The sequence below is a fragment of the Camellia sinensis genome, chromosome 14 (genome assembly GCF_055761805.1).
Source record: "Camellia sinensis isolate YWXY chromosome 14, ASM5576180v1, whole genome shotgun sequence".
Taxonomy (NCBI): domain Eukaryota; kingdom Viridiplantae; phylum Streptophyta; class Magnoliopsida; order Ericales; family Theaceae; genus Camellia; species Camellia sinensis.
The window spans coordinates 95,248,136-95,320,224 of record NC_138974.1 but is presented as its reverse complement, the minus strand read 5'-3'; the positions used below and the strand labels follow the sequence as shown (position 1 = coordinate 95,320,224).

Here is a 72,089-nt window from a genome sequence, read left to right as displayed (position 1 = left end):
ATACACCAATCATGAATGCGTTGCCCCTTGTATGGGCACCCTCAGTTTATTTATGAATTCCACACATGGAATAGTTTTTGAGTTTGGAGCGAACGCTCATGTATAGAATTTTGACCATACCACTCTATTGAACTTTTGAGTGACAAACTCACTAGGGGACTCGATGAAGAGCAGTATCAAGCGACATACATGATATGGTGACTCGATGAAGAGCACAGATTGAAACAAACACTAGGCATGACACAACTGAATTCACAACTGACCCAAAAGCATAAAAAGACTCAAGGTAACTGATCAATCATAGTACCCCTAGTTTTACTTATGTTCCCTTTTAGAAATCAATTTTGTAAAACTCGAGTTTCGATTCATTTTTTGCTCAAGATAGAGATTTTACTGATAAGTTCAAGTATTGAAAATTTCTCCACTTGTTGATTCAAGCTAGTTCTTTCTTACCCAATACAAGTATGTGATATGCACAGCAGTCGGTGTGGCTCATGGATCGATGCGAAGCTGACGACGTGAATTGGGAAAAATGATTATATTGAGATGTTTGAGATGGATATGGTTAAGACCGAACTTCATGATAAAGTTGCCTACGTATCCCAAAATGGGAATTAGGTCAACGTAGTTCATGGCTAAGGTTCACTCGGGTGTTGACACTCTCCTTTTAGCACTCTAACTTTTGCCAAAGTCGCCCCTTCGAGGTTTTCAACCTTGCCAGCTCTATCTTTTTTTTTTCTTTCTGATTTATCATTTTCCATGCTCTAACTTTTGCCTAGGTTGCCCTTTCAGGTTTGCGGACTAGCGAGCCTCTCAAGGATAGTGTTACAACACTTGTGGTGAAATTGGTCAATAATCATCTTTGCCCTAACACTGGAACTGGTTTTACCTTGATTTGAGCTTGGTTCTCCATTCTTTTATGCATGCCTTCTTCCTTTCTTTCACTCCATTTTCAAAGTTGGTTCTTCTTGCAATGTGATACCTTCTTGCATTGGCTTCCCCGAATTTAGACATAAGCTCTCTTCCTCATAGTTGATTGGATTTCATTCCAATGGATGCCCCTAGTTTGATGATTGATTTGTTTTCCCTTCTCTTTCTTTTCTTCTTTTTCTTTTCTTCTTTTTTTTCTTCTCTTTGGTTTCTTTTATCCTTTTCTCTTTAAAATAATGAAAACACCAGGGGAGAAATTCTATGATTTGCGAGGACTGAAATCCACCTTATACTTGCAGGTCTGAAATCCACCTTGTGCTTGCCAACATGATCGCCTAACGACGAAGAGAATCCCTAGGACAATGTAGAATACCACGCACAATTCTGAACCTATCTTCGCAAGTTTTGCAAAAGAAACAACATAAAATTTTTGAAATCATGAACGACTTTGAGTCGATAAGTCAGAATTCACTCAAACTATGTAGGGGATCCTTCTCAACCCTCAAGCTTATTAACAGAATCTCATTCAAAAAACAAATTTTAAGTCTTTCTATTTGTAAAAGGTCACACATGCATTTACTATAGGCACAATAAAATGATTAGAAACTTGACTCCCACTTTCTTATAAAGATCAAAACTTGAGGGTACTCGAGAGTGACTCAAAGGAAAAGACTCAACTGACACAACAACGTAAGAAAAGAGAAAAAATAAAACTCATAACATAACTATTTACACGACATAACTCCAAACAAAATCAGTACCCTTGAAACAAAAGGGGTTTTCACTCTCCAAGTCCATATGCAAAATTCAAAAACAACTTTAAGTAGCCCAAGGGAAGGTCCAGACCTGCCTTCAATTCAGCAACACACATCCATACCCAGAGGGATTGATTTTCGATGGGTCTCATAGATTGAATCCCACACATCTTCTTGACCGAAACAATTGCTTCTCTATACCATGCCCCTAGTTAAGAAGGTCTTTCCTAAGTGCTTTCAACAATTACCATAGCTGAGACTGAGATTCATTATTCTAACCACCAGTGCTGGCATCACTACTTCATCAAGCTTGAACTCACCAAGATCGAGTAAACTTTCCATCTCTTCAAAGATTTTGTTCCTTTTACTCAGATCGAAATCAGAAGACTTAGGAACGAACACAGTGGGTTTGGGCTCTCTAGCGGGTATGCTGCATTGGCTAGGGTAATGGTTGGTTGGTAGCAAGCTGTGTATGGGTTTTATGTTATGGAGTGGCAATCTATTGTGGTCAGGGAGAGGGTTATCAACAACTTTGGGATTTTCAGGTGGGGTGATGACCTTTTTGTCAATCAGATCTTGAATTTCATGGCGAAGGCGAAAACAATGGTCAGTATGATGATTGTACTGTTGATGGAATGTGCAATATTAGGTATGGTCGTGTGTAGGTGGGAGAGGATTAAGGAGAGGTCGAGGATTGAGCGGTTTGAGATAACCCTTTCTCTATCAGTACCCTCAATGCACAGGTTAGGCTCATATGGAGTTGGGTGAAGGTTTGTTTTTTGGAGGAGGAAGCATTAGGTTTGGAAATATTGGCAAATGGGTCGGCAGGTGTTGGTCGGGTATTCATAAGCTTGGGACTGGAATCAAGATGGGTGTTTCTGGTAAAGCATCAATTTCCATTGTTTGCCCCCTGATTAAAAAATGCTCTCATTCTGAACGACAAAAGTGTTATCCACAGTCTTTGCAACAACTTCAAGCACTTGCCGCTTGTTCAACCCTTTGATCTTCAAAGTCTTAATAGCCCACTGAAGTTCTACATAGGGATCAACACTTGTCCCGACTTTGTTCTTGCCACTTGCTTCTGCTTGGCCAAGGGTTTTGGTGGCTATATCAAAGCAAGGTCCATTTGTTGTTGATCTATCATCACCTAGACTTGAGATAGTTTTAGGTTGGCCCTTTTCAATAGCAGCTCGCGCCAAGATTGAGGAGCTTTTGATGGGATCGAAACCCCTTATGTTAAATCTGCCACCATTCCTTGAAGGTTTTCAATCATTCCCAACATCTCAACAGTAGTGGGTTTGGCCATTTGGCGCTCTTGGCGTACCCGAACTGTATTGGGTGCATCCATCATACACAAATTGATACTTTCTGGAATGAACACCTCAGGCTTGGGCAAATGGGCAAGGGTGATGTATATGTTGGGATTGAAGGTAGATGGTAGTGTATGGATGAGATTTAGGTGAGGGGAAGGTACTTGGTTTTAACATTGGATTTCTTAGGTAGAGCTATCGTCTGGTTGTTGATGAGATTCTGAACCTCATGACGAAGGTGGTAGCAACAATCAGTGCCATGACCGCGCTGCTGATGGTACACATAATACTTGGTGGGGTTATGTCTAGCAGGGACTGGGTCAGGAAGAGGTTAGGGATCAAGGGGTTTGAGATACCCTCTTTCCATTAGGATTTTTAGTGCCCTGGTTAGGCCCATATAGAGGAGGATGAAAATTCTACCTTGAGCTTAGGTTGGGCTGGCTGTTTGTGGGCTCGTATCGGCAATTTTGGGATTGGTGGTAATGGTATTGATTTCAGTGGGTTCAGGAATAATGCTATTGCTAGCATTGGTACTCCCGGAAAACACCCTCCTTGTTGGTTCACCTGTTCTGGGAATAATCCCTTTGTTGAATGCATTCTCAATCTAAACCCCTAATTCATGCAAATTTTTGAAAGTGAACAATGGAGCGACTATCAATTTTTGCAACACATCGAGCTCAAGGTTCTACACTACTATTCATACTTGGTCTCTCTTAGAAGGGCGATCTGTCATCTGTGCTGCCTTTGCTCTCCACCTTGCAACAAATTCCACAAAAGGTTCTTCAAGATTTTGGTGGGTTGATTCAAGCTCTTGAGTGGTCATTTCAATTTGGGTATTGTAAGAGTACTGCTCGACAAATGCCTCAACCAATTCTTCCTAGTTCTGCTTCACAGAATCCTCCAACTTCGCGTACCAAATGGCTGCTATACCCGACAGGGTTCTTCCAAACAGAGAGAGTTTCTGAGGCTTAGTCAGACCCATCGGTTTCAAAACGTCTAAGAAAAGCTGGATATGTACCATAGGATCTCCAGACCCTGTCAAAACGGTCAATGTGTGGCATTTTGAATCTATCTGGGAGCCTTACGACAGCCTCGGTGTACCCATCCTCAACGTTGGGAATGGAGTTAAGTCCATGAGCCTTTTTGAATTGCTTCTCAAGGTTAGCCATTTTTACCAAGGTCGGATCGAGCTCATTAGTATCAAGGGGATAAAGCCCTTCATTAGGCTGCACCAGGGTCTAAAAACTCGAGCTTGAGCTAACCCTTCTCGAGGATCCGGACCTTGAAAATCTTCAGTGGGCAGAGGTGGATCAAAGCTCGACTGCGGGCTCAGGATTGGATGTGTAGTAAATGCCCCAGATGGGCGTTTTATTTTAACATTGGTCTCATCCTGCATGGCAATTCTCAGGTTTAATGTCGTTATCACGACCACAACTTCTTCCGGACTCTGAGCCATCATGGGTCTACTGAGTTGGCAATTAGTGAAATGGATGGGTGTAAGCTGAGAGATGACTAATAAGGATTTCGACCAGGTTATACTTGATGTATCTGAATTGCATTATTTTAGACAGGTTTGACTGGATTAGGCTTTTTAGAATGGGTCTTTCGGCAATGGATAGATTTTTTCTGAGTTGGCCTTTTGCGGATCAGATGGACTGGGCCTTTGCTGTGTGGTTTTTTTGTTTTATTTTTTCTAAAATTGGATGGATTGTGATGGATTAAGGCTTTCTAGGTTGGATTGGATTGGGCCTTCGTTGAGTTGGGTACTGCTCATTCTTTGCCTCAGACAAACTTGGCATTAAAAACTCTATCAGATCGGAATACCGGGTATGCTAGTCAAAACAAAGCAAGATACAATTTATTTGGCCTTAGTTCTGGTTTTGCTGAAATTTCGCCCATATCAAACACAAACCCCTTGTTTTTGATCCAAATTCTGATTTTGATATGATCCTCAAGTTTGAAAGGAATCGTCTTAAGATTAAGACTCTCCCAGGATTGCATCACACATTTCCAAAGATTTCACATTTTGCACAAAAGCATTCAAAACATCAATATGAGAGGTTAGGGTTTCCCTGTCCTAGCTTTGGAGTGATCTACAGTTTTACTACTCAAACAAGCGGTATCAAATCATTTTTCATATGGGAGAGTATCCTATCCTAAGTTCGAATAGTCACTATGGCTTTTCGATATGCAACTAGGCCAAATGGTCAGAAGGGTACCTCAGCAAGACTACCTAATATACCTTTCACACGTATCACCCAAAAGTGAAAGGAAGATCAAACGGTACAGCGGTAGTCCAGATCCAAGGGTTGTGTTCCCATCATGGCGGAGCTCGTGACCCGTCAGCCTTTTGGCAAGCTTTTTAGGCAAGCCTCCAGCAAACCGTCCAGGAATAACAGATGGCAAACACAGTGACTTAAGCACACCAATGCAAATGCAATGCAAAGAACATATAAGTGTAGATAAAATTTCATATCGCGAATTTCAAGTCAAGTTCACTAAATCCCTAGTAGAGCCGCCAGAAACTGTAGCTCAGAATTTTTGCGCCCCCTTTCGGAAGTCGAAATAAGCCCTACAATATCGGACTCCTGCGGTTCTAAATCTGATCTCACAAGTGCAATGTGAAATAGATAAACACCAAAGAGTCCCAATCCGGTAATCTTTCGGAAAATCGATTTTGAATCAAATTGCCAAAAATGGACTATTTTGCCAGATACAGAGTCGCTACCTAAATATTTTTGGAAAATTTAGGAAACCCATGACTCGTGCCAAAGGCCATGTGTTCGTCATTACAAAGATTGTCTCGGCTCGGGAACTTAGGTACGAGAGAGAAATGTCATGAATTGACCACCCCCGCTCGCTCAATCAAAGACCGGCCTCTACTAATCATGATATGAATCTTATTTACATTATATGCTCTTGTTCCGGTTTATTAAGCTAGCATTACTATGTGATGCGCACACACAAGTATTGACTAACTTGCAAGAATTGGAACATTTGATTCATGTTTGTTTTGAAAATTGTTTCGAAATATGTACCACTTGAAAAAAGTGATCGCATATGAACATTTACTCAAGTTATTCCAACTCAAACAAGAAACCTTTATCCACAAGCATTCAAGTAGTGTATCAGATAAGCACTTAGCCCCATGGTAAGCATGCTGGACATGGCAATAATCACACTTATGCGATTATGCTAAAGTGAGTAAAGGCTCACCTTGTACTCGAAACCAAAAGATATATGAGTTAAAAAAAAAAAATGCATGATTCCTAACTATGCAATATGACTAATGCAACGCATACAATATGCAACTAATAGGCTCGGCTACTAATGTGTCATATGAATCAATTTGATAACATGCAGTCTAAGCACATATTCAAAGAAGTATTTAAACTGACAATGCAAGTTAGAATGATGAACCGAGCCTCGGTACAAATGGATGCGAACATGGATTATGCTAAACAAAACATGATGCTCTAATCTAACCATCATAAGCAGTTAAATAAAAAGGAGAAAGACGTGAGGTTAGAAGACGTACACATCATTACAATTGCGCTCTCGCGAAGGATAGTCTGAATGAACTAACTAACTAACTTGCTAACTAATTAAAGCTAAGCTAATTATTACAAAATAAATTAAATTAGCTAAGCTACTTAACTAATTATTATAAGAAATGAATTAACTAACTATTTTAGTTAATTAATGATTACAACATCACAACTAGTTAACTACTTTAACTAATTAAATAATTACAACACGAGTGTAATTAAAAGAAGTAATTAAGCTAAACACTTAAGTACTAAGCTAACTACTCCGCCTCGGGAAGCAAGGGATGTTCATGCGCATGCTCAGTTTACACTTGAAAAGGCCATTGTTTTGCTTCCGGAGAGCCTCTGTTGCACACAGAACACTTACACTATTTCAAACTTCCAGAATACCTTTACTCTGCCCTAAAGACACAATGCTGGATTTTGCATCAGTGGCCAGCCGGCCAGTGATGAGGGCCTACTGGCCACTAATGATAGCTGGTCAACCATCAAAGATGGCCTGCCAGCCATGGAAAGTGGCCTGCCGGCTGCAGCTGCCTAGTTCATCTTAATGCAACATAGAACAAATAGAGCATGCACAGGGTATTCTCAAGGGTTGTCTGCACAACTCACCCCTCTTTTTCATGAACAAATCAAAGGAGAAGTAAACTTTTAAGTCACAAACTACCAACTCAAGCAATTTCATTGCATGATGGCTTATGAACCAAAGTGTGCAAGTTCAATAAATGCAACAAAATAAGACTCTAACCTCCTCCCTTTCATGAAAGATCAAGGGAAGTGGTGACCTTGGAAACTTGAATCATTTCATCACTAATGAGTATGAAATGTCTCAAGCTTCCATGTGTTTAATTAACGTCTGATTGAACACAAAACCAAATTATTATCTTGCCCCATTTTAGTTCAATCTTTATTACTCCATTTTAGATTACCATCCATGCTTTAATAAATTGAGTCCAAAGGTGAATTTAAGTCCTCTAAAGCAGAGAAATGTCAAACAAAGAGTTGGCTTAAGGCATGAGAGAGATATTGGGCCGTTGATAATGAACCCCTAAAAGGGATTAAACCATTAAGCATGACAACCTCAATCTTAAACTTAAAAGAACAATAGGTTTGAAACAACTCTCAAAGCAAAGAAAAATCCAAGAAAGGAGGGAGGTTGCAGAGATGATTAAGGGTGATCACAAGTAAGGGAAACATGAAATAAATGCTATCAACTCAAATAGGATGGTGGCTAAAGCCCAAATCACCAAACCTATGAGGACAATTACACTACAAGCATGCAATACAAAGCTCAAATGAAACAAACAGCTAAGAATAGTCCTAAAATATACTGGAATTGAGCTAACAACAGCTAGAAAAATAAGCTAAAACAGGGAGCATGTTAAGCTAGTAAACAAAGCATAAGGAGGGGAGGCTACCCCCTCCATTTTTGGACTTCAAAACATGATTTTAGACACTAAAATAACTTTGAAATTCAGTATTAAAAAGATCAAAAAGTGTTGACAACAAAATGGGAAACACAAGGGCAAAGGCCTTAGAAGCAAGATGTAAGGAATGTCTATTAACCCCTCTACCTTTAATGGCCTTAAACCACAAGTTTCAGCCCAAAAATACAGGTTTTAAAGAGCTTAAAAAACAGCAAGAAAAGATGGAAAACAAGTGGTGCAGAAATGGTACAAAAGCAAGAGGAGGTATACCTCTTGAAGAGGAATGCTTCTTTGAGTTATAAACCACTAATTTCACACTCTCAAGTGTTTCAAGAGCTCAAATTCAAGCTTAAATCACCTCAGCAAGAAGCTTTCTAGGTTTGGTTTAGAGTGTTTAGGCAAAGGCTATGCAAGTATAAAGGGAGAGAGAGAATTGTAGAGAGAGAGGAATTTTCCAAAATTATTTCCTCACTCCTAAATGTTTCTAACCTTAAAACATGCGAGGGAGGCCTCATATATATAGAAAACATGAATTCCCGTCAAGAACATCCAGCCCTACACGTGGGAGCAGATCCAAGCATCTGTGCAAACAGCTGGTACAGCTGTCACAAAATATCTACAAAAAAGACTGGTGGCCGACAGGCTACATCAGTGGCCGGCAACCAAGAGTGATGGCCGACAGGCCAAAAAAGGTGGCCGGCAGACCACCAAGGGTTGCAGGCTTGAAGAACCAAGGTTTGGTCCAAGAATAAGGCAACAAGAGCATAAGGTTTGAAAGGCTGAAAGCTATGGCATTTCGCTGAGGACTTTGAGCACTTAACGAGCGTAAAGACTCATTATCGGGTGTGCAAGCGATGGCATCCAAGTCGTAATGGCCGTCAAAAATGGGGTGTCTACAGGTAGCACCATACTTTTCGTTCCATATCATTGCCATGCTTAAATATCCATTTTTGGCATGCATCGGGTTCGATTCGTCATTCTAAACATTGTTGTCATTTCCTACTTATTTGAATACACGCACTACTATATGCCTTGAATTGATCCATATGTCATGTTAAAAAGCCGAATACATTAGTCGCATTTGTATATTAGAGCACACATTTTTCTAATTATTTTCTTCTATTTTGACTTGCCTCGATTAAGTACTAGGTGAGCATTTCTTGCTTTATCACATTGCATGTATGTTTGTGTTGATATATCAAGTATATTTACCATGAGGTTAAGTGCTTATTTGATATATCTTTTTGAATACCGGTAGATGAAGGCCATGTCGCCTATATTGGGATGATTTGATTAAGGTAAACATGAGCTTACTTTTTTCAAGAAGCATATTCAAAACTCCTTTCAAACCAATGTCAAATCAAATCATTTCAAAGTGGGAGAAAAGTCTATACTTGTGTGCCTCACATAGTAACATTTAGCATAATAATCAGAACAAGAGCATATAATGTATATAAAAATCACATCATGATTAGTAGAGGCCGATCTTTGATCGGGTGAGCGGGGTGCTTAATTCATGACCTTCCCCTCTCATACTTAAGTTCCTGAGCCGAGACACTTTGGTTATGACGTACAAATGGCCTTTGGCATGAGTCACGGGTTTCCTAATTTCCCAAAAATATTTAGGTGGCGACTCTGAAATCTAACAATGTAGTCCATTTTTGGCATCCCTAATGATAAATAGATTTTCTAAGATTTGTCAGATTTGGACTCTCATTTGTGTTTTTCTGTTTCATATTACAATTGTGAAACCAGATTCAGAACTACGAGAGTCCGAACTGTAAGGCTATCATTTCCGAGGAGGCTAAACCCCTCCAAGGAGCATGAGAAACCAGCTACAAATTGTCACGCCCTGAAAAGAACCGTCCATATCTTGTTCTTCCAGGCATTGCCACCACGCAACACATACAAAGTAGAAACATATGTGATACCAAGAGTATAACATTTTTTACATTTCCCTTTGAACTATCTCCCAGCAACTTTTCAATGTCACTTTCTTACATACATAATACAATAAAAACAGTTCAAAGAGCGAGAAACATCTGCAATAATTAAATCCTAACTGAACTCCTCAAAAAACGTACATTTTCAAAACAAATCAACATATAATTACAACTCTTGTAAACCAAGTTCAAAAAAATGTCGCAAAACATGCCATCAAGCTTCCAAAAAGGTTCATTCTTATCAAAACAATGACTTGGTGGGCACTTCATCTTCATTTCTTGAAATTCTTAGTTTTGGGGTGAGTATAAGCTTAGTAGGTGATGAATTTAACAGGTTATATAGTCAACTGAAAAACATATGATCATGCAATGCAACATTTGAATTATAGAAATGAAGATGTATATATATAAGTGTCTATATATGTGAGAGGAAACATGCAATGCATGGAATTTGCTCAATCTCCACAATATCCATGGGCGGTAAATATACCATGACATCCCAACTATGAGCCCAAAAAGTCAGAGCATACATATATAGATATAGTTTTGTATACTGAAAATAGTTTAACATTTGTCGCTCTAGAAATGGTGGGGCGATGGGCATGAAAAACATTTTCCCTTCCACATTTGCCGACTCCATAAACGGCGGAGACGTGCACACCCAGAACCATGTTTTTCCACATTTGCCGGCTCTAGAAATGGCGGGCTCGTGGGCACCCAAAAATATTTTCCCACATTCTTCCGGCGATATGTATAGATAGGGTCATTGGGCACCTTGACTCCCTCTGTAGGTACAAGTTACAATACACAACTCAACTCAACCCGACTCACTACTCGGACTCATAGACACTTTACCCCCTTACAACCTTTTAACATCCATTTCATTATGATGCCAAGAGGGAATGTAAGATGCATATGATGCATGAATTTGGAATCCTTTAATTTTCCCTAAGATAATTCCAAATCATACCAATTTAACATTTTGAACATCAATAATGATGGATACTTTATGAGCAATTCTCATTATCATCAAGGGTTTGTAGGGAAAGAGCTTCAAATCTTACATTTCACCTTTAAAGTTAAGTAAATACATTCAATTTCATGTTTTTGGAACCAATTGAGCATAACCCCTCTTTATTGGACAAATCTCAAAAACTAGGGTTTATGAAAATTTGGGGGTTTCTCTCTTTTACAAAAAAATGAAGGTTAGTTTACGCCATCAACTACAATAATCATCATAAATAACCACAATCATAAAGTATTATCCCTTTATTTCCAAATCATTTACTAACAACACAATCTATACACAAATACATACATATAGGTATATATATATACACACCACATGAAATATTATGAAATTACCACATAAGTAGTTCAAATTGAAAATATATTGAGTTAAAGACATCCCTCTCTCAAAATAGGAACCTAGGCTTGAGAACCACATTGAAATGTTGATAAGCTCGCGAAACAATTGAGAAAAATGTTGATCTAAACCTCTTTTCAACTTTTCTTGAAAGATTTTGGGTGGATCATAGGTTGAAATTAGAGAAATCTAATGTGGATGGGCTAGGGTTTTTGGAAAAATAGAGTTAGAGAGAGGGAAAGTGTAAAAATTGGAAAGAAAATGAGTAAGGATCAACTTTTAAAATCTGCTCTCCCGATTGACCGCTTGGGCGCAGCTTCCTTCACTCGAACGCAAAGCACAAATTCTGAAGGATCGCTCGAGCAAAAAATGAGAGGTTCCAGAAGTTTTGTAGATCTATAGTAAAAATACTGGGAGCATGAACTCTACGCTCGAGCGACAACTTCGCTGCTCAAGCAGTCCTGCCTATAGACTAACAATGTAGTGGGAGCTAAAGATCTACGCTCGAGTGATAAAAGTGTCGCTCGAGCGGTCCGAAAAAATCCAAGTGTCACAGCCTACCCTCCTTAGAGAATTTCATCCCTAAAATTTTGGTAATTCCTGTCAAAAACAACTCTAACAATTCCCAATATGGCAATTGCTACTCTTATAATATCTCTAATCATCATAACATTATCCCAACACAATAATTCAAATATGAATAACTAAAACTCGTGAACTTCTCATAATTACAACACATGTTACCTGCCACATTACAAACATCAACGTCGTGAGCCAATATCTCTCTCGAACTTCAACTTCTATTTCCCAAGTGGCTTCTTTTACTTCATGATGGTGCCATAATACTTTGACTAAGGGAATAGTTTTTCCCCTTAATACCTGTTCTCGGGAGTCTATGATTTTCATAGGTTTCTCCTCATAAGAAACATTTTCATCTACCTCTAAGTTCTTCTAGTCTAGAACAAGAAAAGGATCTGGCTTATATTTGTGGAGCATTGAGATGTGGAACACGACATGAATCCCAAATAACTATGGAGGTAAGGCAAGGCGATAGGCAACCTCTCATACTCGTTCAATGATATCAAACGAACTGATGAATCTAGGTGACAACATTCTGTTTCGGCCAAATCTCATCAAACATTTCTTAGGAGATATCTTAAAAAATACATGGTCACCTACTTCAAAGGATAAAGGCCATCACCTTCTATCTGTGTAGCTTGTAAAGCCCTGAAATAATTACTATAAACCATCCACGTTATTAATTGCATAACAACACATGATGAAATAATTCTCTTTTATTTATCCCGATTACTTGTACAAGCGGTGACATATGCAGGTACAAATTCATAAGTCTCACCCTGAATCTATAGCATATGTGCAACAAGAGAAAAGATAAGAGAGTAAAATACATAAATAAATACCCTAAAGGCTTACAACTTTCCAAGATAGTTTCTTGGTGACAACAAAAGTGAACTTAAGTCCAATACTAGTAAAGCCCTTGACTTGTACAAAAACAAATGCAATAAATATACAAAAGAAGCTCTCACTCCAAGTCCTTCCATGCTACTACCTTGGCAGAGGCATATCATCAGCACTTGAAACATTTTTCCCTCATAGAGTGTGCCAAAGCCCAGTAGAAATAATCTACACTGTGTAGGAATCTTAACAAAGATATAAGGTGGATGCACACGCAATGCAGGTGCCGATAACATTTTATATCTCTTTCAAAATCATGAAATGCCAGGACAATATCATAGTTTATCAAACATTCTCCTTTCAAAGGACACATAGGGCAGTGAATCATATCTCCAGAATCTCTAAAGTAAGTATCACATTTCTTGGAAATTTCGTCCGCAAGAAACCGTAAATCGGTACCCATGTAAATGTAGGCTATACAAGCACTACTATTGCCATTTTACGGATATTTCATCTGCGAGATCGACGCCCATGTATACGCGCGGTTTTCAGGACTTTCACCCGGGACACACAGACCAACTTATTTGATGCAACAACATCTCCTTCCCAGATTCACTCATTTTCTCAAAACAATATACATGTGCAATGTATACATGTGAAATAATGACCGATGCAAAAGAATGAGAAAATAGTTTTAATTCCCTTAATTCTCATGCAATTTCTACAACAATCATAGCTATCCTCCATCGATAGTCCAAAATAGATATTTCTGGACAGATAATTAATATTCCATAAAGACAAACTTTTCAAATTTTAAGAGGTAACTGATAATATATATCCAACTCTACCATCCTCATCAATACCAATCCAATTTCATAATTTCAACATCAATTTCATTATTTATACAAAATCAATATTTGAGCCATTTATGCTGTGTTTGGTTGGGGAATTTGGGGAGAGATTTGGAAAGGGAAATGGAAAAGGTAGATGAAATGTAAATAAAACATGCCTATATTTCACCTAGTTTCACACACATTTTCCCTTTCCCTTTCCAAATCCCTCCCCAAATCCCCCAACCAAACACAACATTAGGGTAAAATTTCTATTATTTCCAAAATCAACACCAAAGATCAAAATCAACTATTTATTCCCAACTCAATGTTATTTTCCATATCAAAATCATTTTCAAGGATGCATTTGAAAATCCCCTCTTTTGATTTTTACCCATAACCCTAGATTATTCCAAATCCTCCAAAAATCTCAATATTATTTAGAAATAACAAATAACTAAGTTAAAAATCATAAAAAGTGTGGAAAGTATCCTTATGTCAAGCTCAGAAGATGATTGAAGGAGGGATAGAAACTCAAAGATGCCGAAAATCAATTTTGCTCTGATTAGAACGAAGCCCTCGTCAAGCTCTACCTTTTTTACAAAGGGACATAGGTAAAATGATCGACAGATATATGTGTATTCAAGGGGAATATATGAGTTTTAGAGAGAGAGAGTGAGAGATATAAGGGTTTTGAAATGTTTATAGAGAGAGAGAAAAAGAGATAAAAAAAAGTGACTCAAAAAGGGCAGTTTACGAACTGATATACGCACAGTTCGCTCGAGCACACGATGTGTTGCTCGAGTGCAAGAAGCTTCGCTCGAGCGCAGAATACAAACTCCTAGCAATTTTACAGATAGAGGTCGTTGCTCAAGTGCAAGAAGCTTCACTCGAGCAAAGAATACAAACTCTAATAGTTTTACGGACAGAGGTCGTCGCTTGAGCACAAGAAGCTTCGCTTGAGTGAAGAATACTAACTCCCAGTATTTTTGCAGACCTGCAAAAGTACTGGAGGTTCACAGAGACCAATCAAGCGCAAGAAGTGGTGATAAAGAGAAGGAACAAAAATCTAGGCAACAAAAGTTTGAAATACAAGCTACAAACCTGTTCCAAATGTAATCAAACACATCCTAAAAGCCAAACTCAAAAAGAAATAAGGGGAAACTAAGACATGGATAACTATGTATGACAATAAAACTCGGATCCAAAACATCAAATGGGTCGGGTCCAAACCAGAATTGCTATAATCTTCCCCCCTTTTAGGAAATTCGTGCTTGAAATTTTAAACCAAACATTAAAACCATGGTTTAACCAATTATAACAATGACAATAATTTAAATTCATCACCATGACCTATCCACCAATCATCCACTCTCATCAACACGATAAACGAGTTTTCAATACTGAATATGCAATTCACATTTTCAAAATATATACAATGTTTATATTACATTAACATGACAAAGTTTTAAATATATGCTCAAACATCAACAAATAGGTCCGGATACTTCTCACGGACTTTCGTCTCACGCTCCGAAGTGGCTTCCTCAACCTCGTGGTGTCGCCACAACACTTTTACCAATGGAATCGTCTTGCCTTGCAAGACTTGGTCTCAAGTATCTAGGACTCTAACCGGTCTCTTCTCATACAAGGCATCCTCATCTATCTCTAACTCTGTCCAATCCAACAAATGTGATGGATCCGACTCATACTTCTGGAGCATACATATATGGAACACATGATGAACCCCGGAGAGCTATGGTGACAAGACCAAGCAATAAGCTACCTTTCCAATCTGCTTTAGGATCTCAAAAAGCCCAATAAACCTAGGAGACAATTTTCCACTTTTTTCAAATCTCATCAAACCCTGTCTAGGTGATATCTTCAAGAATACATGATTTCTCACCTCAAAGGATAATAGTCTCGTCCTACGGTCGGCATAGCTCTTATGATGACTCTAAGCTTTGACCAACCTCTTACGGATAAGGGATAAGTGCAACTTTCTCCATCGTTTCCCGAACTAACTCTGGACCCAACATAGGTACATCACCCACCTCGGCCCAACACACATGAGATCTACATGGTCGGCATACAAGACCTCAAACAGTGCCATGCCAATACTCAACTAGAAGCTGTTGTTATAGGCAAACTCCACTAAGGGAAAGTGCCTCTCCCACGACCCCTTAAAGTCAAGGACACAACCTCGAAGCATATCCTCAAGGATCTGAATAGTATGCTCGGACTACCCGTTAGTCTGAGGATGATAGGTGGCACTAAAAGTAAACCTAGTAGCCAAGGCATTCTGTAGGCTCTGCCACAACCAAGTCATAAAACACGGATCTCTATCCAAGACAATAGTCACATGGACCCCATGAAGTCGAACAATGTCCCTAATATAAGGATCAACTAGATAATTTACTAAGTCACTCGTGCTCATAGGTACAAAGTGTGCTAACTCGGTCAATCGGTCAAGTACCACCCAAATGGCGTCATTACCCCGTTGAGTCCTCAGAAGACCCATAACAAAATCTATTGTGACATGCTCCCACTTCCACTCGGCTATAGGCAAGGGTTGTAACAAAATCGTAGACCTTTGTTGCTCAGCCTTCACTTGTTGACAAGTAAGGCACCTCGACACAAACATGGCTACATCCTTCTTCATCCTCTTCCACCAAAACTGACGACTAAGATGGTGATACATCTTTGTGCCTTCCGGATGCACCGCACGGCGTAAAATGGTGAGACTCTCGGAGTACCTCCTCTCGGTAAGAGTCTAGCCTGAAAAGATGGTCAAGGTATCTAATACTCGATTCATAATACACGTTCAAGCCCTTCTCTACCTTTCCACTTAAGATTTTCTCCCAGAGGGTTTCTACCTTGAGGTCGCCTCTCTGTGCTTCTATAACTCGGTTCACAAGTGTAGGTTGTGCAACTACCAAAAACAAAACTGCAAACTCAACACACTTGCTAAGATGCAAGTCAAACTCATCAATAGCACCCAACATCTCCCATTCTTGGATGGCAATATAAGCTACACTACTAATGGATTTTCTACGCAAGGCAAATTCCCAGATGATAGTGCAACTCAAAATCATAGTCTTCCATAAACTCCATCCACCTCATCTGCCCCAAATTCAGATCTTTCTGTGAAAACACGTACTTTAAACTCTTGTGATAAAAAAGCACCTCAAACTTCTCACCATAAAGGTAATGCCTCCAAATCTTCAAGGAAAAGATCATAGCCATTAGTTCTAACTCATGGGTAGGATAGTTCCTCTTATGTGTTTTCAACTAACGTGAGCTACAGGCTACTACCTTTCCCTCTTGCATCAAAACGCTGCTAAAACCTTCCCGTGAGGCATCATAATAAATAGAATAGCCCAAACCCATTTTCGGAATAATCAGTACTAGAGCAGTGGTAAGTCTAACCTTAAGCTCTTGAAATGACTTCTCACAAGTCTCACTTTATACAAATTTAACTCCATTCCTTGTAAGCCTAGTCAGTGGTGAAGCTAATCTAGAAAAATCCTTCACAAACCGACGATAATACTCGGCCAACCCGAAGAAGCTACGGATCTCAAATGCATTCTTGGGTTGCTCCTAATCGTGCACTACTTCTACCTTAGAAGAGTCAACAGTCACTCCTTTCCTGGATACTACGTGGCCTAAGAACTTAACTTTCTTTAACCAAACTTCACACTTCCCGAACTTAGCATACAATTTGTAGGCTTTGAGCAACTCAAGCATAACTCACAAGTGTTCCTCGTGCTCCTCCTCAAAGGGTGAGTAAATCAAGATGTCATTAAAAAAGAGGACTACAAAATGGCCTAAGAACTCACGGAAGATTTGTTCATCAAATCCATAAACACAGCTGGTACATTGGTTAGCCCGAAAGGCGTCACTAGGAACTCATAATGGTCATATCGCGTATGGAATACCGTCTTCTGGATATCTTCGTCCATTGCCCTTAACTGGTGATAACCTGATCTTAAGTCTATCTTAGAGAAGCAACAAGACCCCTTCAACTACTCAAACAAATCATCTATGCGTGGCATTGGATACTTGTTCTTAACAGTTACCCGGTTCAACTCCCGGTAATCAATACAAAGTTGTAATGCACCATCTTTATTTTTAGCAAAGAGAGTCGGTGCTCCCGAAGGTGAATTACTTGGGCGAATAAAACCCTTATCTAGCAGTTCTTAGAGTTGAATCTTTAACTCATGCAACTCGGCGGGTGCAAATCTATGCAGTGCCATAGAAATCAATGTCGTGTCAGGCACTAAGTCAATAGAGAGCTCGATCTCACGATAAGGTGGTAAACTGGTGAGATCCTCAGGAAAGACATTCGGGTAATCACAAGCTACCCTTGGCAAATCAACTTGGGCTTCGTCACACTCACTACCCAAGAAGTTTGCAAGAAAACAACTAATCTCACTCTGCCCTCGCGGATCACATACTGGTGATGAAGCTCTATCGGCTTTGTCCGCCATGAAATAAAAACAATCACCGCGCAAGATACATATAGTAACACTCTGACGGTAACAATCTTTGATAGCTCGATATGATGACAACGAATCTATATCAAATATAGCATCAAAACTCAACATTTTAATCAACACAAATTCAAAAAGAAGTCGGCGATTAACAACCTCTATCTCATAACCCCGACAACCCTATTCCAAAACAATCTCACCACCAATAGATGACTCTACACTGAGTGGAGTTTCTAACTGAGCCAATTCTAACCCCAATGCCGATGCAAATGCAGATGAAATAAAAGAATGGAATGCACCCATATCAATCAACACATTGACAATAGAATTGCATAACAAGAAAGTACCTCTTACAATTGAAGGTGCTGGCACTAAGTCTGGCATGGTAACAGCATACATACGCCCTGTAGGTCTCTACTCCATTTGTTTACCCCTAGGAGCATAAGTCTGATGCACTGACTGAGCTAAAGAGGCTTCCTGATTGGCCTTCGAAGCCTGTGCTAACAGTGTAGGCTGGTGGCTTTGTCTTCTTTGAAGACGCACTAGGTGTGCCACCTGACTGAGGGCAAAACCTCCTCACAAGCCCCAATTACGTACATTGATAACAGGTAGGCGACTGCCCTTTCCCCTGACTATAGCTCTGAGAATGAGTCGTTGACGGTGCGGACTGTTGCCCTCCTCCTCTCTGCGGGCAAGCTGGAGAGTTGTGACCTAACTGGCCACATTTGAAAAAAAAAAAAAAAACCTCCCTGATTACCTCTTCCTGAACCAAAACTCGGCACAAAAAAGGTGGATCTAGACTGTGCAGCCTAGGACTGTTGTGGAGCGGGACCTCTCTACCTCTTACTGTCCTGACTCTCCCTCTAAACCTCCTGACTCCTCCTGGAACCCCTCATCCGTTCTTTATCCGCCTGAACTATGGTCTCAAGATGAGTCGCTACCTCCACAAGGCGTCTGTAGTCCCTGATCATCGACCCAGTTACTTTGAAAAGAAGTCTAGTCCTCAATCTCTTTTGGAACTCAATATAATGGCATTCCTCAGTCGCCACGAGTTCTGGTGCAAATCTAGAGAGGCTTGTGAAAGTTACATCAAACTCGGCTACTGGCAGGCTAAGGCGCTTGAGCTTCAGAAACTGATCTCTTAACTTCTCCCTAGCAGTGAGAGGCAAGAACTTATCCTGGATGGCGATGGAAAAAACTTGTCTAATGCGCCCACACGCATACTTCCACCATTGACCCGCATCTCCCTTCAACTGGAAGGATGCCAAGGTCACTCTCAAACCGTCGTCTTCAGTGCCAAGAATCTCAAACATCTTCACCACGTGTTCTAACCACTCATACGCCTTCAGTGGCTCCTTAGGGTCACCGAAAAACTAGTCTGGATTCGACCGAAAAAACTCCCTCTTCAAGAAGGACGACCCTACTTCAGCAACTTGGGCCTAGACTTGATTCTTAGCCCTGAGAATGTCCATAGATTCTCGCAAAGCTTCGGCCATCTCACGGGCCAAAGCGCCCATGGCTTGCTGACCAACTGGTTCGGCCACATTGGCTTGACTAACCCCTACCTCTTGCGCTAGAATCTCATCTGATAAAGACACCTCATGCCTTCTAGACCTACCATGCTTACCACCACCAATTCATGTCCTGACATCATATTGAACTTAATAAAAGAGATTAGCACATTTACAAATGTGCCGAAGTTAACTCACTCGCATCCTAATGCGGTGGACAACAGTAATTCACTCCACATAAGAACGGAGTCACATAGCCATATAACCATATACCCATATAACCACATAAACATGTTATTACATAAGCATTCCATACATACAAATATCTGCGTCAAGTGAGACAAACCCATTGTGGTAATAACCACTTCCCATGTACCTAAAGTATTCAAAACCGGTACGCTTTGATACCAAGTTGTAACGCCCCAAAATAATTGCTATAAATCATCCACAATATTAATTACATAATAACACATGATGAAATAATTTTCTTTTATTTATCCAAATCACTTGTCCAAGAGGTAACATATGCAGGTATAAATTCATAAGTCTAACCTTGAATCTATAGCATATGTGCAACAATTAATAAGATAAGAGAGTAAAGCAGATAAATAAATGCCCTAATGGGTTACAACTTTCCAAGATAGTTCTTGGTGACAACAAAAGTGGACTTTCAAATATAGTTCTTTGTTTTTGGCTTGTATAAAAACAAGTACAATAAATATACAAAAGAAGCTCTCGCTCCAAGTCCTCCCAAGCTACTGCATTGGCAGAGGCATATCATCAGCACCTGAAATGTTTTTCCCTCACAGGGTGAGACAAAGCCTAGTAGAAATAATCCAACACAGTGTATGAATCTTAACAAAGCTATAAAGTGGATGCATATGCAATGCACATGCTAACAACATTTTATATCTCTTTTAAAATCATGCAATGGTAGGATAATATCATAGTTTATAAAACATTCTCTTTTCAATGGATACACAGGGCAGTGAATCATATCTTTGGGAATCTCTAAAGTAAGTATCACATTTCACGGAAATTTCGTCCGCGAGAAACCGTAAACCAGCACCTATGTAAACGTAGGCTATACGAGCACTACTATTGCCATTTTACGGATATTTCATCCGCGGGATCGGCATCCATGTATATGCGCGGTTTTTTGGACTTTCACTCTAGACACAAAGGCTAACTTATTTGATTCAACAAAAACTCCTTCCCGAATTCACTCATTTTCTCAAAACAATATACATGTGCAATGTATAAATGTGAAATAATGACTGATGCAAAAGAATGAGAAAATAGCTTCAATTCCCTTAATTCTCATACAATTTCTACAACAATCATAGCTATCCTTCACTGATAACCCAAAATAGATATTTCTAAATAGATAATTAATATTTCATAAAGACAAACTTTCCAAATTTCAAGAGGTGAGTGATAATATATATCCAACTCTACCATCCTCATCAATAACAATCCAATTTCATAATTTCAACATCAATTTCATTATTTATACAAAATCAATATTTGAGGTGTTTAGGGTAAAATTCCTATTCTTTCCAAAATCAACCCCAAAGATCAAAACCAACTATTTATTCCTAACTCAATATTACTTTCCCTATCAAAATAATTTTCAAGGATCCATTTGAAAAGCCCCTCTTTTGATTTTTACCCAAAACCCTAGATTATTCCAAATCGTCCAAAAATCTCAATTTTGCTTAGAAATAACAAATACCTAAGTTAAAACTCATAAAACAATGTGGAAAGTATCCCTACTTCAAGCTTAGAAAATGATTGAATGAGGGATGGAAACTCAAAGATGCCGAAAATCAACTTTGCTCCGATTAGAACGAAGACCTCGTTAAGCTCTACCTTCTTAATAAAGGGGCACAAGTGAGAGGATCGACGGACCTATGTGTATTCAAGGGAAATAGATGAGTTTTAGAGAGAAAGTGAGAGATATTAGGGTTTTGAATTGTTTAGAGAGAGATGAAAAAGTCACTCAAAAATGGCTGGTTACAAACTAATATACGCACAGTTTGCTCGAGCACAAGATGTGTTGCTCGAGCAACCAAACATAATAAGTTTTACCGCTCGAGCGCAAGAAGCTTTTGTTCGAGTGTAGAATACAAACTCCCAATAGTTTTACAAACAACAATCGTCTCTCAAGCGCAAGAAGCTTCACTCGATTCAAGAATATAAACTCCTAGTAGTTTTACAGGCAGAGGTCGTCACTTGAGCGCAATAAGCTTCGCTCGAGCGAAGAATACTAACCCTAGTATTTTTGCAGACTTGCAAAAGTACTAGAGGTTCACAAAGACTGCTCGAGTGCACGAAGTGGTGCTCGAGTGAAGGACCAAAAATCTGGGCAACAAAAGTTTGAAAAACACGCTACCAACCTGTTCCAAACGCAATCAACACATCCCAAAAGCAAAACTCAAAGAGAAATAAGGGGAAACAAGACATGGATAACTATGTATGATAATGAAACCCGAATCCAAAACCTCAAATGGATCGGGTCCAAACCAGAATCGCTATATAACTCTTTTGTCGGCTTTGTGCTGTGACTAACCTCCTCTGAATGAGAGCTATCTTTTCTGTAGTCTCACAAACTAGATCTGGGCCAAGCATGGGTGAATCTCCTACTTCCGTCTAACACACGGGTGATCTATAGGGACTCCCATACAAAACCTCAAAAGGCGCCATCCCAATACTTGCTTGAAAACTGTTATTATAGGCAAACTCCGCTAATGGTAGATATTTCTCCCATGACCCTTTGAAGTCTAGTACATAGGCACTCAACATGTCTTCTAAGATTTGAATTGTACGCTTAGACTGACCGTTGGTTTGAGGATGGTAAGCTGTGCTAAAGGTCAATTGAGTTCCCATGACAGTTTGTGAACTTTGCGACAAGCGTGCAGTGAAGCGAGAATCTCTATCCGAGACAATACTCACCGGAATCCCATGAAGCCGAATAATCTCCCTAACATACAATTCTGCTAGATAATCAACTGAATCAACTAAATCAATGCACATTGCAAGAAAATGTCCGACTTTGTCAGTAGATCTACTACGACCCAAACAGCGTCATTACCTATTTGAGTTCTAGGGAGACCCGAAACAAAGTCCATCGTAATGTGCTCTCATTTCCATTCTACTATAGGTAAGGGTTGTAACAACCCAGCTGGCCTTTGATGTTCTACGTTGACTTGCTGACAAGTTAGACATTTTGACACAAATTGGGCCACATCTTTTTTCATGCCTCTCCACCAAAATTGACAACTTAAGTCACGATACATTTTTGTACCTCCAAGATGAATAGAACATGGGGAGTAATGGAAGTCTCGTAATACGTCATCTTTTCAAGATTGTGGAACAAATAGACGATCTACATACCGAATACTTGAGTCAGAATGCACCCTTAATCCTCCTTTTCTCTTTTCCTTGCAAGATTTTCTCTCTAATAGCCTCCACTTCTTGATTATTTTGTTATGCCTCTAAGACTTGGGTAATTAATGTTGGCTAGGATAAAATTAAAAGCAAGGTAGCTTGACTAGGTGGTTCGTCGAGTCGTACATCAAACTCGTTTAGGTCACCAAACATCTTCCACTACCTCATAGTAAGGCTACCAACCACACTCATAGATTTTCTACTCAAGGCATCAGCTACTACGTTTGCCTTTCCTGGGTGGTAGTGCAATTCAAAATCGTAAGTTTAAATGATTTTGAGAAAACAAATACTTGAGACTCTTATGATCAGAAAATACATCAAATTTCTCTCCATAAAGATAGTGTCTCCAAAGTTTCAAGGCAAAGATGACTGCGGCCAACTCAAGATCATGAGTGGGGTAATTTCTTTCATGAGTTTTCAGTTGACAAGAACCGTAAACTACAATCTTTCCCTCTTGCATCAAAACGCATCTCAACCCTTCTCTAGAAGCATCACAATAAACAATATAACCTCTTCCTCTTTCTGGGATGATCCGGATAGGTGCAGTAGTTAATCTAGCCTTTAACTCTAGAATGGATTTCTCACATGCATCATTCCAAACAAACTTCACTCCTTTTCTAGTTAATTTGGTCAAAGGCGCCGCTATAGTGGAAAAATCCTTTAAAAACCGCATATAATACCTAGTAAGACCCAAGAAACTACGAATCTCAAAAATATTTCTAGGTCATTCCCACTTTTGCATTGCTTCAATTTTAAAAGAATCTACTGTAACTCCCTCTTTTGAGACCACATGATCCAAAAACTTCACTTCCAAAAGCCAAAACTCACACTTCTCGTATTTGGCATACAACCGATGTTCTCTAAGGAGATGTAAGATAATGTGAAGGTTCTTCACGTGCTCCTCTTCAGAAGGAGAATAAATAAGGATATCATCCACAAAAACTGCCACAAACTTATCAAGATAATCTCGGAAGACTCAATTCATTAAGTCCATGAAAGTAGCAGGAGCATTGGTCAAGCCAAAAGGCATCCCAAGAAATTCGTAATGACCATATCGGGTACGAAAAGCTATCTTAGAAATGTCCTCCTCCTTCACCTGCAATTGATGGTAACCCGATCGTAAATCTATCTTTGAGAAACACCGAGAACCCTTAAGTTGGTCGAAAAGATCATCCATCTAACGTAAAGGGTATTTGTTCTTGATTGTGACCCTATTGAGCATACGATAATCGATGCACAATGGTAATGAACCATCTTTCTTCTTGGCAAAGAGGGCTGGTGCACCCCATGGCGAAATGCTGGGCGTATAAAACCCTTCTCTAACAATTCTTACAACTGCTCCTTTAGGACAAGTAGTTCTGCTGGGGCAAACCTATATGGTGACATAGAGATAGGTGTTGTACCGGGAACTAAATCTATAGAAAATTCTACCTCTCGATGAGGGGGTAATTTGGTGAGGTCTTCAGGAAAAACATCTTTATACTCACAGACTACCTTACGGAACATCTTTCGAACCACATTGTTCTCGTTGCCTATGATGGTTGCAAGAAGGATACTAAGCTTTGTAACACGTCCTCGGGGGACCTCGCTACAGTTCGAACTCGATTTGTGTCACGGTTCTTAGTCTGAACCAAAGAGTCCAAATCCGGCAAATCGTTTTGAGAAACAGATTTTTGAAAAGAAGTGCCAAACATGGACTGCTTTGCCAGATACAGAGTCGCCACCTAAATATTTTAAAAAATGGGAGAATTTAGGAAACCCTGACTCGGCGCCAAAGGCCACGTGTCCGTCATTGCCAAAGTTGCCTCGGCTCGGGAGCTTGGGTACGATTGGGGAAGGTCAGCTATGAGCACCCCCTCTCGCCCGATCCGAAGATCGGCCTCTACTAACCGTGATACCCATTTTTGAAAACGTTATGTGTTCTTAAACCAGTTATTAGTCTAGAATTACTATGTTATGCGCACAGCAAACAAGTATAGACTAGGTTGCCTAATTTGGAGATAAACATTGCATATCCGTTTGTCTTGAAAAACACTTTGGAATTTGCTACTCGCAAGTAGGCTAAAATACGGATTTCAACGAGTTTTTCCAACTCAGACAATCCAACCTTCACCCACAGGCATCCAAACAATTTAACACATAAGCATTTAGCCACATGGTAAGCATGTTGTCATGATAGCATTCACACACATGCGAGGATGCTAAAGCATAAATACTTACATCGTACTCCGTGCCAAAACAAAGAACTCATTAGCAACTAATGCATGATCCAAGTCCATGTTTAAATGTCTAATGCAACGCATACGGAATGCACTTAGAGTAGGCTCGGCTAACCTAAGCATGACATGTGAAATGCAATCAATTGATGCACGTATTCAATTTGGAATTGAAGTACAAATGCAGTTAGCATGATGTACCGAGCCCGGTGCATGCAAGACAAATGTATGGATGCACGCATGCGTAGCATAAGGCATGCTAATTTAAACATGACCTATTACTAACCATCAAAGCAGGTAAGCGAAAGGGAAGAAAGAAGTGGGGATTAGAAGACATGCACACACTCACCCACACTTATTAATATTACAAATAATTAACCTACAAGCTAATTAAATTTTACAAATTACCTAATTAGTTAACAAACTAACTAAGCTAGGAAAAATAGTAAACTGCCTCGGAAAGAGAGCCTAACGCAATGCGTGCTCGGAAGTGCACTGCCATGCCTAGGCTGCCTCTGTTTTCCTTGATATACTCCTCTGGAGACTGCCAAAGTCTCAGGATTGCTTCCCTGGACATTGGGAGACATCACCGGCTGAGTAAGAGGCAGTGGTATGTAGTCACCGGCCATTTATGAAGCTATCGGCCGAGGCAGGATTGGCGGTCGGCACTTGGAACTGCCGGTCGGCAGAGAGTTCCTGCAGAACCTGCAATTGACAGCAACAGAGGGCAAGGCAGAGCATGGCAATGCAATTCAAGCAATGTATGCACCAATCATGTCCCTTATCATGTTAGTGACTCAAAGGGCCATGATCCTTGGTTCTTGGACCATCAATCACGCATTTCCATGCGTGATGGCCCAAGGGACCAATTTATGCATGTTGATGTCAAAATGCAATGCAAGCCAACAAACAAATGAGGAACTTAACCCCAATCATGGATGATCAAGAGGCAAAGCATGCTGGAAATACAACCTAAGCATGTTGACTAGGCATGCAACATGGTAATGCAAACAAGCATACAAGACATGCAAACAAACATGCAAGGTAAGCATGTAAGCAAGCAAAGGGTGAACCTAAGCATGATTTGGGCAACTCTAATTAGGCCCAAAACAATGGCTAAAGCCAAGGAAATGAGGCCCAAAACACATGTACACATGTATGCAAGTATGGTCCAATTCCTAAGGCCCACGAAGGAAGCATTGAACTACACTTAGTGCAACCACACATGGCATGAATTAAATGACTAAAAATAAAATTTTAGCATGTTAAGACAAGGCCTAAAGATCACTTAGAAGGCATCCAAATGACCTAAATTCAAAGGCATGCACAAATGCCAAAACATGGAGCATGCTACACAAGCTTTCAAAGCATTAAAGAGGTGTCCAAGGCAAGCATATAAGCATGTCAAAGGGACTGAAATTATGCTACGAATGGTGCCAAACCACTGAAATAAAGCAAGGATGCATGCTACACATTCACACACTTAAGGCCAACAAGCCAAAAATGCAAAGGGGCTATACAATGCATGCCATGGCCGACCCAAACAACTATGGACAGATCTCAAGCATGGCAAAATAAGCACAAAAGCTTCACAAAGATAGACCTAAAACATGCTAGAACAACGGTTTACAACCTAAGGCATGTTAAGGCCTAAACATGGCATTACAAGGTAGGTATGCTAAGCATGCATGGTGTACCAAAACCAATTAAAAACAGAGGCATATTATGAAATAATAAGCACAAAAAATAACTAAGGCATGGTCAACATGAAGCTTAGCTAGGTGCTCCCTCAAGAGGCCAAAAATGGTCCTTTTTAAGGACAACAAGGAGAGGGGGGTGGCCTTCTCCTCCGTAGGACCTCAAGGCACCATCCTTACCACTGAAATCCCTCAAGATTTCAGTGGTGAGGAGGCCCAAACACCAAGGTCCCGGAGCTCACTCAAAATAGCACAAAATGGGGCCTCTCAAGGCCTAAGAGGGGTCAAACACCTCCAAACCACAAAACACTCTAAACAAACTATTTAGAGGGCCCAAAAACAGAACTTTTTTATGTTATATACTAAGCACAAAAACAGTTCTAAGATAGGCCAAAATACAATGCAAAAATGGGGACTAGAGGGACAAACTTCTTACCCTTGTAGACCTTCTTCACAAATGGTGGACCAGCTGGTTCTTCAAGCTCAAAACCACCCAAGAACACCAAGAACAACCTCTGGTTCTTCAAGGAACCAAGAAAAGGTGTAACACTATGTGTTTGTGTGCAATAGTAAGACACAAACACACTTAAACACACACAAAGGCCAAATGAGAGAGAGGTATAGAGATAGAATGTGTATCAATCCTAACCCTAGAACTCAAAACCCTAATATGGCTGTCTAAAATCTCTAACCTAAACAAGGGAGAGGAGGGCTCCTCTTATAGAGCTTTTTGTCTTGTAAAGCTTACAAGACAAGCTTCTAAAGAGGGAGATCCCTCCATACACGTGTATAGAGGGGAGCCAAATGCAAGACAACTGTATTAAAATATCTGCAAAAGCAGATGAACAGTAGTCGGTTGCTCAAAAATGCCATTTTGGCCAAATGGACTGCCGACCGGCAACGAAGAATGCCGACCGGCAATATACATTGCCGATGGCAACAAAATACCAGCCGGTGGCCTCTGGCCATGGCCGGTGATGTGTAGGGATGCCTCACAAGGCATTCGCTACCCCTCCAAGGCAAAACACAAGTGTTTGGAGCAAAACCAGACACTAAACAGTCGAGTTCGGAGATCCTGAGGCAAGGTGCGTAGCCGAGACCTCCGGGAACTCCAAACGAACACCAACATGGATGATCACTGGGTGTTCAAACGGTGACGTCCAAGTCTTGAGGACGGTCAAAAATGGGGTGTCTACAAGCTTGCCCTAAGTCCGCAGGTTATATGACGGTGACAATCGTTCGTTAGCTCTATCTCCCAGAAAATAAAAATAGTCCGCTCCTATGGTGCACACTGTAACCCTTCCACAGTAGCAATCTATAATAGCACGGTAAGAGGACAACTAGTCCATACCAAGGATGCAATCAAAGCCTAACATTTCTAAGAACACAAGATTAAAAGGGGGTTGACGTTTAGCTACCTCAATTATACACCCCCGATCCAAAACGGCTTCCCCAAGTGGTGACTTAACCATAAGTGAAGATTCTAGTCGTTCTACTTTTAGGCCTAATGTGGATGCAAATGTGGATGCTATAAATGAATGCGATGCCCTGATATCTATCAATACATTGTCCCTTGTGTTATAAACGAGATAGGTAACTCTTATTACTGATGGCCCAAATGATTGTTCAGGAGTGGTAACAGCATAGACTCGTCCTTGGGGTCTTTGATCACCCCAATCACCTCTCGAAGTATTGGTTGGTTGTGTTGACTATGCTGATGTAGCTCTTTGCACTGCCTTCGATAATTGCTCAAACTGAGCTGACTGATAGTTTTGCCTCTGACCTTGACTTGCTTGATAACTCCCAGAATTTCAAGACCCCGAAGTACTACCTGCTTCAACCAATTGTGGGCAAAATCTCTTCATATGACACGATTGCCTGCAATGGTAGAACGCAAACAGTTGGCCCCTCCCTTGGGCTTGACTTTGAGAACGAGTTGGTTTTTGATGTCTAGGATTCTGTTTGCAATTCGATGCTTTGTGGCCTTGTTGGCCACATCTGAAACAGGTAACACGATAGGGACCTGCATTCCTCGAACTTCTCACAGAAATAGACCCTGATGATTTGGCTTGTTAGGGTGTGGACTGGGAAAATTAAGAAAAAAAATCCCTTGATCTCTTAGAAGACCCCGTAACACCCCTAGATTCGGTGTAACCCGGCCTTTTGTGCTTCTACCTCACTTCTTTTGCCTCTAGCATAGTCTCTACATGGGCTGTAGCCTCCACCAATCGATTATACTCCCAGTACACATTACCCATCACCATCATCAGAATTTTGGGCCTCAATCTCTTCTCAAATTTGAGACATAGACGCTCTTCTGTCGCTACAAGCTTGGGCACAAAAGGTGCTAAGCTAGTAAAAATGGCCTCAAATTTTGCCACTGGTGCGTCTAATTGCCTCAAGCCTTGGAATTGCTTCCTCAACCTCTCCTTTGCTATGGGAGGCAAAAATTTCTCTTGGAAGGCATAAGTGAATGCCTCCCAGGCATGCTCCACTCTATGCTTCACCAATTTCCAACTTTGACCAGCCTCTTCCTTTAACTGATAAGCCGCTAATGCCACCTGAATTTCTCCATCACGGATGTCTAGAATTTCAAATGACTTGATTATATGCTCCAACCATTTGTTTGCCTTCATCGGGTTAGGCCAGCCACTAAACTCCATTGGGTTAGAGTGAAAAAATTCCTTTTTTGAAAAGGAGACTCGAGTTTCCGCTTCAATTGTCCTCATCGCTTGCTTGGCTTGGAGTATCTCTATGGAATCACGAAGAGCCCCTGCCATCTCTTAGGCTAATGCCCCCATTGCATCTTGGGCCGGCGGAACGGCCGTGTCATTTTGTCCCACCCCTTTTTCTTGAAGAGGAAGATCTTGTTGTGCCGGCATATCCCAATGACCTCTGCAGGGCCTAACTCGGCCTCTTTCACATCCCGACATCCTATATAGAAATGAGAAAGAAAGATTTAACTTGCAATCCATACACTATATATCGACTCACACGTTGCCCATGAGTTAGACACACGCCTATGCAAATGTCTATAACACGTAAAACACACCACATAGTCATACAATCATATAAAACACACATGAGTTACTCTACCAGGGCTCTGACTAGTCCCATGGCACTCAAATATTTCCTAGTGGAAAAAGCATTGATCAGGTGCTTTTCCAAAATGATTTCAATGTTTGCAATAGGTACAAGTCATATCCTATGAGCTTAACTCCATACCTACATAATCACATAAACATATAAGACACACAAGAAAAATTAATGTCCCTGCTAAAACAATAGCCCTATGCGGTAAAACCACTTCCCACGAGCTCCAAGTATTCATCCCGGTTAGCTCTGATACCAAATTGTCACGCCTTGAAAAGAATTGTCCATATCTTGTTCTTCCAGGCATTGCCGCCACACAACACACACGAAGTAGAAACATACATGATACCAGGAGCATAACATTCTTAACATCTCCTTCCCTTTGAACTATCTCCCAACAACTTTTCAATGTCACTTTCTTACATACATAATACAACAAATATAGTTCAAAGAGCAAGAAACGTCTACAACAATTAAATCCTAATTGAACTCCCCACAAAACGTATATTTTCAAAACATATCAACATATAATTACAACTCTTGTAAACCAAGTTCAACAAAATATCACAAAACATGCCATCAAGCTGCCAAAAAGGTTCCTTCTTATCAAAACAATCACTTAGTGAGCACTTTATACTCATTTCTTGAAAATTGTTAGTTTTGGGGTGAGCATGAGCTTAGTAGGTGATGAATTTAACAAGTTATATAGTCAATTTAAAAACATGTGATGCAATGCAACATTTGAATTATAGAAATGAAGATGTATATAAGTGTCTATGTATGTGAGTGCAAACATGCAATGCATGAAATTTCCTCAATCTCCACATTATCCATAGGTGGTAAATATATTATGACATCCCAAGTATGAGCCAAAAAAATGAAAACGTATATATATATATTGTTTTGTATATAGAAAATAGTCCCACATTTGCCGGCTCCAGAAACGACGAGGCGATGGGCACCCAAAACATTTTCCCTTCCACATTTGTCAGCTCCATAGAAGGCGGGGACGTGGACACTCAAAATCATGTTTTTCCACATTTGCCGGCTCCAAAAACGGTGGGCTTGTGGACACCCAAAAACATTTTCCCATATTCGTCCGGCGATATGCACAGACAGGGCAATTGGGCGCCTTGACTCCCCACACGGGTACCAATTATAATACACAACTTAACTCAACCCGACTCACTGCCCGGACTCGTAGACAAATTACCCCCTTACAATCTTTTAACCTCCATCTCATCGTGATGCCAAGAGGGAATCTAAGATGCATATGATGCATGATTTTGGAAACCTTTAATTTTCCTAAGATAATTCAAAATCATAACAATTCAACATTTTTCACATCAATAATGATGGATACTTCATAAGCAATTCTCATTATCATCAAGGGTTTTGTGGGGAAAGAGCTTCAAATCTTACATTCCACCCTTAGAGTTAAGTAAATACATTCAATTTTATGTTTTTGGAACTAATTGAGCAAAACCTCTCTTTATTGGACAAATCTCAAAAATTAGGGTTTATGAAAATTTGGGGTTTTCTCTCTTTTACAAAAAAAAATGAAGGTTAGTTTACACCATCAACTACAATAATTATCATAAATAACCACAATCATAAAGTATTATCCCCTTATTTCCAAATCATTTACTAACAACACAATCTATACACAAATACATGCGTATATATATATATACACACACCACATGAAATACTATGAATTACAACATAAGTCGTTCAAATTGAAAATATATCGAGTTAAAAACATCCCTACCTCGAAATAGGAAGCTAGGCTTGAGAACCACACTTGAAATGTTGATGAGCTCACAAAACAATCGGTAAAAATGTTGATCTAAGCCTCTTTTCAACTTGAAAGATTTTGGGTGGATCTTAGGTTGAAATTAGAGAAATCTACAGTGGATGGGATAGGGTTTTCAGAAAAATAGAGTTAGAGAGAGGGAGAGTGTAAAAAGTGAAAGAAAATGAGTCAGGATCGACTTTTAAAATCTGTTGTCCCAACTGACCGCTCGAGCGTAACTTCCTTCGCTCGAGCACAAAGCAGAAATTTGTAAGGATCGCTCGAGTGACACTTCCTCTGCCCGAGCAAAAAATGAGAGGTTCCAAAAGTTTTGTAGAGCTACAGTGAAAATATTGGGTGCATAAATTCTACGCTTGAGCGACAACTTCACTGCTCGAGCGGTCCTGCTTGTAAACTGACAAACTACTGGGAGCTGAAGATCTATGCTCGAGTGATAAAAGTGTCGCTCGAGTGGTCCAAAAAACCAAAGTGTCACACAAATTGTGTGAGGGTCGCTCAATCAAACTGGGAAAAGTGTCATTCAGGCTCTCCAATGTTCCAATTAGTTTCAGAGATAAAATCTTGCAAAGAGGGCCTCAGGTCCTAGAGCAAAGAAGCTGTTGGGAATATTCATGATCAAATCCAGCATCTCAATGCCCTATTGGCTTCTACTCAAGCTCGCCCATTGATGGAAGATACTGCCCAACAGCAAAACCTTTTGAAGGTAGACTCAGAGAGGACACTTAATCGAGGGGGGATATTCCTGAATTAGAGATCCTAATTCTGATGGTTAAATTATGGTGAAAAAATTCTAAATTATTTCATGCCTCCATGATTTACTATCGCCAAAGAAACCAGATTTTGAGATTACAAAACGAGGAATAGACTTGGCTTGATTCTAAACAAGACATCAACAATCATCTCATGGAATATCTTTTAGATCTTTTTTGGAACAATGAAGCAAGAAACATGGATGGAGCCTTATCAGTGGTGAACCCTACTCTAACTGATAAGATGAATCATCTGCTAGTCTGACCCATCTATGATTTGGAAATTGAATCAGCAGTTTACTAGCTTGGAGCAGTAAAAGCTCCTGGTCTTGATGGTTTTCCAGGATGTTTCTATAAAAAATATTGGGCTGAGGTGGGGCCTCAAGTTTGCACGGCTGTTCGTAGCTTTTTTCTGGGAGGGAGGGGGGGGGGGGCTATCTTCTCAAACAGCTTAATCACACAAATTTGGTGTTGATCCCCAAAATGAGTAATCTTTTGAAGCTATCACAAATTAGGCCCATTAGTTTGTGCAGCTTTACTCTTAAAATTATCACCAAGACCCTTGTGAACCATCTGAACCAAATTTTGAAGTCTTTGATCTCTCCAAACCAATCGACCTTTGTACCGGGCAGAATGATTCAGGACAACTCCATAGTTGCCCACGAAGCATTTTATTTCTTGCAGCACAAGAAGGGGAATGATGGATCTGTGGTTATGAAATTGGATTTCAATAAAGCATATGATAGAGTTCAATGGGATTTCTTATTTGAGTTAATGCGCAGAATGGGCTTTCATCCACTATGGATCCAATGTGTTTCTGAATGTGTCACAACTGTGAGCTTTTCCATTTTTTTGAATGGTGAGAAAAGGGCTGCTTTTAAACCATCCAGAGGGCTATGCCAGGGGGACTTTGTCTCCTCATATTTATTCATTTTGGTTGTCGATGTTTTGTCAAAAATAATTAATAGCAGTCACTATAAGCGACAGATTTAGGGCCTCCGAATTACTAGACTTTGTCCTACTTTCTCACACTTACTTTTTGCGGATGACTGTAGACGTCCCCGAACGCCCCGGGAGGGTTAGCTCCCGTTCCGTTCATTTTGGGGTCACTACAGCTCGGACTCTCAAAATTGTCACGGTCCTTAATCTGAACCAAAGAGTCCAAATCCGGCAAATTGTTTTGAGAAAACTGATTTTTTGAAAGAAGTGCCAAACATGGACTGCTTTGCCAGATACAGAGTCGCCACCTAAATATTTTATTTTTGGGAAATTTAGGAAACCCTGACTCGGTGCCAAAAGGCCACGTGTCCGTCATCACCAAAGTTGCTTCGGCTCGGGAACTTGGGTACGATTGGGGAAGGTCACTTCGTGAGCACCCCCGCTCGCCCGATCAAAGATCGGCCTCTACTAACCATGATATCAATTTTTGAAAATATTGTGTGTTCTTATTCCGGTTATTAGCCTAGGTTACTATGTGATGCACACAGCATATAAGTATAGACTGGATCACTTGAATTGGAACAAAACACTTCATGTTTGTTTATTGAAAGATGGTTTGCTACTTGCAAGTAGGCTTAAAATGCAGATTTTGCCACCCTCAGGTGGGCTTAGAAAAGATGGTTTTGCCACTATCTAGTGGGCTTAAAACAAACAGTTGGTGATTTATTCCAATCCGGGTAACCCAACCTTCACCCACAGGCATTCAGGCAGATATATCACATAAGCAATTAACCTCACGGTAAGCATGCTATTATGGCATTCATTCACACGCATGCGAGGATGCTAAAGCATAAAGCTCACCGAGTACTCCAAGCCAAAACAAAAACTCATTAGAAATCATGCATGATCCTAAGTATACAGAAATGCCTAATGCAACGCATGCAAGAGTGCAAACTATAGCAGGCTCGGCCATTCTAAACATGGCATATGGAATGCTACAACTAACATGTATTCAATTTGGAATTGAAGGTGCAATGCAGTTAGTATGATGCGCCGAGCCCGGTGCATGCAAAACAGATGAATGATGTAAACATGCTGTCATACTGTATGCTAATTGAAATATGTCTTAATCTAACCATCATAAGCGGATAAATAAAAGGGAAGAAAGACGTGGGGTTGGAAGACATACATCACACTCACGCACACTTATTACAGTTTTGCCCTCGCTCGGAGGGTCCGAATAAATATACAGTCTCGAATAAAAGAATAATACAGTCCAAATAATGTACAAATTCCTAATTAATTAACGAATTGACTAAAAAAATAAATAAACTGGCATGCAAGCCAGGGACTGCCTCGCTTCTGATGGATGATGCATGTCCGGGTTGTCTTGCGCGGAAATCCATCGGGATGCCCCAATTAGCCTCTGTTTAGAAGTTATTCTTGAAATGCGTGCCAAGTCCCGAAAAAATTGCTGATTCCTGATTTTGCTGCAACAGAGAGCAGGAAAGGGGCATAGCAATGTATTTCACAAATATATGCATACCTCGATCCTCGTGCCACCAATCACGCATACCGAGGCATGATGGCCGAGGAGTCGAATTGCACAACTCAATATAGGATGAATGCACGTGTAAACACAACAAGAACCTAACTCCATCATGGATGATCCGGAGTGTCGGCGACTGGGGAATTGAGACACATTCCGTCACTCGGAGTACGAAATGTACCTCGTTTCCCGTGCCCGGGCTAACTCCTAACTCCGAGGCATGATGGCCGAGGAGTCGAATTGCACAACTCAATATAGGATGAATGCACGTGTAAACACAACAAGAACCTAACTCCATCATGGATGATCCGGAGTGTCGGCGACTGGGGAATTGAGACACATTCCGTCACTCGGAGTACGAAATGTACCTCGTTTCCCGTGCCCGGGCTAACTCCTATCCCGAACACGATGCAATATGCATGATATGCATGAAATGCAATTAAGATACAATCCCAACATACATAATGCTATGGAATGACATGCCTCGAAATGCGTGCACGCGGGCACGCAAACCGAGGCGATGATATGTGTCTCGAAATACGTGCACGCGGGCACGCAAACCGAGGAAATGATACGTGTCTCAAAATATGTGCACGCGGGCACGCAAACCGAGGAAATGACAGATGTAATGAAGATGAGATGCCTCGAAGTACGTGCACGCGGGCACGCAAACCGAGGCGATGACAGATGTAATGAAGATGAGATGCCTCGAAGTACGTGCACGCGGGCACGCAAACCGAGGCGATGACAGATGTAATGAAGATGAGATGCCTCGAAGTACGTGCACGCGGGCACGCAAACCGAGGCGGTGCTAAAGTGACATGGAAATGACAAATGGGCTTATACCAACATGAGTGAGCCTCAGCCACACTCACATCGGATGCCGACGGACGAAAATGAAGTGCCTCGAAATGCGTGCACACGGGCACGCAAATCGAGGCAATGCATACGCAATGCATATGACATACAGAATGCAATATGAACTTATACTAACATGAGTGAGCCTCAGCCACACTCACATAAGATGCCGGCGGACGAAAATGAAGTGCCTCGAAATGCGTGCACACGGGCACGCAAACCGAGGCGATGATAAGATGTGATGAAATAACATGGAAATGACAAATGGGCTTATACCAACATGAGTGAGCCTCAGCCACACTCACATCGGATGCCGATGGCAGAAAATGAAGTGCCTCGAAATGCGTGCACACGGGCACGCAAACCGAGGCGATGATAAAATGATATGAAATGACATGGAAATGATATGCAAGCATACTAATGGAATTTCAGAAACAAAATATGAGGGAAAACAGTCCCGAAATGAAGCGAAATGACATGAAATGCAAGGAAATGTCCCGAAATGCAACATTAGGCATCCGAAATGGCCTATAGCCATACTAAACATGCACAACATGGACATGCAATGCAAAGACAGAAGCTAGACAGTCCCAAAATAAGCACTTTTCCAGTTATAAACATGGCCAAACAGCAAATATAGGTATGGCAAAAATAGCATACAAGAATAGGGGCCAAGATAGGGGTAATGAAGCAAGTGGTATAAGCTAAACCCAAACTGAAAAATTTCCTTCTACAACACTGAAGATGGACCTAAAATATGAACATTTACAGTATATGGCAGCCTCAAAATCAGTATACAAACATGCTAAAAATATGATGCAAAATAAGGCTCAAAAGGTGCTAAAACATGAAGTGTATAAAATAATCACCAAACAGAAAAAAAGTGTGAATGAAACATGAAGTATAGGCCAAAATAAGACCACTTTCAGTTCGGACCAAGGTCCAAAAACAGAAACAAAGAGGGCTAATAATTTATGCAAAAAAGGGGCCAAATAGGGGATATAACTACAAGTGACATATGGAAACACCAAACAATGTTGAGCCCTTCTCCAATGTTGAAGAGGGGCTCAAAATAAGCCCTAAATCAGTTTACCACATGCTCGAAAATAAATTACTCATGGGTCAAAAATAGCATGCAAAATTATGACATACAAGATGGTCAAAGAAGCAAGTGTATTATGGAGGGCTCAAACAGGGTTGAGCCCTTGATGAGAAGTGAAGATGAGCTCAAAATATGGCCCTTTTCAGTTAAGGCCGAAGCTCAACACAAAAGGCATGCATGGCTTACATATTGATTAAGAAAAAGGGTCAAAAGGGTAAAAGTGTAACTTACCCTTGAAGATCTAGACTTTGGTTGCTTCTTGGATGGATTTGCTGCTCCTTTGGCCTTCAAGAACCCTTCTTTGTTGCTGGAAATGAGATAGTGGTGGTAGGGCTTGGTGGTGTAGAAGAAATGAAGGTTAAGGAGTTAGGGTTTTTTGAAGTTTTGAGAGTTATAACAATGGAGTTTAGGGTTGAGCCTTGGAGATGAATTTTTCTAACCCCTAAGAACAATGCTTGCAGCTGGTTATAAGGACCAAAAGGAGAGGGAGCATGGAAGGGAATGGTGGGGGAAAAGGACCAAGGCTTTCCCCCAAGAAATATCCCCCGGATTGAGATCTTTTCTGGGGGAAACAGCTATACAGCTGTAAAGCACACACAGTGAGGAAGCCGGCCGGCCAGTTTAAAAGGGAGAAAAAGGTCATCCACCAGGTAAGTGGCCGGCCGGCCAGAAAAAGTGGCCGGCCGGCTACGTCAAAGAAAAAAAATGGCCGGCCACCCCCTAGGATGAAGCCCCAGAAGTTAGCTTTCCAATGGCGCAAACCTTGCATTAAAATTCCTCCTGTAGAAAAAGTTATGCCCTTTTCCGTGAAGCCGCGCAGATTCGGTCCAAGCGGACTTCAACCAACCACATCTCTCCCCCCCAGACTTGGACTTGGGATATTCTTGAGTTCAAAATGAAGCCCTGGAAGTAAGCTTTCCAATGGTGGTGGCCTCATATCTTAATTCCTCTTGTGCAAAGAGTTACGCCCGTTTCGGTGAAGCCGCGCAGCTTTTTCTCCTTCCCGGATTCATGCTGAACCACTTTTGACCAAAAAGAAGTTGGATTTTCAGCAAAATTGCTGGCCTCCCACCCTCCTACAAGCTTTCTAACAGTGAAAATAAGGTCTCCACCAAAAATGAGCCCAAACCGATGCAAAATGAAGGTTCGGGGGCCAAAATGCGCAGCCCGAGGCCCCGAAAACTGGCTGTTAGGCACCGGGAGTGGTGTTCGACCACGAAGTGGGTTTCTCAGACCCCAGTGTTCCTCAAAAGGGAGTAAATAAGATGCATGCCAAAATTTAGAGTAAACGGAGATGGTTAAGCGGTCCCGAACCGAGGCACACGGCCTGACGGCTCCGAAAACCGGGAACCGGGCTTCGAATATGGGCAAAATGGCCTACGGCCACAAAATGTAGCCCACGGTCACTGAGAGATGGTCTACTGGACCTCTCTCTTCCCTCAGGAAAAGAAACAGAGAAAACCGAGCCTGGTTCACAAACCGAGGCAAGGCACAGAAGAGGGTTCGGAAGTCCGGAGGCAAGGCTCGCAGCCGCGACTCTGAGACTTCTGAACAAGCACAACATGCAATATCACTGAGTACTCAACTGGTGACGTCTGAGTCTCAAGGTCGGTCAAAAATGGGGTGTCTACAGTTGCCCCTCTTTGACAGAACTCGGAAGTCATAAGTGACGGGAGTGAATGTCAAAGCCCAGAGACGACCCATTTTTGACAAGGCCGAAGACTTAGACAAACAGGCGTGATAAACAGAGATGTGCCCGCAGGCAGGGGCAAAATGCAAAATGATACGCAGAAATATTTTGAAGATTGGACTTATACGCTACGCGAAGCCGGTTTGATAATTGGACTTATACGCTACGCGAAGCCGATTTGAAGATTGGACTTATACGCTACGCGAAGCCGGTTTGACGAGTGGACTTATACGCTATGCGAAGCCAAATTGAAAGTTGGACTTATACGCTAAGCGAAGCCAATTTGAAGAGTGGACTTATACGCTACGCGAAGCCAATTTGAAGAGTGGACTTATACGCTACGCGAAGCCAGTTTGAAGAGTGGACTTATACGCTACGCGAAGCCAGTTTGAAGAGTGGACTTATACGCTACGCGAAGCCAATTTGAAGAGTGGACTTATACGCTACGCGAAGCCGGTTTGCCGAGTGGACTTATACGCTACGCGAAGCCAATTTGACGAGTGGACTTATACGCTACGCGAAGCCAGTTTGAAGGTTGGACTTATACGCTACGCGAAGCCGGTTATCACTCATGATCATGATCATGCAAAGAGAGCTGTAATGAAGCAATTATGCGAAATAAATGCAACATTTTACGCGAATGCTAGGCAATCAAGTAAACTCGAGCCAAACTACACCTTGTGCAGAAAGGATGTAAGAAAATTATGGAATTCTCACTGCAAATACAGTGTGCATGTGTGATAGATACACAGAGTGAATATGTGATTGATACACAAAAAGGTGAACACAAAGTGTGATAGATGCACTAAGTGAACAAGTATGATAGATACACAAAGCGAGAGTGTGTGAAAAAAGGTGAGCACAAAGTGTGATAGATGCACTAAGTAGGCATAGTGTGAGCGTGTGATAGATACACTATTTGAGCAAAGTGTAATTGATATACAAAGGGTGAAGTGAGCAAAGTGTAATTAATACACTAAAGGTGAACACAAAGTGTGATAGATGCACTATGTGAACAAAGTATGAGTGATATACTGAAAATGAACACAAAGTGTGATAGATGCACAATGTGAGCAGAGTATGATTGATATACTGAAAATGAACACAAAGTGTGATAGATGCACAATGTGAGCAAAGTATGATTGATATACTGGAAGTGAACACAAAGTGTGATAGATGCACTTAGTGAACAAAGTATGATTGATATACTGAAAATGAACACAAAGTGTGATAGATGCACAATGTGAACAGAGTATGATTGATATACTGAAAATGAACACAAAGTGTGATAGATGCACAATGTGAACAGAGTATGATTGATATACTGAAAGTGAACATAAAGTGTGATAGATGCACTATGTGAACAGAGTATGATTGATATACTGAAAATGAACACAAAGCGTGATAGATGCACTATGTGAACAGAGTATGATTGATATACTGAAAGTGAACACAAAGCGTGATAGATGTACTATGTGAACAGAGTATGATTGATATACTGAAAATGAACACAAAGTGTGATAGATGCACTATGTGAACAGAGTATGATTGATATACTGAAAGTGAACACAAAGTGTGATAGATGCACAATGTGAGCAAAGTATGATTGATATACTGGAAGTGAACACAAAGTGTGATAGATGCACTTAGTGAACAGAGTATGATTGATATACTGAAAATGAACACAAAGTGTGATAGATGCACAATGTGAGCAGAGTATGATTGATATACTGAAAGTGAACACAAAGTGTGATAGATGCACTATGTGAACAGAGTATGATTGATATACTGAATGAATGAAGTGTGATTGATACACTAAATGAGTAAAGTGTGATTGACACACAAAACGAGAATGTACGTGATAGATACACTAAAGTGAATATGTGCATGGTAGATACACAAAAATGAGAATGTGCGTGATAGATACACAAAAGTGAATGAAGTATGATTGATACACTGAGTGAAAAGAGTGTGATTGATACACTAAATAAATGAAGATGCTGACCGGAATCAATGTCGGGACAGTTTATGGGGTCATGTCGGACCGTTGGAAAAGACACTGTATGAGTGTGTATATAGGCGGCCCAAATATATATACATGGATATATATATCGAGCCCTCAAAAGTCGCGCCCTCAAAAGGCGCGCCCACTGCATCAAAAGTCGTGCCCGACAGAAAGCATCGAACGGCGAGCCATCAAAAGGCGCGCCAGACACGCGGCGATGCACGTGATCGACAGAACGCGTGTCGGCCTCTTCGTCATGGTCTTTATAAAATGAAGCGGAGGCTGTGTAAACCAAACCAAGGCTGAAACAGCTGAACATTGGCATTCTGAAACATCTGCAACCAACCCTTCCGGACATTACCAGTCTGAAATTGCTATTTCGCTGAAACACTTAGTAACCCAAAACATGGCCTCTTCTTCCCGGTCAGCTACCCAGAATATGGCCTCTTCGTCCCGTGGTCTGCTCACTCTCTTTCCCGACCTCAACGAGTCCACAAGAGAGATAACTAGTGCGGTGGCCCTTGAACCTCAACCAAGCGCCCCAGGGTTTGCTCCGTTGAACTTTCCTATGCGGTCTGTGGAGCAAAAAATGGCAGTGCAAACGGATATTGAAGCCAATCAGTATACATTGAAGTCATGTGTGGAGACCATGACTGCGGTCACAAACTTGTCGCACCGGCTGCAGAGTAGGTCAAATGAGGTGCAGCAGTTAAACGCCCAACTGGCTCTGCTCCAGCGCATGTATAAGGATGCGCGAGCGGAGATAAGTGTGCTAAAGGCGGAAAATAAGGAGCTGAAGCGGAAGGCCACCGTGATGTTCCGATTTGGAGGTGCCCCATATGCTGTAGTGGAGGAGCAGGGGGGAGTGAATGTGCTTGGTGGATTAGGAAGCACAGAGGCAGCACCGTCAAGGACCGCCCAGGACGGAGGCAAAAAGAAGAGACCGGCGGCAGAGTAGGTCGGTGGGTGGCCGTCTGCAGAAAAGAAAACAAATCTGTTGTTGTTGTGATGGTTTTTTTTTGTTGTGTGGTTTTTTTTTTTTTTTTTTTTTTTTTTGTGGTTGTGGTGTAAAATGTGGATCGGGGTGAACCCCTGAGATGAATAAAATATGGTTTGTTGTGCATATTGGTAAATGGTTTTGGGTTTTTTTTTTTTTTTGTTTTTTTTTTTTTTGGAATATAAAAAATAATAATAAGATAATGGAAAAAAGGGTGATTCTCACTAACGAGTGGTATAATAATGAAATATTGATGGAAAAAGAAAGATAGAAAAAATAAAATAAAATAAAATAAAATAAAAGGGATAGGAGAAATATATTATAATAAAAAATATATATATATATATATCTTAAAATAAAAGAAAAGTGTGAAATAAAAGAAGAGTGGTGTTCGGTCCGACATGGGGTTGATCAAAGAGAATAAAAAAATAGAGGGTGAGGAACAGGAGGATATGGGATAAAAAAAAATATAATAATAATAATAATAATAATAATAATAATAATAATAATAATAATAAAAAGAACCAACCCATGTGGGTGCAAAAAGTGAAGATTGGTTTTAAAAATACTAAAAAAAAGGGTAGTGGATGATGGCATGCTATCAAATTTCAGATTTATCTCGTGCACTCCTTTTCAAGGACTCTATGTTGCCAATGAAGAAAGGAACTTGTTAATGACTCAATGGGGCACTTTTGAGACTCTAAAGAAGTGGGTTACGGGTGCTTATGCTGGTCATACCAGGTTGGGTTTCGAAGCTCACAAGGCGGGTCTTCAACTATGGAAGATAAGAAGGAGGAAGAGGGCCTTCTGTTGGGTGCAGAGAAGGATGATTCTAGCTCTGTTGTTGGGTTTTACTTGATTCCTCCATCTGCTGTAGAAGACAGCAAGGCTATTAACACTCTGGACAAGCTACCTACTGATGGAGAAGTAACTGAAGTTGATGCTCAGCGATGTTGATAAGGACGGGGATGGACGTATCAGCTTGGAGGAATTCAGCTCGATCAGCTCGGTGTTCGAGTCGCCGGCTTGCGACTCGGAGCCGTGAGAGGCGTTCGATTTCTTCGACAGTGATCACGACGGTCGGATCACGGCGGAGGAGCTCCACGCGGTGTTCGCCGTTGTGGTGGCGGAAGACGACAGACTTTACTGGAATGGCGGAAGACGACAGACTTTGAAGTCCACAAAAAGAAATGAATACAGGTTGGATTCAATAGTTGATGATTTTGATGGGGATGAACATGCATCCGCCAACTCCAATGCAGGGAGTATGTCCAAGTTGAAGGAACTTGTGAAGAAGCACTCTGATGGTCATTAGCTACCCAATCTACCTCTCATGAGGTGAGTGGCGGTGAACCGCTCTGCTCCGATAGGGATCTTCCCCCGTGCTCTTTGAACACTTACCTTCAACTCACAGTGCAAAGGCTCTGAAATACTGACAAGGATTCTTCATGTAGAACACTTTGGACGCTGCCTTTCTTCCTGATCATATTCACAACTTTCCCTATTCTCCAACGGGGTGACAGACTAGGTTGGTTCGGTATCCAGAATTGAGGTGCATACACGCTATCTCAACCTATGGGGCTTCCATACAGATTTCAAGCCGAGGACACGCCTCTGGGTATTTAAACCAGACTTTAGTCCCGGAAATCCCGAACCTTTACGTTCTAGGCATCAGCCATTCGAACTCTAGTTTCCACCGTCGCAGTTGGTCTCCTAGGAACTCATTGCGAACACAACCAAGATGCCTCTAGCAGGGAAAGGTACTCAGGGAGAGCACTTCGATTGCCATTTTGGCTTGAAGCAGACTTGATCTTGAGCTTGAGGTAGAGGCGCACTCATACTTCGGAGCTTTGGCAAGACTTGAAGAGGTACACATAGAATGTAGTTTCGGAACTTACTGAAGTTGAAACAAACTCAGATACCCGACATTTCCTCTTTTGCTTTTGCTTTGTAGTCTGGAACCCATATAGCTTCAAATAGGTCCTAGTTCTACTGTTCTCGCATGACCTGGGTTGAACCCTGCGGTTTTATGAAAGAACGAATCTTGTTTTGCACAGATGTGGAGAACGGCACGGCACTCGGAGCGCAAAACGATTTTATTTTTGAAATTGATAAATGAGTTCTCGACCGGGTATTGAGCCTACGACTGAACACAACGAGACAACTCAACAAGGAAAACAAAAGGTAAGCAACCTAGACACATCGAGTAACACTCGAAACGACTCAAAACAAGAATCGAGATAAAACAAAAAGACACGACACTCAGGCGTGCACAGGGAGCCTGTTTCACTGGGTAGTGTTTCCCACCCTTTCTCATTTGTGATTCTCACATCACTCGGCCCTCAAGCTCTGTTTTTCTGAAAAAACCCTTTTCTCACTTTTTCTCTCATCGCACATCTCTCTATTCTTCATTCTCTCATTTTTCATCCCTCCCCTGGGTGGTTGATGGATAAACAGCAAATTGTGGGCTCGTGCCCCTAGCATTCTGCTAGATTCTCTTTCTTCTGCTCACAACAGTGAGTTTCTCCCGCAGAGGGGTTGCGCTACAACTGGGTGTGTAGCAAATCTGCAGCTAACATCAGTTGATGATGCTTTGTTGGGGAGTTTGGATGTGATAAGATCTGTCCAGATGATGGAGTGGAATATCTTGCCCCATTCTAGTTCGTGCTTCGCACTTTGCTTGATACCTCGTTGCTTGGAGAATGTGAGAGCTTTCTGCCCTCAGTTGTGCCCTTTTCTGGCAGGTAGAGTACCCTTCTTGGCAAGTATGTTGCCAATGGGAAAGACAAGAAGCCGAACTCAACTGTGCCCTTAGTTCATCATTTTGACCATTTTTTGTTTTAGTTTTCTCCTAAAAAAAAAAATTTGACCAAAATGAGAGTTAGATTAACATGCTTGTTCAATTTTCTGATTTAAAATCATGCAAGTTAGGCTGTGAGCACTGAAAATTTTCCTCTTTTGGATCCAAGAAATGGTCCAGTTTTGAAAATGGAATATTTTTCGAGAAGATTAGTCAACTTCAGTAAAAGTTCTCAAAAACTATTTTTGCAAACGACCACTGCTCAACGAGCACGGAACCTACTCTCGAGATGCACAACCTCAGATTCGAAGGAAGATTGCCCCTTGCTTGAGGGGAACTGCATGGCAACGGAAAGTTGCCCCTTGTTTGAACGGCACCGCGGCGCATTGAATGGCAACGGAAAGTTGCCCCTTGTTTGAACGGCACCACGGCGCGTTGAATGGCAACGGAAAGTTGCCCCTTGTTTGGATGGCACCGTAGTGTATTGTAGTCAGTCCTCAGAGCGATGATTGCAACCGAACTCTCGGATACAGAGAAGGCAAAGATTATCAGAACCATTACATGGACATAATCGAATTTGTTTTACGGCTGGACTTCAGAATGAAGTTGCCTACGTATCCCAAAGATGGGAATCAAGCCTCACGTAGTTCGGGGTTAAGGTACACTCGGGTATTAACCTCTCCTTTTTAGGCTCTAACTTTTGCCAAGGCGCCCGTCGCGGGTTTTCGACCTTGAGAGCTTTGTTTTTCTTTTCTTTTCAATTCTTTTCATTTCTTTTCTCTTTCTTTGTGATTTTCTTTTTTTTGTTCTTTTCTTTTGCATTTTTTTTGCTTCTTTTTTTGTATTTTTCTCTTACTCTAACTTTTGCCTGGGTCGCCCTTCCGGGTTTTCGGCCCAGCGAGCCTCTCAAGGGTAAAAGTGTAGTGAGTCCATGCCAAATGGTTTTGAGATCCTGAAGTCATCTGAATCCAGGAGAATGGCTGCTGCTTTGCTTTGCAAGCTTCTTTTGAGGACACCTGATCTTCTTGATCTGACTTTCTTGCCTCTTGTTCGAGGGCTGCTTTGAATCTGGCCACGCAGGCCTCACATGGCGGTTGACCGTTGAACCTTCTGAATTCAGGTTCAAGGTTTGGAAGCGAAGGGGTTGAGTCTCGAGACCGAGAGCGATCCTAGGCTGCACAATCTCAAGAGCGATTCCACACAAGTCTTCGCAGGACTGCGCAAAGCATTTTGTTTTTGAAAATTTTTAAGAAAACGACAAATCGCTCGCGCTGAAGACGGTGTGGGACCAATTTGGATCAAGCCAGGATCCTTCCCAGTACTTACGCTAACAAGCATGATTTCCTTCATTGAGGGCTTAGCACGCCTCTCTTTTTCTTAAATTGATCAAAGTTTTGCAAATCCCGAGGAATTCCTTCCTCTTTGTTTTCACCGCAGTGTTCAAAAAAAGTTTTGAAAAACTTAGGTCGATGCAATAATTTCAAGGCACAAGAGAGAGCAGGTGGAATGCACCGCCATTTCATTCAGATTCCGTCACATCTAGCACACGGCAGAAGCGAACACAAGGGTGCGAAAATCACTGTTGTTTCATTCAAATCCGTTGGCACAACTGGCTCCTTGGCAGAAACAGACTCAAAACAAAACGAAAAGACAAACACAAAACAAAATGGTGATGCCCAAGGTAACACCCCCCGGAATCACCCGACTCCTATACAACAGGACTGACTCGATATGATAAGACAGACCCAAAACAAAAGAGACTGACTCTATACAGGACAACAAGACTAACTCAATACCCAAGTCAAAAAGCACAAAAACTGGTATTTGCATATTGCTCAGAACAGTGCATGCCATTCCCACGTCTGGAGTAAATTGAGCGCTGCCCGCAGGTGGTTCATCCCTTGATCACATTATCCCCCCCATAAATTCACTGATCAAGTACCGATAGACTTTGCAGGACCTGGTGCGGGGATGACCCCGTTGTCAAACAGATCTTGTACATCATGGCGCAGACGAAAGCAACTGTCGGTGTCATGACCGGTTTGTTGATGGTAGGCGCAGTATTTAGTCTGATCATGTTTTGCAGGGATAGGATCGGGTAGGGGCCGTTGTTCCAACGGTTTCAGATGTCCTTCCTGGATTAAGACCTCCAAAGCTTTTGACAAAGGCATATGAAGTGGGGTGAAAACCCTCTTGACTCGAGGTGGATGTTTGGCTGCTTGTGAGCTACTTCCGGACGCACCGGTGAATGGGGTAGCTGTTTTTGATACGGTGGTAGCCACCATGCCCACATCAGAAGATCTTGCAGCTGCATCACCACTGGTGGTCGCATTCGAACTGCGGGAAAATGCCCTCCTGGGCTGCTCCTTATCCTGGTCAAACAGACCTTGCCTCATTGCATCTTCGATTTGTACCCCCATATCGTGTAAATCTGAGAAAGCGGGAAAGGGGATTACAATCATTCTCTGCATTAGCTTAGGTTGGAGATTGCGCACAATCATCCGAATTTGATCTTTATCCGTGGGCCTCAGGGTCATCATCGAGGCCTTCGCCCTCCACCGGGTCATGAATTCTGAGAAGCTCTCATTCGGCTCCTGCCTCATCGTCTCAAGATCACGGGTCGTAATCTCGATTTGGGTGTTGTATGAATATTGCGTGACAAAGGCCTCAGCCATCTCATCCCAATTCTTCTTCAATTCATCCTGTAATCTTGCGTACCAATGGGAGGCCACACCCGACAGGGTTCGACCGAATAGTGAGAGCTTCTGTGGTCGTGTTAGGCCCATTGGCCGCAAGACGTCTGCAAACAGTCGAATATGGACCATGGGGTCGCCGGTCCCGTCAAAGCGGTCGATTTGTGGCATTTTGAACCTATCGGGGAGTGTTATGGCCTCCTCGGTATATCCGTCTCCGATATCCGGCATAGCCTTGACCCCTTGGGATTTCTTGAAGAGCTTCTCCAGCTTGCTCAATTTCAGAGCTGTATGATCAACCTCGACCTCGAATGGAGAGTCCGGGTGATTGGTAGGTGTTTTGGATAGTTGAGGTAAAATTGGGGGCGGAGCCGGCCCTACCGGAATGTCCGTACCTTCCTGGACATTTGGCGTCTCCCCAGGTGCTGGAGCTCCTGTTGGGGGAGGAACTTGCTGCGAAGTGGACGCGTCGCTTTGCTGTTGCAGCTTGGTGATGAGCTCGGCTTGCTGAGCCATGATCGCAGCCTGCTGTTTGGCAAATTCCGCCTGACGGGCAGCGTCCTGCTGCATAAGTTTCATACTTTCTTGCATCTGGCGCATCATGGCCTCCATCCCTGACATGTTCTGCTGATCCATCTGACTGATCGGTATCTATCCCCGCAGTAGAAATTGAGACCTCAGCCTGACTGTTTACTGGTGGGGTGGATAAGGGCCACTGATCTGGTATCAGCTGAACCGGTGATCTGTGCCCGACTAGCCCTTTTTACCTTGCCTTTGGCGGAGGAACACTGATTGCCCTTGAACTGAATCTCTGACCTAGCAAAGTCTATCAGCACAAGTTCGATGAACCTCGGGGGATATCGAAGCCTTCTGAAGCTATGGTTCCCAGACTACCTAGCAAAAGAGAAAACAGACAGCATCTCAGCCTGATTCCATCTGAACAGATACGAGCATAGTTGAATGAGTGTGCCCTCTACTGAATTCTGCCCAAAATTCGGCCTCAAAGTCTGAGTCTGATACCCGCAGGTAAAGCTGACTCCCAAATACTGATAGCAATGCCCGCAGGCTTGATGCTCAAATTCGCAAACTGGTGCCCGCAGGCCTGATGCCCAAACTCATATACTGATACATGCATTCCTGTAGAGACGCACTCTAAAGCACATAACAGATAAGTGAGAGCCAAAACACCCCTATGTTGGAGTAGGGTTTCCCTGTCCTATTTTGTCAGGAGCTAGGGTTTCACTACGCACGCAGCGGTTTCACACAACCTATAAACGGGTAAGCAACCTGTCCTAGTTTGGAATGGTCACTATGGATCCGAATATGTACTAGGTCGAATGGTCAAAGAGGGTGCCCCGGTAAAACCGGGGTTTGTGTTCCCATACTGGCAGAGCCCACAACCGGTCAGCCTTATGGTCATGCCTTGACAAGACAAGCCTCCGGTAAACCGTTCAGGAATAGCAGATGGCAAACACGGTGTCCTAGGCGCACCAATGCAAATGCAATGCAAAGAAACACACAAGTGTAGTCAAAAACAGATATCATGAGTTCGAGTCAAGTTCTCTAAATCCCCAGCAGAGTCGCCAGAAACTGTAGACGTCCCCGAACGCCCCGGGAGGGTTAGCTCCCGTTCCGTTCATTTTGGGGTCACTACAGCTCGGACTCTCAAAATTGTCACGGTCCTTAATCTGAACCAAAGAGTCCAAATCCGGCAAATTGTTTTGAGAAAACTGATTTTTTGAAAGAAGTGCCAAACATGGACTGCTTTGCCAGATACAGAGTCGCCACCTAAATATTTTATTTTTGGGAAATTTAGGAAACCCTGACTCGGTGCCAAAAGGCCACGTGTCCGTCATCACCAAAGTTGCTTCGGCTCGGGAACTTGGGTACGATTGGGGAAGGTCACTTCGTGAGCACCCCCGCTCGCCCGATCAAAGATCGGCCTCTACTAACCATGATATCAATTTTTGAAAATATTGTGTGTTCTTATTCCGGTTATTAGCCTAGGTTACTATGTGATGCACACAGCATATAAGTATAGACTGGATCACTTGAATTGGAACAAAACACTTCATGTTTGTTTATTGAAAGATGGTTTGCTACTTGCAAGTAGGCTTAAAATGCAGATTTTGCCACCCTCAGGTGGGCTTAGAAAAGATGGTTTTGCCACTATCTAGTGGGCTTAAAACAAACAGTTGGTGATTTATTCCAATCCGGGTAACCCAACCTTCACCCACAGGCATTCAGGCAGATATATCACATAAGCAATTAACCTCACGGTAAGCATGCTATTATGGCATTCATTCACACGCATGCGAGGATGCTAAAGCATAAAGCTCACCGAGTACTCCAAGCCAAAACAAAAACTCATTAGAAATCATGCATGATCCTAAGTATACAGAAATGCCTAATGCAACGCATGCAAGAGTGCAAACTATAGCAGGCTCGGCCATTCTAAACATGGCATATGGAATGCTACAACTAACATGTATTCAATTTGGAATTGAAGGTGCAATGCAGTTAGTATGATGCGCCGAGCCCGGTGCATGCAAAACAGATGAATGATGCAAACATGCTGTCATACTGTATGCTAATTGAAATATGTCTTAATCTAACCATCATAAGCGGATAAATAAAAGGGAAGAAAGACGTGGGGTTGGAAGACATACATCACACTCACGCACACTTATTACAGTTTTGCCCTCGCTCGGAGGGTCCGAATAAATATACAGTCTCGAATAAAAGAATAATACAGTCCAAATAATGTACAAATTCCTAATTAATTAACGAATTGACTAAAAAAATAAATAAACTGGCATGCAAGCCAGGGACTGCCTCGCTTCTGATGGATGATGCATGTCCGGGTTGTCTTGCGCGGAAATCCATCGGGATGCCCCAATTAGCCTCTGTTTAGAAGTTATTCTTGAAATGCGTGCCAAGTCCCGAAAAAATTGCTGATTCCTGATTTTGCTGCAACAGAGAGCAGGAAAGGGGCATAGCAATGTATTTCACAAATATATGCATACCTCGATCCTCGTGCCACCAATCACGCATACCGAGGCATGATGGCCGAGGAGTCGAATTGCACAACTCAATATAGGATGAATGCACGTGTAAACACAACAAGAACCTAACTCCATCATGGATGATCCGGAGTGTCGGCGACTGGGGAATTGAGACACATTCCGTCACTCGGAGTACGAAATGTACCTCGTTTCCCGTGCCCGGGCTAACTCCTAACTCCGAGGCATGATGGCCGAGGAGTCGAATTGCACAACTCAATATAGGATGAATGCACGTGTAAACACAACAAGAACCTAACTCCATCATGGATGATCCGGAGTGTCGGCGACTGGGGAATTGAGACACATTCCGTCACTCGGAGTACGAAATGTACCTCGTTTCCCGTGCCCGGGCTAACTCCTATCCCGAACACGATGCAATATGCATGATATGCATGAAATGCAATTAAGATACAATCCCAACATACATAATGCTATGGAATGACATGCCTCGAAATGCGTGCACGCGGGCACGCAAACCGAGGCGATGATATGTGTCTCGAAATACGTGCACGCGGGCACGCAAACCGAGGAAATGATACGTGTCTCAAAATACGTGCACGCGGGCACGCAAACCGAGGAAATGACAGATGTAATGAAGATGAGATGCCTCGAAGTACGTGCACGCGGGCACGCAAACCGAGGCGATGACAGATGTAATGAAGATGAGATGCCTCGAAGTACGTGCAGCGGGCACGCAAACCGAGGCGATGACAGATGTAATGAAGATGAGATGCCTCGAAGTACGTGCACGCGGGCACGCAAACCGAGGCGGTGCTAAAGTGACATGGAAATGACAAATGGGCTTATACCAACATGAGTGAGCCTCAGCCACACTCACATCGGATGCCGACGGACGAAAATGAAGTGCCTCGAAATGCGTGCACACGGGCACGCAAATCGAGGCAATGCATACGCAATGCATATGACATACAGAATGCAATATGAACTTATACTAACATGAGTGAGCCTCAGCCACACTCACATAAGATGCCGGCGGACGAAAATGAAGTGCCTCGAAATGCGTGCACACGGGCACGCAAACCGAGGCGATGATAAGATGTGATGAAATAACATGGAAATGACAAATGGGCTTATACCAACATGAGTGAGCCTCAGCCACACTCACATCGGATGCCGATGGCAGAAAATGAAGTGCCTCGAAATGCGTGCACACGGGCACGCAAACCGAGGCGATGATAAAATGATATGAAATGACATGGAAATGATATGCAAGCATACTAATGGAATTTCAGAAACAAAATATGAGGGAAAACAGTCCCGAAATGAAGCGAAATGACATGAAATGCAAGGAAATGTCCCGAAATGCAACATTAGGCATCCGAAATGGCCTATAGCCATACTAAACATGCACAACATGGACATGCAATGCAAAGACAGAAGCTAGACAGTCCCAAAATAAGCACTTTTCCAGTTATAAACATGGCCAAACAGCAAATATAGGTATGGCAAAAATAGCATACAAGAATAGGGGCCAAGATAGGGGTAATGAAGCAAGTGGTATAAGCTAAACCCAAACTGAAAAATTTCCTTCTACAACACTGAAGATGGACCAAAAATATGAACATTTACAGTATATGGCAGCCTCAAAATCAGTATACAAACATGCTAAAAATATGATGCAAAATAAGGCTCAAAAGGTGCTAAAACATGAAGTGTATAAAATAATCACCAAACAGAAAAAAAGTGTGAATGAAACATGAAGTATAGGCCAAAATAAGACCACTTTCAGTTCGGACCAAGGTCCAAAAACAGAAACAAAGAGGGCTAATAATTTATGCAAAAAAGGGGCCAAATAGGGGATATAACTACAAGTGACATATGGAAACACCAAACAATGTTGAGCCCTTCTCCAATGTTGAAGAGGGGCTCAAAATAAGCCCTAAATCAGTTTACCACATGCTCGAAAATAAATTACTCATGGGTCAAAAATAGCATGCAAAATTATGACATACAAGATGGTCAAAGAAGCAAGTGTATTATGGAGGGCACAAACAGGGTTGAGCCCTTGATGAGAAGTGAAGATGAGCTCAAAATATGGCCCTTTTCAGTTAAGGCCGAAGCTCAACACAAAAGGCATGCATGGCTTACATATTGATTAAGAAAAAGGGTCAAAAGGGTAAAAGTGTAACTTACCCTTGAAGATCTAGACTTTGGTTGCTTCTTGGATGGATTTGCTGCTCCTTTGGCCTTCAAGAACCCTTCTTTGTTGCTGGAAATGAGATAGTGGTGGTAGGGCTTGGTGGTGTAGAAGAAATGAAGGTTAAGGAGTTAGGGTTTTTTGAAGTTTTGAGAGTTATAACAATGGAGTTTAGGGTTGAGCCTTGGAGATGAATTTTTCTAACCCCTAAGAACAATGCTTGCAGCTGGTTATAAGGACCAAAAGGAGAGGGAGCATGGAAGGGAATGGTGGGGGAAAAGGACCAAGGCTTTCCCCCAAGAAATATCCCCCGGATTGAGATCTTTTCTGGGGGAAACAGCTATACAGCTGTAAAGCACACACAGTGAGGAAGCCGGCCGGCCAGTTTAAAAGGGAGAAAAAGGTCATCCACCAGGTAAGTGGCCGGCCGGCCAGAAAAAGTGGCCGGCCGGCTACGTCAAAGAAAAAAATGGCCGGCCACCCCCTAGGATGAAGCCCCAGAAGTTAGCTTTCCAATGGCGCAAACCTTGCATTAAAATTCCTCCTGTAGAAAAAGTTATGCCCTTTTCCGTGAAGCCGCGCAGATTCGGTCCAAGCGGACTTCAACCAACCACATCTCTCCCCCCCAGACTTGGACTTGGGATATTCTTGAGTGCAAAATGAAGCCCTGGAAGTAAGCTTTCCAATGGTGGTGGCCTCATATCTTAATTCCTCTTGTGCAAAGAGTTACGCCCGTTTCGGTGAAGCCGCGCAGCTTTTTCTCCTTCCCGGATTCATGCTGAACCACTTTTGACCAAAAAGAAGTTGGATTTTCAGCAAAATTGCTGGCCTCCCACCCTCCTACAAGCTTTCTAACAGTGAAAATAAGGTCTCCACCAAAAATGAGCCCAAACCGATGCAAAATGAAGGTTCGGGGGCCAAAATGCGCAGCCCGAGGCCCCGAAAACTGGCTGTTAGGCACCGGGAGTGGTGTTCGACCACGAAGTGGGTTTCTCAGACCCCAGTGTTCCTCAAAAGGGAGTAAATAAGATGCATGCCAAAATTTAGAGTAAACGGAGATGGTTAAGCGGTCCCGAACCGAGGCACACGGCCTGACGGCTCCGAAAACCGGGAACCGGGCTTCGAATATGGGCAAAATGGCCTACGGCCACAAAATGTAGCCCACGGTCACTGAGAGATGGTCTACTGGACCTCTCTCTTCCCTCAGGAAAAGAAACAGAGAAAACCGAGTCTGGTTCACAAACCGAGGCAAGGCACAGAAGAGGGTTCGGAAGTCCGGAGGCAGGGCTCGCAGCCGCGACTCTGAGACTTCTGAACAAGCACAACATGCAATATCACTGAGTACTCAACTGGTGACGTCTGAGTCTCAAGGTCGGTCAAAAATGGGGTGTCTACAATGACGTCTTGTTATTCCTTAAAGCAGAATAATCAGAGAGTTAGATAATTCTGAACATCTTGCGCACTTATTGTCAGATTACCGATCAGTTGGTAAACTTTGACAAATCAACTGTCCAATTCTCTCCTAATGTTCCTCTCCATCTCCGTGGTAGCCTTTGTGCTCTTTCTAGTCTCACGGAGACACTGGTTGGGACTAAATATTTGGGTTTTCCTACTTTTTGGGAAAGATCAAAGGCAGAAGCATATGGCATTATCACCGAATGGGTGCTATCAAAATTGCAGGGTTGGAAATTTAAATTGCTATCTTATGCAGGTTGAGAAACTTTGATTAAAGCTGTAGAATAAGCAATCCCTACATGTGCCACGGCTTGCTTCATTTTCCCAAGGAAGTTTTGTGCGAAGCTAAACTCATATATTAGTAAATTTTGGTGGAGAGGTGACCCAGAGGGGAAGGCAAGGGCATTCATTGGGCAGGTTGGGCCCAGATGACTTTGACAAAATTTGAAGGGGGTTTAGGATTTAGAGATTTCCACAATTTCAATTTAGCTCTGGTTGCTAAGCAGGGGTGGCGGTTGGTGAAATATCCGAACTCCTACTATGCAAGAATGCTTAAGGTTATTTACTTCTATCATTTCGGGGTGTTTGGAAGCCTCTCGAGGTCAATGTGCATCTTGGACTTGGGCAAGTTTGATCCACGAGAAGGAAATTTTGGGGAAAGGGCTTCGTTGGCAAGTTCAAAATGGGGCGTCAATTAGTTTTTGGGACAACAAATGGATTCCTGCTGGCCAATATTTTTTTCTCTTCCTTAAAGCCTCCCTCATATTCGATCAAAAAGGTAGAGGACTCCATTGATGATACTCACAGGTGTTGGAAGGTTGATGCTTTGAGGAATATTGTTTCGGTAGATGATGTTCAAGCCATTTGTTCTATCCCTATCTCCTTGGCCCACAAAGAGGATGAACAGATTTGGCACTTTGATAGGAACGGTACCTACTCGGTGAAGTCAGGTTATCAGGTGGTTAACAAGTCGAGAGAGCGTTCAAGGGCCCAGTCACCATCTTCTTCTTTTCAACTCCCTACAGATTTTTGGAACTTCATTTGGTCTCTATCAATCCCTCCCAAGATTTGCCATTTCTGGTGGCGGGTTTGGAAAATGTGCTAGCAACAAAGGAGAATCTTTATAGGAGAAAATGCAGCCCTTCTAACCTATGCCCTATTTGCTTTAAGCAAGTGGAGTCAATGGAGCACATGTTGTTTGGATGTACTTGGGTTAGGGCAGTTTGGTTCGGGAGTAAACTTAATTATAAAGTAGATTGGTGCTCCATTTCTTCGGTAATCCATTGGATATGTGCGGTCAAGGAAACCATCAAAAGCAAGGTATGCATTAGCTTCTTCAGTACAGTTGCTTGGATAGGGCAGTTTATTTGAAAGGAACGAAATGCTTGGATTTTTAACTTCACACCTGTTGACCCTTCTTCAACTTTGCAGCAAGTGCGTTTGGCTATGGAGGAACGCATGGTGGCTTTGTCTGTACTAGGCACCACAGAATGGTCTTCTTCTTTTCATCCCAATCCCAACCTTAAGTGGAGTCCTCCTCCACCTGCAGGCAGGTACAAGATCAATAGTGATGTGGTTTTTCTGAAGAGTTCCCGAGGAGCCTCTATTGCGGCCATTTTGTGGGACTCACAGGGCAAGATTTTGGATGGTTTGACCCGATCGATTCTTATCTCCTCTGTTCTTCAAGGTGAAGCAATGGCGTGCCGGTTAGCCTGTCAATTAGCTTCCTCCCGCAATCCCTCCAATCTTGAAATTTCGGGTCATAATAAACCAGTGATTTCCCTATGTGTGTCCGAATCGATTCCTCCTTGGGAGTGCGCTGCGCACTGCTGGAAATCGGGCTTTTAGTGGCGTTTTAAAAACGCCGCTATATCTATCAAAAACGCCACTAATTCATTTTGTGGCGTTCAGTACCAAACGTCGAAGCTGCGGCCGTCGCTGTATCTTTGCGACGTTTAAAAAACGTCGTGATATTAGTATAGGAGGCGTTTTAAAAAACGCCGCCAAATGTCCCAGTATGAACCAGCTGACGTCACCAACGATATTTAGCGACGTTTTGAAACGCCGTCGTATCTGTTTAAATAATATGACCGTTACTGTTGAGGGTTTAGGAGGCGTTTCTGGAAACGCCGTTATATCTTTTTTTTTTTTTTTTTTTTTTTTTTTTGAGATTGTACTAGTTTTATTTGATTAAATTAAAAAGAATACCTGTAAGAAAATATTAAATTTGGTTTCTCATTCAATTAATAAAAAAACACCTGTAATAAAACTAATATACAAATGAAGCTTTAATTCAGTTTCATATGTGCATTCACTGTGTAAAATATGTGTACTATCAGTTACACGAAGGCAAAGTGTCTCCCGTATCAACAACAAAGAAAACACACAGAACAGAACAAAAAATAAAACTGACAATGTTAATGGTTAGCTCAATCTTAAAAAGGGTATTGATATTGCAAGCAATTTGTCACTCCTAAGTAACCATCACATTAAACAAATATGAGAAACATGATGTTGCAATGCAGAAACACTACAAAAAAAAGTCACTTACGTCATAACTCTTCCACAAAATTCACATGTACAAATTCCAAATCATGCAAAATCAGCAAAACATGTCATCATTCCAAACTATAGAAGGTTACCAGGTTAGCGCTTCAGAATTTTCTCCCCAAAATCACTAATTCAGCACATGTTATCAGAAAACAACTTGACTACTTGAGAAACCACTGTCAACAAACTGATGTACAGACTAACGTTTGAGCTGCCACTACCTCAGAATATGATACGAACGAACCAACTATTTTAACCTTCTTTCCACTGTCACCAACGAGTATCACCATCAACAGTGTTCCTATGATAAGAAAATATGGAAATTTCAAGTTGTATAGTATATCAAAAGTTTGAAGTTTTCAAGCATTGCACAAGAAGCTCATTTCAGCAGACGAGCAAATAGCAAGTCTGCTTATGATTTGTAATGAAAAGATACAAAAGAGTATATACATAAAATTCAAGAAGACTACAAAAGCAAAATTAGCACAAGCTAAAAGTTGCAATAGTGTTAAAATTTAATTTATTGTACATTTTCAACATGACGGAGATATTTTGTTCAAGTAGATTGAGTAGTCATGACATTAGCTTGATGTTGGCACGGCTCACCATGAACACATGAATGAAAGCCAACTTGCTATCAGCAAATGTATCCACCCTGCCAGCTCCCAACGTGCTCATGTCGACCATTTTTGGAACTTAATTAAAATAGGGCAAATTATAAAACAGTGGAAAGACCAAAAACTATTTACCAAAAGATTGGGGGGGGGGGATTTTTGCTGTGGTTTTTTTCTCAGCAAAAGTTGCAGCCCCCATGTATTTGTAATTATTTTCAGTCTTTTACACTGAACTGCAATTTTCCCAAGAAAATATGTGTAGTCTTACCATTGGTCAATGCTATTTAATCTACTATTATTATCCAACACAAGAAAAAAAAAAGGAAGGATTCTTTCTCTATTTAAATTTTTCTTCTATTGGTAAAATTACCTGGAATAGAAAGCATTCAAGATGAAAGAAGAAATGATAAAATAATCTTACAATATAGGAATTGGGGGATAATATTAACAGTAGCATGCATGTGACAGTAACCTAGTAACAACTTAATCACATAGTGTCAGCTTCTTAAGCATAATAGTACTTCATGAAAGAAAAAGAATAAAAAAAAAAGTTATCATCGAAAAGTAGGCACATCAAAGAGCAAGAATAATGATTACCAGTCCCCTAGTCTTGTAATATTTGCAGAAGGGAATATATCTTTGAGTGCTCCTGGAACATTCCCAGAAAAAGATGGCAGCACTGCAAAAGAAAGAGATTCCTTCTTGATTAGACACAACATCAAAATCACAGGGAGGTTCATTAGAAATGATAAGTGATTCAAATCAAACCATAAGAAGATCAAGAAAATGCTTACAAGACAAACACACTTGGGACTTAGGATAATTATGGTTTACCCTTATTGGGTCTTATCTTATGCTTGTTTTTACATTATTTATGGGGTATTTCAGTAATTTTCACATTTGCTGTACTTGAGTTGTAGGGGTAGCCCATGGATTGTGGTATGCGCCAAGTCATGGGCTAGGGATTTATTTATGGGTCTTATTTGATTGTAGATAGCTTTTAAAAGTCAGAAGTCCTCCAAATTATTTATCAAAAAAAAAAAAAAGAAGAAGAAGTCTTAGTTTCCAAATAGGAAGTCAAATCCTACTGGGGGAAGAAATTATCTAATGTTAAAGCTTCTGATTCAATGGAGATCAGTTTGGAGATACTTTTTAGAGCTTTTGAAGCTTTCTTGGGATTGTGTGATAAAATTTTGACCCTAGATGTGATGCCTAAGGATTCTAGGAGTGTGATTCTTAGAGTTCTCTTTTCAACATCCTTATTTCAAGTTGGCACCTCTTATGGAGTTTTATGTTTCTCAATAGGTACCAGGCCTATAAAATTTCTGATAAAAACTGGTTTTTAAGTCATACAAGCAGTATTTTTTGAATAATATTTCCACAATTTTATGTGTACAATCAATGCCTGGAATTATTTATGACCGTAAAATATTATGAGCATCAATTCACTACATAAGATGTAACCATTCTAGTGGCTGCAAGTAGTTGTAGTTTCAAAGGCACATCCTTGGACAGTGTTTGTTGTGGGATGACACTGTTGTTAGTAGCAATGGGAAAAAAACAACAGTCAAAACTGTAAATATTTTGGGATCCATACTAGTAGTGAAGAGTGTGAAGTCCATGTGCACATCAGCCAAACAGACCCTAAAGTCAAGCATAAATGCCTTTTTTGGGGGGCGTAGGTTCCAATATGTTAGTACCAGATGTTGGTCAATACAGAGGATCTTACTAAAAGGATGGGTTTTTCATAATTTTTTTTGAATAAATTTTTTCCTCGTCGTAGCTATGAATTTGTGATTGTTTCCCTGAGCAAGAAGAATGAAAGTTATTTTTTAATTGCTCAGGTTTGGATTGCCAGCTGAAAGAGTATGGGTAAGTGTTTATGAAGATGATGATGAAGCATTTGAAATGTGGCATGACGAGGTAAGCAGACAAGAACTTTAATCATATTGTTGTACTTATAGTCTAATATATCTTTTGTAATTTTCTCTGCTTGCGTATCTGATCATTAAAATTGTTTTCCATGTAAAGAGATGTCTAGCTATCCAAATTCATGCCAAAGAGGCTTGTCATGAATGTTTCCAAAATTTTCATACCCAAATTTAGTCACTAGTCACAACAGTAACAACCAAAACCCTAATTTCAGAACCAACAATGCCTTACAAATCAAATGAACATAAACCACGAAATAGTGATATTAGTACTTTTACCTTGTTAGTTCTTCTTCTTCTTCTTCTTATTCTTCTTCTCTTTCTTTGAAAGGTGAACCTATATTTAATAAGAGCAAGTATTGTAATTAATAAGATATGTTATTTGTCAAAAAAGCTGTGATTAAATGATTGCTCACCTCTTGGGATGAAAATGCATGAGATTGTTGTTGATGTGACATTGGCCGAACAGTGGGATGACTACTAAGTGAATCCACAACCTATCATTCAATAAGAGACTTAAATTGTATATTAGCTCTAGGCAATTTAAAGTAATAACTAGTAAAAATAATTAAAATACCTGCTGCCTATGTAATGGGTTTGATGGTGCAACAACTGGATCAACGGGCACGCCTGCAGCTTGCAATTGAGATTCCAAAAATTGAATTCGTGACTGAAAATCTGTGCGTATAGCCTGAATTTGTTTCTCCATTACTTCATTCATCTTCGACTCAAACTGCATTTGATACCGTTGAAGTTGCTCTTGAACTTGTTCTTGAACTTGAGTTTGGAAGAGACGATTCTGCTCTTGTGACCGCCTATATCCACCTCCAAAAACATCAGTGGGTGACGGTCCCAATCCAAACGTCCGAACACGACCAGGTCGCTCTGGGCCCATAATTTGTGTGAAGATTTGCTCCTGTAATGCTGCAGGGTCAGTAGAAGATCCCTCCATGTGCTCTGCTAACTCATTCATTTGAGTCTGCAAGTTTGAATTCAATAATTAGCCTCCAATATAAATATAAATCATATTAAAAGTCCAAAGATAAAGTAGTATTACATACCATAACCTCATTAACTGAATCACTATTTGACGTCCCATCTTTCATGTATGCGGCCATCCACACCTGTGACCTACTAGCAGGAACCCCATTGTTCTTTTTGGTCTCCTATAAATGAAAGACAACCAAAATTAAATAATTAAGCAATTAAATATGTGAACAAGTGTAAATAAAATAAACAACTAAGCAAATAACATCTGTTTTTGTAGAACTGGTATAAATTCATTATGGTGCAAATTGTTGACACCTTTTTAGCACATATAGACAGCTATAGATGACAAAGAATGAAAAGGATGAATGGAGAGAATAATTATACCTCCAGTCGAACTACTGAGAAAGGCTTTCGGCCTGTCCTATGATGTAATGTCTTCTTCTTCCGGATTTTTCTATTCTTCTTGCTTGATTTCTGTCCAATATGAAATTTATTTAAGATGTTATAAAAAATTATCATATATAAACATTGTTTCACATAAATAAAATTTTACCGATGCACTCTGAGTGCCCCAATAGTAGACCAAAGCCCGCCACTGATCCTCATGTACTCTATCTGGTCGATGAGCCAACCTTTCTGCATCATTCTTGAAGGGTTTGTATCCCATTGTTTTCACTCGACTTTTCCAATCTCTCCATTTCTTTCCAAATGAAGCCATTATTGTTCTCTTCATGGATTCATCTGCATCCGTATGAGCCTGCATTACAATTATAGACACTTGTAATATGCAATGTCAACTACACTTGTAATATGCATTTCATATGGAATACAATTGTAACTTATTTCATATTAAATATCCATATATACCTTTATCTCCCTCCATATGTTATCTTTGTTTTGTTTTGGAACATAATGCCAAGTCGTAAAAGTGAGTGGTGCAAGACTCCCATCTCGTGCCAAAACGCCCAAATGTGAAGCAAGGGATGTGTGTCCTTCAACTACTTGATTCAACTCGTTTGGAACAACTTTTAAAATGCCATCTTCACTAGTACCCCATTGACCATGCACATATGTGGGACCCCTTGTCTGCTTTTGTGTGGCTTGACTTGAGCTAGGACCTACAAAACAATAGTAATAAGCTTCATATCAGTTTCTTTATGATGCAGTCAATTGCATGTATTGGATACATTGAGTTCATACATTCTTTGTATTCATGTATTTTTATATTCATTAAATATTAAAGCATTGGTAATAACTCTTAAAATTTGTAGGGTATTATTTCCTCAAACATTAAATAAACCAGTGAGCTTCCAACAATGGATAACTCCAGACTGTAGTCTGAACATTAACATAATCATACTCTCGAAAGCTACATATTATATATATATATATACTAAACAGAAAGAAGATGCATATTTATGACCTTTTATACAGCTATAAGGACAGACCAGTCACAGCCAAGAAAAACAGAAGGGATCACATCCCCCATGTAATTTGAAATTGTGCTCTTTTGTTTTCTTCGCATCTCATTTAATAAGAGCATCATAGATCACATTAAACTTTTCAGATAAAAACATCCACTTTACTCTTGGATGCAGCATTTGGATACCAACTGGGCTACAAGACACATGGTTATCTCAATTTGTGATGTAAGAAGACAATATAGGATCGTCCGAAAAGTAAAACAATGCATCTTGCAAAGAAATATGGATTTCTAAATGGTTGTAGAGTTATAAAAATAGCATTAAAACTGAAGTAGTAAACTGAAAAACTATTCCAAATTTACTCATATGCACTATATATATGCTAGCCATAGGAGACCCAAATTCAGATGAAGATTTTCAAAGAACCCTGGACAAATCAGACTAAAATTTCAGCTTCAATTCTTCTATTTTTGCCTAAAATTTCAACTTACGCTGAAAATTCATCAACAAAATAACCAAAAACAAAACAATTAATGATAATAGACAAAAACTGAATTAAAGCTTTGATGGAGATTGTATTGTGAACTGCATACACCACCCTAATACCAAACACAATTCAAATTCAAATCAATGCTATAATTTCTTCCGGATCATTTTCTACTATTTTGATAATAAATTTTCAAAACTGAATGAAAGCTTTAATGGAGATTGTATTGTCCACATCACTCCTTGATTTATTGTTGAAAAAAAAAAGCTTTTTTAAAATAAAAATAATAAAATAAAGATAAGCTGCTTAAATTATACAAGTTAAATGTAATAAGTTATGCTAAACACATATTCCACTATTTTTTAATTCAAATAGTTCAATTGAAAATTTTTACCAAGAAAGACTAGAAAGTAAAGAACTCTGATGTGCTGACATCAGAATTCAATTGATGGATTGCATATTTTTCACAACTTTCCTCAATGTATTGCAGTTCAATTGTATGATGATGTCAGAGGAATTAGCTGTCCCAAAACTATGTATTCTTCATTTTAATTTTATATAATGCAACTCAATTTCTCTTCCTACAAAAAAAGAAAAAGGAAAAAAACATGTGTTTACGATTGATCAAAATAGCAAAACATGTGTTTACAATCATCAAAACATGGAAAAATATTTCGTTGTGCAGCCAGTGAATTATATTTGACAACAAAGAAGATGCAATACAGTACTAACAAAGAAAATATTTAGTCGGATTGATCCAGCACTTTGTAACAACTGTCCCAACATGCAATACAGTACTAACTATCATGCTAATATTTGATTCTAAATTATATTTGACAACAAAGAAGATGTGATTGTAACATATATGTCCCAAACTAATTTTTGTTTTTCTTTTTAAACTTTGTAATAACTGATTTCACAATGAACTTGAACTTATTTGACTCATCTAGACAAGTAGCACATACACAGGTTACTGTCACATTTGTGCGAACAGGGCAATTGAACTATCTAATTACAAGCCCAAGTGCACCAAATTTATCCTAGCATAACATTTCTTATAAACAAATGGTAACCTTCCACTGGATTAATGTCTTTGGCACTTGCATAGCTAGAAGTCTTTGCCTTCACCATCACCCCACTATTCTGAGTTTTTCTTCTCAACTCACAACTCTTAGTATGATACCTAGTACCATTAATTATATACCCATTAAATCTGGTGGCCTTTCGGCTGGGTCCCAAAGCCAAAATTTTAATCTCTTCTGACAACGCTACATTTTCAGTAGCTAATAGCTCAGCAACCTATTTTTCAAAGAAAGTTATCAATATTAAACATCAATTAACAACTTCAAAAATATAGAAGCACATGGATTGAAAAAATATAGAAGACTTGTGCTTAACATGCACTTACATGAGAATTGAACCATTTGGGAAACTCATCATTGTGACGACGATCCACATCATAATCTCTGAGACGACGATGTGACCGCTTAATAAATTCACGATGTTCCCTACACAATTAAAATACTTGTAAAATGCACGATAATTATAGTTGGTATAAATACATTCACAATGAGACAAAGGTTGCATCTATCTTACTCTCGATATGGGACAACCGCAGCAATGTTAAATAACATATACCGATGAGCCTGTACCCATGTTGTGTTATCAAGAACAAAACCTTTTCCTTTTCCTAAAGCCCGCCCCATTAATATCTCAGGATTGTCATTAACATCGCAATTCCTTAACGGTCGATGCAATTTCGACTCAACATCATGCAAGTACCTTGAGCAAAATGTCATACATTCTTCGACCAAGTATCCCTGTGCAATTGAACCTTCAGGATGACTTCGATTACGCATGTATGATTTAAGCGTCATAAGGTACCTATAAACAAAAGATACATACATGACTTCCACGTATAAACAATCAAATATATACAAAATGGATATTGGAGTAGAATTACACACCTTTCTATAAAGTACATCCATCGATATTGCACTGGACCGACAATCTTCGCTTCCTCTGCTAGGTGAATGGGTAAATGCTCCATTATATCGAAAAATGATGGAGGAAAAATTCTCTCAAGATGGCAAAGTGTAAGAGCGATTTGGGACTGAAGACGATTTAGACCATCCACCTCTAGGGTTTTGAAACACAACTGCCTGAAGAAATTGCTTAACTCAATTAATGGTTCAACCACTTTCTTCGGTAACAAATTTCTCACTGCTATTGGAAGTATTTGTTGCATGAGTATATGGTTATCATGACTTTTCAGTCCAGATATGCTACGCTGTTTGAGGTTAACCCGACGAGAAATATTGGATGCGTAACCATCTGGAACTTTGATATTCTTTAGAAGTGTGCAGAATAGACTTTTCTCTCTATTGTTCATGGCAAAACATGCAGGAGGCAAATAATACTTGTTTCCAACCCTTTTCTGAGGATGTAGTGCCTTCCGAATTCCCATATCTTGCAAATCTCGACGAGTATTTAAATTGTCCTTCCCTTTCCCATCAACATTTAATATCGTCCACAATACATTATCACACACGTTTTTTTCAATGTGCATCACATCAAGATTGTGGCGAATCAAATTATGCTCCCAATATGATAGCTCAAAGAAAATACTCTTCTTCTTCCAATTATGACCCGAGTCCTCATTTTCCTCTTTTTCTTTCCCCTTTCTATTCCGTTTGCTAGATTGTTGACGCTTAGAATTCAATTTGAACTTAGGGCCTAGTTGTTGTAGCACATTAGCCCCTGATAACCGAGTTGGACATGGTTCGAATTCATGAGTGCCATCAAAAGACGCACTAGCTTTCCGAAATTTGTGACCCTCATTCAACCAGCGACGATGCCCCATGTAACATAATTTCCTTCCGTTCTTCAAATATCGAGAACGAGTATGTGTGTTACAACAAGGACAAGCTAAAGCACCTTTCGTGCTCCATCCAGACAAAATTGCATAGGCAGGAAAATCATTTATAGTCCACAATAACACAGCATGCATTCGGAACATCTGATTAGTTTCCGCGTCATACGTGTCAACACCGTTTTCCCACAGTTCTTTCAATTCATCCACTACAAGGCGTAAGTAGACGTCAATATTATTTCCAGGTGAAGAAGGACCATCAATGAGCAATGTCATCATCATATGAGGCTGCTTCATGCACAACCATGGTGGCAAATTGTATGGCATTATAATAACTGGCCAACTGCTATGAGAGACATTCATTGCCTTGAATGGATTGAATCCATCCGCTGCTAAACCCAGTCTGACATTGCGCGGCTCACTCGCAAACTTGGGATACAAATTATCAAAATTTTTCCACACTGGAGAGTCAGCGGGATGTCTCATTTTGCCGTCATCAATTCGGCCCTCTGCATGCCATCTCATTAAAGAAGATGTTTTGGATGACATAAACAATCTTTGAAGCCTTGGAATCAATGGAAAGTATCTAACAATCTTATGTGGAATTCTTTGTTGCTTCTTCTTAACATCATTCTCCTCCCCCTCAAACTGTTTGTATCTAGGCATATAACAAACTATGCAATCATCCATACCAGCTGTTTCCTTCCAATATAATGAACAATCCCTTGGGCATGCATGTACCTTATGATAATCGAGGCCCAAGTCCCTAAGAAGTTTCCTAGTTGCATAAAATGACTTTGGCAAAGTTTCACCCTTTGGGAACGAATCCTTCAAAAGCTCAAGCAACATCGTGAAAGACTTGTCACTCCATCCACTAAGGCACTTGATGTGCAATAACCGAACAATAAATGAGAGCGTTGAAAACTTCTGACACTCCGGATACAACTCTCTTTCGGCCTCTTTCAATAAATTGAAGAATTTTTCGGTTTTCTCATCTGGACCTTGTTTAATACCAGAACTTGCTGCCTCGTGAATAAAGCTTGGTGGAGGAAGTCCAAATCCTTCGTATAGCATTTCATAAGTTTCATCACCATCATTCGAATCAGTTTGCCCGACATTCACATTGTGTGGCACAGGTGATGACAAATTCTCCCCATGAAAAATCCAACTGGTGTAACTTGGAAGAAACCCATTGATCATTAAATGTTCCCCTAACAGGCCTTTCTCCACCAATTTGACATTACGACACCGTTTACATGGGCATGTGACTTCATTCAACAACGGCTTATTTTCGCATGCAAATTTAATAAATTCCTTAACCCCTTGTATGTATTCCGGGTGCAACCTATGTTGATTTATCCAACTTTTATCCATCTGATTCTCTCTTACACTACAAATGCCACTGCCAAATCAACAAAGTTCAAAATTACCGTTCCGTTTTAATTAATCTTAACCTCAATTAAGTACCTTATAATGCATGCAATATGACATCATTCACCTCTAACTGGTCTCTAATATGTTGGTTCATCCTACTTTCCCATTCAGGAATGCACAGTCTATATTGTAAAAAGCAGCTCATACCGCTCTGCTCATCTCTAACGAAATTTCGGCAGCATCTCCCCATGGTTCTCCAAATACACGACATAGACTAGGTGTACTGTTATACCTTGTCTAGTATGCACTCGGAGAACACAAGGAGTTGCTACACGAAATCTCTACGAGATGGACTATAAGCAGTAGAACTACTCATTACAATACAGACTTGTGCTCCTGAACTGTCCAACTGGACAATCCAAGAAGAGCTTCATTAAAGATGACTAGGTATCTCTAATGAAGATTCTTGGACGGGTCTAAGGCTATTTATGCATGCATGCACCATTAATGATTGCATCCCGGTGGTGCAATCTAAATTAGTACTATCAAACATACTAGAAGCATATCTAGTATAAAGCATATTAATGAAGAAACCAAAAGTTTCTACAATGCTCTTGATAGATTATGATAGATTCAAGAAATATATTGCTCTCTCAAATCAATCAATAATGGAATAATTTTGGCAGGAACTCATGGATGTGGGAAGTTCAAACCCACTACCCAAACCAATAAGTGTACCAAAGATCGAATACTTCTAATGATGATGATGATGATGATGATTCAGAAACATCAAAGAGCAACCACCAAATGAGGAATCACATTCACAATCACAATTACAATCACAATCATATTAGTTGAGGAATCACAATCACAATCACAATCATAGTCATCCACGTTAATAACTATGAAGAAAACTTGTTTGAATTGAAGACCAAACTTCACCATATAATACTACAAATCAAGACAAAGTTACATGCAAGACAATTCTTTCACATGCTAGCTAGATGATTATTTATTTATTTATTTTGGGTCAAATAACCCTCCAAATGAAGTTAATTGTATCATACACTCTCTCAAATTAATCTATCATGACATTATAAAATTAGAAATTAATTAAAGGGTTAATTATTCCTATATGGTCATGTGTTATCCAAGATTAATTTTTCTTTTTTATTTTTTCTGATAAGGATATGTTTTACTGTTCATTCTATTCTATGATCCTTAGAAACCTATATGGTCATGTGTTATGTCCAACATGGAATGCCTGTGAACCATTCTATTCTATGATCCTTAGAAACCTGCTCCCACATCTGTGTCATAAAATATAGAATGAAATAATGTTGAATTTATATATTTAGTAGCAGCAATTAGCTGTGTATTTCATTATTACATTTCCTTACAGCATGTAGATTGGAAAACCCAAAGCATTTCTCCTTTATTAAACTGTTGAAGATGCATATAGTATATAGGTAAAATGAAGATGCACTTTTGAGGGGTCCCCAAGTACTTTTTTGAATAATTGGTGCCAAGGATCTATGGGGAATTTAGGTGTAATCCTGTTGCCATTGTGAGGAGATTGAAAGATGTGGGCCTTCATGGAATAGAGGTTTATAGAAGTGATGGAAAACTGGCAGGTATGAGAATGATTTATTCCCATAAATGCTTACTTGTTTGTGTTCTGAATTTGAAAGTGAACTGGATGTCAAGTGGTTGCTTTAATAATTGGAAATTTGTGTTATTAAGAATTTAATCTATGTGGGTTTTATAGAGTATAGTGTATGCATAGAAAATGATTAGTACCGTCAGATGATAATGAGATTTGAAGTGTTTTTTTGAAATGTGATGCATTTAAATTAGTTACAAATTCTGTTAAAATTTATCCGTTAGTGGTTTTTGACATTAAATGTAATGTGCAACCACAATCTTAACCCCAAGTCTGTACCTTAGGTGGGCTGACCCGACCTGAATTACACTTAGAATAGCCTTGGGCCTAGTGTTTGAAACCTGGCCCAGCCCATGAGAGGCAGCCAATTAGCCTGTGAGAGGCAACATGTCAGCCTGGTTTCCCAGCTCATTGACTCATCTGGTCAATGAATGAGAGGGCTATAAAGAAGCCAAGAGTGATGATTCATAGGACACCCACAGGTGAATGTATGGTATGGGTTGTCCTCCAGTGTCACTCTAATAAGTGACCTACAACAACTTCAATTGGTAATTATAAGCTTTGCTATTCTTATTACTCCTAGAATAAGAATTTGACATATAAATTGATGGATTAGTTTCTTGTTTTAACACACACACGATTAGTTTGGAAAATGTTGTAGTGTTGAATTTACTTTCATAGCTATAGACTTTCTTCATTCCTATGCTTTTTGTCCTTAGAATTGGTGCCTTCTTATGATTAGTCAGTATCAGCTAAATGAACTGTGTTGCTTCCATCTCAGTTTCTTAAAGTACCATTCATTAGTAACTAGGGCTTTTAAATTTTCTCAATCCTCACGAATTCTACACGGCCATTTTTTAATCTAAGTTGAGGTACAAGAAGCATGGCAAAACAGAAATCAAGTTATCAACCCCAAGTATTTTGAGAAAAGGCTTTACTGAATTCCAAATAACTGGCAACCAATAAGATTGCATAGATCTTCCTCTAATTCAACAATGGAAGGGAGGGGGGCTATGGGTTAGTTGTCACTTGAGTAATGAGTATGTGCATGTTTGTGTCTATGCATGTGTTTTTGGTCAGGTTCAACTGGCCAATCAAATTGTACTTTGGCACCCTTCAATGTCCTGACCACGAGATTTAGCCTCTTTCCTGACTGAGTAAAATCTGTTGCTTTCTGTCATATCATATGGTAAGTCTAAGTGTTGCTATATGTGGTACTCAGTTGGTGAATAGATTCAAAAGTCTGTTCGCTTTTGGGCTTAAGCTCCTCTCCACCTCAATCCTCTGAGGGAGTTGACCTTGATTCTTTGGTTGGAAATTGCCTCCAGTCTGACATATCATGTAAAAGGAAACTACTGGAACTGTTCTAGTGTATGAACTGCATAAGGGAATATTTTGGCATGTCTCAAATCTTAAGTTAAGTTATCTTGGCAGATGTTGCACTTTTGGGAACTTGAAAGTTGGAAATGCCAATTATGATGATATAGCCACTAACAATAGTATTGGCAGCAGTTCATCTAGTTTCTTTTATGGATTTTATTTCAGGCATGGATAGACTCTACCTCTTCTGAAAGTAGTCTTGATGATGAGACTGGTGTAAGGGTGGTTGCCTTGTTTGATCATGAGGAGGTTGGATCTAATTCAGCACAGGGAGCTGGATCTCCTGCCATGTTGGATGCTCTATCACGAATTACAAGTTCCTTCAGTACCGATTCTAAGGTAGCACCACTTCCTGTTACATTTTTGCATTATAGTTGTAGTGTACTAACATGTTTACATTTTCAATATTCATAATCAGACTAGTTGAGATCTCCTGAACTTTTCTGTATGAAAATGGGAAATATATATATATATATATATATATTTGATAAGTAATGAGAAAAATGTGACCTATATATCAAGAAAGGCACCAAGGGGGGTGTCATCCGAATACAAAGGAAAAGCCAACAATAGGAACATGTGACCTATACTACCAATTTACTCCATAGTCTCTACAAAATCCAAAAAATTGATGTAAAGATGGTTCAACACAGCCTTTTCTGGTTTCTTAGCTTTTCTATTATTGTAAAGCTTTTCTATTATGAAAAAGGCCAGATCGGCTGTACAAAACCATTAACATTTAAATTATACATGCAAAATGTACAACAAATCAGCTTGTAAAATCAAAGCAACAACAAATTAAAGTGAATTGTGAGTAAAATTACAAAGCTGAATCTCTAAATCACAGAGCTGAACTGACAGAGATAACTAGGGTTTAGACAGCACAGAGAGCGAGAGAGAGAAAGGGGGAGAGAGAGAGAGTAGCTCACCGATCTGAATCGATTTTGAGAGAGAACTTCGAAATGGCTCGGATGAATCACCGATCTGAATCGATTTTGAGCGAGAACTTCGAACAGTGCAGAGAGGGCGAGAGAGACGGAGAGAGAGAGACTGCGAAAGTGAGAGTGAGTGAGAGCGCGAGAGTGAGATTGAGATTTTCGCTTATACTGCTTATCATATTCAAAATAAAGGTGAAACAGGAGAGAAGGAGGGGGCCGAACAAAAAACCATTCCAAGGCGTTTAAAAAACGTCTTTGATTCTTGAAACGGCGTCGTTTCAATTACAGAAAAACAAGACGTTTCTAAAACGCCGTTAAATATTGGAAACAATGGCGTTTTGAAAAACGCCGTTAAAAAAACGCCGCCTAACCCCATATTTCCTGTAGTGGCGGTTATTGACGATGTCCAGATTTTGGCTCAGCGTGGTGATTTCTCCTTTTTGTGCAACACCAGAACAGCAAACAAAGCAACTCATTGGATGGCACAATCTCATCTTCAGAATCTCCTCCCGTTAGATTGGGTGTCTAGACCGCTGCCTGGGATTGCTGCTTATTTGGCACATTTGTAGTTTCTTTCTGGTTTTTTGGTCTTATGATTTGTTTCCTTGTATTTTCCTTTGATCAAAAGATAAAATAAAATAAATAAAAAAGAGAATGCTGAGTCTTGTAGTCTTGCAAAAGTTATGACCAATATCATTGCATTTTAATCAAAATTCTATATAAGCGGTGGTGTTGATTGACGGAATGCATGCTCACAAAATTAACACAGATTGCCAAAAAATAATTTTGATAGCCAAACATTATTAATAAGATAGTAAACTACTTTGGACTATAAAAAAAAAAATCATGTCGTACTGATACGAAAATAGATTCATGTCCCAATTAAATATTTTAAAAAACAATTCATATCTATATCTACATTGTAGTTTTTATATGTAGCTGGAAAATTTTAGCTCTCAATTAAAAATATCACTATTTTGACCGCAATGAGATTCCATTGCCTAAAGTAAAATTTTACTAACAAAAGTGAAATTTCGAAGTGTGAAAATAATAAAAATTTATTGTTTGAGGTAAAATCATAGTGAAATTTTATTGATTTATAACACAGTCATTTATAATTTTTTCATTTTAGCCTATGCTTGGTTAGAGATTTGGGGAGGGATTTGAAAAGGCAAAGGGAAAGGGAAAGGGAAAGGGAAAGGGAAAATGCATGTAAAACTATTTGAAATGTAAGTATATTTTATTCACATTTCGCCTGCCTTTTCTTTTTCTCTTTCGAAATCTCCCAACCAAATACAGCATTAGAGTCCTTAATTAGAAATTTTTATTCCTAAATTTGAAAATAAGTATATAAATGTATAATTGGCCATCAATATTTAACAATTTTAACCGTCAATCATAGATTTCACTAAGTTGAACACATTGAAATTTCAGTGGGTTAAAAACAATGAATTTTCATTAAGTTCAGACAATAAAGACTGAGAAAACTTGTGATTTTTTCTTTGAATTTTGTGTAAAGTGGAAAATTAGTGAAATTTCACAATTTGATTGGAGCAAGTTTAGTGAAATTTTCAATTTAAGTATTTTGGAGCCTCAAATTTGAATTATTTACTGTTAGAGCAGATTTAGACTTCACACTGCAACATTGTAGATAGGCACAAGGGAACCTATAATAGATTCCATATTTCAGAATGGCAGCAATAACATCCAAATGCCATCAAGCAGCCTTGCCGTGCCTTGCTGGACCAAAACTAACCTTAGTCAAAATAGATTTTCAATTAGCATCAGATCCTCTTTTTTTTTTACAGGAATATCTCCATAGACGAACATGTTTTTAGAACTAAAGGCAACTATCCCACCCAATATGATAGTCCCTTACATATGTATGCCAATTTGCAGTTAGAAACATACACGGCCACCTCCAGTATGCAGCATTGCATTAATTTCATAGCCATCCTCCATTTTAAGCTATTCCAAAAAAATTGATAAAAAACAAAAAAACACA

The 72,089-nt window shown here is 40.4% G+C and overlaps 2 protein-coding genes across 2 annotated transcripts; both read right to left on the bottom strand.

Moving 5' to 3' along the window:
• Positions 1-59,175: 59,175 nt before the first annotated feature.
• LOC145807734 (uncharacterized) lies at positions 59,176-70,190 on the bottom strand. Its single transcript, XM_082906477.1, has 8 exons — positions 70,076-70,190; positions 60,814-61,064; positions 60,500-60,703; positions 60,331-60,420; positions 60,018-60,122; positions 59,534-59,935; positions 59,373-59,453; positions 59,176-59,293 (listed from the first exon to the last, which is right to left on the bottom strand). The coding sequence occupies exons 3-8, from the start codon at positions 60,677-60,679 to the stop codon at positions 59,240-59,242; spliced, it is 912 nt and encodes a 303-aa protein (XP_082762603.1). The 5' UTR covers positions 60,680-60,703; positions 60,814-61,064; positions 70,076-70,190; the 3' UTR covers positions 59,176-59,239.
• LOC114312932 (uncharacterized) lies at positions 62,893-66,103 on the bottom strand. The gene is made up of 5 exons (XM_082906836.1): positions 65,321-66,103; positions 63,825-65,158; positions 63,454-63,741; positions 63,266-63,365; positions 62,893-63,156 (listed from the first exon to the last, which is right to left on the bottom strand). Exons 1-5 carry the CDS (start codon positions 66,101-66,103, stop codon positions 62,893-62,895), a joined length of 2,769 nt encoding a protein of 922 aa, XP_082762962.1.
• Positions 70,191-72,089: the final 1,899 nt, after the last annotated feature.

Excerpts from the sequence above, each read along its gene's own strand:
- LOC145807734 (XM_082906477.1), bottom strand. The coding sequence starts at position 60,679 with ATGAAGAGAACAATAATGGCTTCATTTGGAAAGAAATGGAGAGATTGG. Across the intron at positions 59,936-60,017 it reads ATTCAGTTAATGAGGTTATG|ACTCAAATGAATGAGTTAGC; the intron begins GTATGTAATACT and ends TCAAACTTGCAG. Across the intron at positions 59,294-59,372 it reads ATGCATTTTCATCCCAAGAG|GTTCACCTTTCAAAGAAAGA; the intron begins GTGAGCAATCAT and ends TATTAAATATAG.
- LOC114312932 (XM_082906836.1), bottom strand. The coding sequence starts at position 66,103 with ATGGATAAAAGTTGGATAAATCAACATAGGTTGCACCCGGAATACATA. Across the intron at positions 63,742-63,824 it reads TGGATGTACTTTATAGAAAG|GTACCTTATGACGCTTAAAT; the intron begins GTGTGTAATTCT and ends TTTTGTTTATAG. Across the intron at positions 63,157-63,265 it reads CCAAATGGTTCAATTCTCAT|GTTGCTGAGCTATTAGCTAC; the intron begins GTAAGTGCATGT and ends TTTGAAAAATAG.